Source organism: Gymnoscopelus braueri (genome assembly GCF_963280865.1).
Source record: "Gymnoscopelus braueri genome assembly, chromosome: 24".
Taxonomy (NCBI): domain Eukaryota; kingdom Metazoa; phylum Chordata; class Actinopteri; order Myctophiformes; family Myctophidae; genus Gymnoscopelus; species Gymnoscopelus braueri.
The window spans coordinates 30,349,694-30,421,782 of record NC_137626.1 but is presented as its reverse complement, the minus strand read 5'-3'; the positions used below and the strand labels follow the sequence as shown (position 1 = coordinate 30,421,782).

At 40.0% G+C, this 72,089-nt stretch overlaps 4 protein-coding genes across 8 annotated transcripts in view; all 4 read right to left on the bottom strand.

Annotated features, from left to right (window-relative positions):
- Positions 1 to 14,554: 14,554 nt before the first annotated feature.
- Positions 14,555 to 21,332, bottom strand: LOC308080305 (major histocompatibility complex class I-related gene protein-like). Of its 2 annotated transcripts, none has more exons than XM_080422108.1 (8): positions 21,145 to 21,332; positions 19,182 to 19,439; positions 18,263 to 18,541; positions 17,122 to 17,442; positions 16,153 to 16,254; positions 15,937 to 15,954; positions 15,749 to 15,820; positions 14,555 to 15,225 (listed from the first exon to the last, which is right to left on the bottom strand). In XM_080422108.1, exons 1-7 carry the CDS (start codon positions 21,191 to 21,193, stop codon positions 15,774 to 15,776), a joined length of 1,074 nt encoding a protein of 357 aa, XP_080278234.1. In that variant the 5' UTR covers positions 21,194 to 21,332; the 3' UTR covers positions 14,555 to 15,225; positions 15,749 to 15,773. The 2 variants fall into 2 exon arrangements, with proteins under 2 accessions (XP_080278234.1, XP_080278233.1); XM_080422107.1 differs by having other exon boundaries at positions 14,555 to 15,231; positions 21,145 to 21,331.
- An 18,488-nt stretch (positions 21,333 to 39,820) lies between these two features.
- LOC308080303 (H-2 class I histocompatibility antigen, alpha chain-like) lies at positions 39,821 to 46,990 on the bottom strand. The gene is made up of 8 exons (XM_080422102.1): positions 46,479 to 46,990; positions 45,313 to 45,570; positions 44,468 to 44,746; positions 43,068 to 43,388; positions 42,385 to 42,486; positions 42,175 to 42,192; positions 41,997 to 42,068; positions 39,821 to 41,327 (listed from the first exon to the last, which is right to left on the bottom strand). The coding sequence occupies exons 1-7, from the start codon at positions 46,525 to 46,527 to the stop codon at positions 42,022 to 42,024; spliced, it is 1,074 nt and encodes a 357-aa protein (XP_080278228.1). The 5' UTR covers positions 46,528 to 46,990; the 3' UTR covers positions 39,821 to 41,327; positions 41,997 to 42,021.
- Positions 46,991 to 51,875: 4,885 nt separating this feature from the next.
- On the bottom strand, positions 51,876 to 57,744 carry LOC308080308 (H-2 class I histocompatibility antigen, alpha chain-like). 4 transcript variants are annotated; one of them, XR_013932689.1, is made up of 8 exons: positions 57,626 to 57,744; positions 56,360 to 56,617; positions 55,229 to 55,507; positions 54,297 to 54,602; positions 53,845 to 53,950; positions 53,635 to 53,652; positions 53,449 to 53,520; positions 51,886 to 52,666 (listed from the first exon to the last, which is right to left on the bottom strand). XR_013932689.1 is itself a non-coding variant. In XM_080422112.1 (7 exons), coding segments are annotated over exons 1-6 (999 nt in total). In that variant the 5' UTR covers positions 57,675 to 57,744; the 3' UTR covers positions 51,876 to 53,520; positions 53,635 to 53,651. The 4 variants fall into 4 exon arrangements, 2 of the variants coding, with proteins under 2 accessions (XP_080278238.1, XP_080278237.1); XM_080422112.1 differs by having other exon boundaries at positions 51,876 to 53,520; XR_013932690.1 differs by lacking the exon at positions 53,635 to 53,652.
- An 8,765-nt stretch (positions 57,745 to 66,509) lies between these two features.
- LOC308080572 (tensin-1-like) overlaps positions 66,510 to 72,089 on the bottom strand; it is a 142,953-nt gene continuing 137,373 nt past the window's right edge. The window contains 4 exon segments of the mRNA XM_080422466.1: positions 66,510 to 70,723; positions 71,412 to 71,441; positions 71,547 to 71,615; positions 71,792 to 71,960. Coding sequence (XP_080278592.1) covers positions 70,594 to 70,723; positions 71,412 to 71,441; positions 71,547 to 71,615; positions 71,792 to 71,960 — 398 coding nt within the window. The 3' untranslated portion in view covers positions 66,510 to 70,593.

Sequence of the window (72,089 nt, the reverse complement as noted above, 5' to 3'; positions counted from 1 at the left end):
GAACAATAAAATATTAGACCAGAGACCACTTACTTTAGATGCAAAAGCCGGCAAACTTTACTTAAAACTAGACAAAGACATACAACACATACAACATACAATAACCATCACCTTTAAACCCAATAAAAATATCCTGGAGGTATCCAATAAAAGGTAAGTATTGCTCACTTTCCCTTTTTGTTTCCTTTAAACCTAATTTAGAAATAATTTAGTTTAAAACTATTTTAGGTTAAACTAATTTTAGTAAAATAGTTTGTATCTATTTTGTCTCTATTTTTGTTTCAACTATCTTGAGTTAACTCTCTCTCCACAGGTAAAATAATAACCAGTATTCCAGTAAATTTCACAGGTAGATCAAAATCAAAATACAATGTTCTCAATACCTTTTACATCACAACTTGATGTTATGACAATACAATAAAACAATGTTACATTTCAACAGGTTATAGAGATCAATTAAAAAATCTGTATCAAACTAAATATGTGACACTGTAACTCTGTCTTTTTTCAGTTCAGTTTGTGTCTTAAATCCAAAAAAACTTAGCACTTTGACACTTGTCTTTTTTCAGTTCAAGTTGTGCCTTCCAGTTGTGTTCAGTCCAAAAATAAAAGATTGGAAAAAATCCTAAATAATTCCCAACACTCCTACCGCTGTGGTAGTGAGTTTCACAGTGGTCTGACCATGCAAAGTGGACCCTTGCACTGGCATGTAGATCGGTTCCTTGAATCTTGTATCTCCAAGAAATGTCTTCTCTGTTTTCCAACAGGGACAAAAAACCTGACCTGTACAACAGGTCATAAAGAAAATAAATCACTATCAATGAGCAATGACTCAGATGAAACAACAAAAGGCTTCATGTACTGTGAGCCAATTAACACTAGCTGCAGTGGACAACTAGACCCAAATTGATGACTGATTGCTGTCAGCTGGCTGCCCAGCTAAGCTGCCTTGATCAAACAATTCGTTTTTTACAATTTACATTTTACCATCAAATGTACACAATACACAGTTACTCTTAAAAATAAAACCCAAAACGTTTCCATTTAAAAAGGTGCAAGTACAAATATATAGCAGTGACAAATGAATTTGTTTTTAACTCACCAAAACACTTGGTCTGTAAAAACACCAGCACAAACCAGGCAGGTGCTGCTCCTAAGTCTGACCAAGCTCTTCACAAAGGTGTTAAGACACTCTTTATGGCTGTATCAAAGGTTTTTTTTAATCAGTTTTTTCCTTTCTCAAATGAATTTAAGTAACTTTCAGACGTTCTGCCTGCCTTAAAGGGATGTGTTCTTTTTTGTACAGGTACAGTTTTACTGTTGACTCTAAACATTATCAAGACATTTTCATTTCAATCCTTATTTATCATTTATGCATTTAATGAATTACTTGTGTAATTTAATGACTTATTTATTCATTTTAATGAACTGGTTCATATTTATTTATTTTATGTCTAGAAGTTCTAGAAGTTTACAATGTGTATATGTATAAATTTATTAAATATGTCAATAATTTCTTTGTATAATCTAAATGATTTGTCGTATCTGTGCAATTTGTGATCGTCAACTTAAATTTGTAATCGTGACTGGGAATGTCGTGGCGAAGCATTGGGAGCATTGGCAGGATTCGTGGTGACGAAGCGTAGCTTGCAGTCTACAGAGACATAGCTCTGTGATCTCGCAAGACCAGCTGCTGTGCAAGGATTTCGGGGCCCAGGGCCACATGAGAAGTCTTTCATTTCATTTTTTTCCCAGTACTGCGACACATTGTGAGCTTTCAGCGTAGAACGAAAAATATTATCGATCGATAATATTTGTCCACTTTTCGAATGTGCATTTACTTTCCGTAATGTTTTGATAGTAACACATAGTTTGTTCTCGTATCCTCAGATGGATCGCTCTTTCGAGAAGTTACAAGCCATCACCTGGGGTGTAGCTGTTGGTGCCTCCATCAACATTATGGCAAGAGGTAGGCCTGTCGAAAATATTACATAATCGTCTAATCGCAATTATTTGAGATAATCCCGATTATTTCTGCATAATTTCCTAGTTATAATTGTTTCCATATTGAAAAATGTTCACACATTTTGAAATATTAAAAAAGTAGTTCTACAAGTTTACAATGTGTATACGTATAAAATTATTAAATATGTCAATAATTTCTTTGTATAATCTAAATCATTTGTCGTATCTGTGCAATTTGTGATCGTCAACTTAAATTTGTAATCGTGACAGCGTACTGAGAATGTCGTGGCGAAGCATTGGGAGCATTGGCAGGATTCGTGGTGACGGCCATAGCCATCACCTGGCTGACCTTCTGGGAGTGCCTTGGGCCAGGAAACCGCTACCCTCCGCAGGTAGGGAAAAACATCTCTCAGTGCCCCTCCCTCTCCACTGTAACCCCACAGGTGTATGTTTTTTTCATACACATTAAAATTAAGGGACACAATGCGACAACAAGGAAGTTTTACCCTAAGGGACAATGCCAAACACAGTATTCAGATCGCTTTCTTTGGTCAAATCTTAATGTAAAATTGTCTACCATCATTCTCAAACAGATAGCCCATTTCAACTTGACCTACAATATCATTTTTTATCTGTGACGTTGTGTGTCTCCCATGTGCATTCAGTGCGGTGGTGCTACAGAGTCTGGGGTCAGAGGTAGGCCTGTCGAAAATATTACATAATCGTCTAATCGCAATTATTTTAGATAATCGCTATTATTTCTGCATAATTATATTTCTGCATAATAACGTTAATTATCGTTTCCATATTGAAACATTTTCACACATTTTGAAATATTAAACAAGTAGAAATAGCAGATCTTACAATGTGTATTTGTATAAAATGATTCATTATATCAATAATTTCTTTGTATATCTAAATTATTTGTCGTATCTGTGCAATTTGTGAACGTCAACTTAAATTTGTAATCGTGACTGGGAATGTCGTGGCGAAGCATTGGGAGCATTGGCAGGATTCGTGGTGACGAAGCGTAGCTTGCAGTCTACAGAGACATAGCTCTGTGATCTCGCAAGGCCAGCTGCTGTGCAAGGATTTCGGGGCCCAGGGCCACATGAGAAGTCTTTTATTTAATTTTTTTCCCAGTACTGCGACACATTGTGAGCTTTCAGCGTAGAACGAAAAATATTATCGATCGATAATATTTGTCCACTTTTCGAATGTGCATTTACTTTCCGTAATGTTTTGATAGTAACACATAGTTTGTTCTCGCATCCTCAGATGGATCGCTCTTTCGAGAAGTTACAAGCCATCACCTGGGGTGTAGCTGTTGGTGCCTCCATCAACATTATGGCAAGAGGTAGGCCTGTCGAAAATATTACATAATCGTCTAATCGCAATTATTTGCGATAATCCCGATTATTTCTGCATAATTTCCTAGTTATAATTGTTTCCATATTGAAAAATGTTCACACATTTTGAAATATTAAAAAAGTAGTTCTACAAGTTTACAATGTGTATACGTATAAAATTATTAAATATGTCAATAATTTCTTTGTATAATCTAAATCATTTGTCGTATCTGTGCAATTTGTGATCGTCAACTTAAATTTGTAATCGTGACAGCGTACTGAGAATGTCGTGGCGAAGCATTGGGAGCATTGGCAGGATTCGTGGTGACGGCCATAGCCATCACCTGGCTGACCTTCTGGGAGTGCCTTGGGCCAGGAAACCGCTACCCTCCGCAGGTAGGGAAAAACATCTCTCAGTGCCCCTCCCTCTCCACTGTAACCCCACAGGTGTATGTTTTTTTCGTACACATTAAAATTAAGGGACACAATGCGACAACAAGGAAGTTTTACCCTAAGGGACAATGCCAAACACAGTATTCAGATCGCTTTCTTTGGTCAAATCTTAATGTAAAATTGTCTACCATCATTCTCAAACAGATAGCCCATTTCAACTTGACCTACAATATCATTTTTTATCTGTGACGTTGTGTGTCTCCCATGTGCATTCAGTGCGGTGGTGCTACAGAGTCTGGGGTCAGAGGTAGGCCTGTCGAAAATATTACATAATCGTCTAATCGCAATTATTTTAGATAATCGCTATTATTTCTGCATAATTATATTTCTGCATAATAACGTTAATTATCGTTTCCATATTGAAACATTTTCACACATTTTGAAATATTAAACAAGTAGAAATAGCAGATCTTACAATGTGTATTTGTATAAAATGATTCATTATATCAATAATTTCTTTGTATATCTAAATTATTTGTCATATCTGTGCAATTTGTGAACGTCAACTTAAATTTGTAATTGTGACAGCGCACTGTGTTGGCGAATTTGTGGGAGCATTGGCGCGATTCGCAACGATGGCCATAGTCATCCCCTGGCACTTGGACCAGGAAACTCCAACCCTCCACGGGTCTACAGAGTCGCATGTCGGAGGAGCTGTCAAGCTGTCAAACCTGACAAGCCTAAAGCCTTTTTTATTCTGCACACAATCCGATCATACTGACCCTACATTTTAAACAAAACCAACAATTTTAATCATCGGTTGAAATACAATAGCCGGCAAATTTTACTTGGAATTTAGACAAAGACATACAACACATACAATCACAATCACCTTTAAACCCAGAAAATAAAACAAAGAAAAATATCCTGCAGGTATCCAAAAGGTAAGTTTCTCACTAATTCTTGTCAAATAGTTTGTTCCTATTTTGTCTTTATTTTTGTTCATCTATTTATCTTGAGTTAACTCTTTCCCTTTTCTCCACAGGTAAAATTATAACCACAAGTGGATCATCAAATTTCACAAGTAGAGGTAAGTAGCAGTTTTCAAAAAATCGAATCAAAATATGAACACTTCCAATCACAACACTTGGAATGTAATGAAAATAAAATACAACAAAATGTTATTCTTCAATTAGGATGTTCAAAAAATGTGTTTCTGTATCAAACAAAATATATATAACACTGTAACTCTGTCCTTTTTCAGTTCAGTTTGTGTCTTAAATCCAAAACGTTGTGACACTTTGACACTTGTCTTTCTTTCAGTTCAAGTTGTGCCTTAATTAGTTAAGTCCAAAAATAAAAATAAAAGTTTGGAGAAAAAATCCTAAATAAATCCCAACACTCCTACCGCTCTGGCAGTGAGTTTCACAGTGGTCTCACCATGCAAAGTGGACCCTTGCACTGGCATGTAGATCGGTTCCTTGAATCGTGGGCTTCCTAGCTCGCCATCTTGTATCTCCAAGAAATATCCTCTCTGTTTTCAAACAAAACCTGACCTGTACAACAGGTCATAAAGAAAATAAATCACTATCAATCACTCAGATCATCAATAAAGGGCTTCAGGTACTGTGGGCCAATTAACACAGCTGCAGTGGATAACTAGACCCAAATTGATGACTAATTTCTGTCAGCTGGCCCAGCTAAGCTGCCTTGATCAAGCAATTCGTTTTTTCCATGAATAAATCTTTACATTTTACCATCAAATGTACACAATACACAGTTACTCTTAAAAATAAAACCCAAAACGTTTCCATTTAAAAAAGGTGCAAGTACAAATATTCAGCAGTGACAAATGAATTTGTTTTTAACTCACCAAAACACTTGGTCTGTACAAACACCAGCACAAACCAGGCAGGTGCTGCTCCTAAGTCTGACCAAGCTCTTCACAAAGGTGTTAAGACACTCTTTATGGCTGTATCAAACGTTTTGTTTTATCAGTTTTTTCTTTCTCAAATGAATTTAAGTAACTTTCAGACGTTCTGTGTCTGCTTCTCTCTCCTTCCACTCTCAGCTGGCTCCAATATGACACACAGTGTGTCCTTAAAGGGGAAGTCACATCACTGCCTGCCTTAAAGGAGGAGTTCACCCAAAAAATGACTTATTTTCTATCAATTGCACACCCTATGAAGCCTTGAATCCATGGATTCTTTTTTGTTTTTGTCGCATTCCTAAGCTAATAATTTGATTCCCGTCTCCTACCGGCTAATGTATCCGGTAGGATACACAAAGTAGATTATTTGTGTCTCCTACCGGAAATACACACGGTCATCAAATTATTGTCTTAGGAATGCCACAAAAACTAAAATAAATCCATGAAATCAAGGCTTCATGGGGTGTGTAATGGACCCTTCGCTAAGCCCCACCCACTCCACTCTGTGACTGGTGGTGCGAAGTTAGTCACACCCAGGCCTAGCAGCGCCTGGCAATCTCTGCTTCTCACCCATTGACTTGCATGTTAAATGACAGCTTTTCCCCTTAAAAATAATCGATCATTTCAGCAGCAATAGCTTCAAAATCTCTTCTAAATCTAGTCAACAAGGCCTGCAGTAGGCTATGCACTGGACAAATGTGCATGACATTATTTCAATAAACTAAAAACACGGGAAATGTTAGAGGGAGTAATAGCCATGGATACACGACGGTCGTCTGTCTCGACCGTCATGGATGAATTTCAACCTGGTGTTTGCACTTTCTCCATTTATAGCCCGTACATCTACAGAAACTTTCATATTTCAAATATATTTCTGCTTATCCCATGGCCACGGATGTTACATTTATGTACGGGCTCTCAAAAGTACCCGTATCATCCGTATTGTTCAATAAAAAGCATTTTAATCTGATCGGTGGCCATTTTCTCCATATGCTTTCAACTAAGCAACCCTATCGGTTGGTAGATGTATTGCACTCTGATACATTATAACTCTATGAGAAAATGGCCACCGATCGGATTAAAATGCTTTTTATTGAACAATACAGAATATACGGGTACTTTTGAGAGTCCCGTGCATCATTTTAACATCCGTGGCCATAGGGTAAGCAATTTATATTTGAAATCTGAACGTTTACATATATGTACGGACCGTAAATGGAGAAAGTGCAAACACCAGGTTGAAGTTGATCCATGACTGTAACAGGAGTTTTCATGTACCGCAGGGTAAGACTACAGTAGCAGTTAATAAATCGACGAACAAATGAATGAATATACTTTAACGTGCGGAATCCGAAACAGGCAGCGCTGTGATTCTGAATTTTGTTACGATTACGGTGATTAGTAGCCTATTGACACCACCTGGGCGAGTGAGTCGTGTCGTGTAACTTTCTGAGGTTAAGCTGTGTATGTGTTCAACAACACAGCCATATTCAGCCTTGCAGTTTAAGTGCAGATTTCAGCTTGGGAAAAGCAGCCTCCAACGGGTTTGGGTACGTGGTTCATAGTCACCATTGCGTTATCGTGGTATTCCTATTCTTGCTATTATGTTGCAAATGATTGTGTGTGTGCGGGCGAAATAACATTGACAGCTATGGCAGGTGACGAAAGCTTGCCAGACCTATGCCAGGCTAACAACGGTTGCTAAGCTGGCATTGGACAATCGCTTTTGGGGTGGGGTTTAGCGAAGGGTCCATTGATAGAAAATAAGTAATTTTTTGGGTGAACTCCTCCTTTAAAGGGATGTGTTAATTTTTGCGAACGCGGAAGGAGGCGCCTCCGCCCAAGTGCAGCTTACTATGAAACCGTGCTCGGGTTGTGTGTGTGTCTGTGTCTCTGTGTCTCTGTGTGCGTGCACTGCCTGTAAGCAGCCACCAGAGTGCGCCAGAGTGCAGGAATGTAGACAATGCTCTGATTAAAATGCACAACAGCCTGCAAAACACACACACACACACACACACACACACACACACACACACACACACACACGCACGCACGCACGCACACACACACACACACACACACACGATGTCAATGTTCTCTCCCCATCACGGTGAAATAACAGGGATTACAAGTCCGTAAATACACAATATTTTCGAGCTGCGTTCGCTTCCAGCGTTCGCGCGTCTTACTTGTTTGTACAGGTACAGTTTTACTGTTTACTCTACACATTATCAACCCATTTTCATTTCAATCCTTATTTATCATTTATGCATTTAATGAATTGCTTGTGTATTTTAATGACTTATTTATTCATTTTAATGAACTGGCTCATATTTATTTATTTTATGTCATAATGTGTACACCGTAATTTGACATGGGGGTTACACGTGTGCATTCAGTGTGGTGGTGTTACAGAGTCTGGGTTCTGCGGACAGCAAGGGAGAGGCGTAACTTGAAAGCATAGCTTGCAGTCTGCAGAGACATAGCTCTGTGTTCTCGCAAGGCCAGCTGCTGTGTAAGGATGTCGGGGCCCAGGGCCACATGAGAAGTCTTTTATTTATTTTTTTCCCCAGTACTGCAACACATTGTGAGCTTTAGGCGTAGAACGAAAAATATTATCGATCGATAATATTTGTCCACTTTTCGAATGTGCATTTACTTTCCGTAATGTTTTGATAGTAGTAACAGATTGTCTGTTCTCGTATCCTCAGATCAATCCCCTTCTCCAGAATCCCTTTCTCCAGAAGTTCATAGTCATCATCTGTTGTCTTGCTGTTGGTGCCTCCATCGACATTATGGCCAGAGGTAGGCCTGTCTAAAATATCACATAATCGTCTAATCGCAATTATTTGAGATAATCGCAATTATTTCTGCATAATAACGTTATTATCGTTTCCATATTGAAACATTTTCACACATTTTGAAATATTAAACAAGTAGAAATAGCAGATCTTACAATGTGTATATGTATAAAATGATTAATTATGTCAATAATTTCTTTGTATATCTAAATTATTTGTCATATCTGTGCAATTTGTGAACGTCAACTTAAATTTGTAATCGTGACAGCGCACTGGGAATGTCGTGGCGAAGCATTGGGAGCATTGGCAGGATTCGTGGTGGCGGCCGTAGCCATCACCTGGCTGACCTTCTGGGTGTGCCTTGGGCCAGGAAACCCCAGCCCTCTCAGGTAGGGAAAAACATCTCTCAGTGCCCTTCCCTCTCCACTGTAACCCCACAGGTGTATGTTTTTTTCATACACATTAAAATTAAGGGACACAATGTGACAACAAGGAAGTTTTACCCTAAGGGACAATGCCAAACACAGTATTCAGATCGCTTTCTTTGGTCAAATCTTAATGTAAAATTGTCTACCATCATTCTCAAACAGATAGCCCATTTCAACTTGACCTACAATATAATTTTTTATCTATTAAAGTGACGTTGTGTGTCTCCCATGTGCATTCAGTGCGGTGGTGCTACAGAGTCTGGGTTCTGCGGACAGCAAGGGAGAGGCGTAACTTGAAAGCATAGCTTGCAGTCTGCAGAGACATAGCTCTGTGTTCTCGCAAGGCCAGCTGCTGTGCAAGGATGTCGGGGCCCAGGGCCACATGAGAAGTCTTTTATTTCATTTTCTTCCCAGTACTGCGACACATTGTGAGCTTTCGGCGTAGAACGAAAAATATTATCGATCGATAATATTTGTCCACTTTTCAATGTGCATTTACTTTCCCTAATGTTTTGATAGTAGTAACATATTGTCTGTTCTCGTATCCTCAGATGAATCCCTTTCTCCAGAATCCCATATGTCATATCTGTGCAATTTGTGAACGTCAACTTAAATTTTAATCGTGACAGCGCACTGGGAATGTCGTGGCGAAGCTTTGGGAGCATTGGCAGGATTCGTGTTGGCGGCCATAGCCATCACCTGGCTGACCTTCTGGGAGTGCCTTGGGCCGAAACCCCAATCCTCCACGGGTCTACAGAGTCACATGTCGGAGGAGCTGTCAAGCTGTCAAACCTGACAATCCTATGCTTGTTTTAACTCTCTTTTAAAGCCTTTTTTATTCTGCACTCACTCCGACCATGCTTACTGACCCTACATTTTAAACACAACCAACTATTTTAATCATCGGTTGACTGGATCATCCGATATTTTATGAGAACAGGGTGACCTGCTAGGCTACAACCTGAGGCTCACACTTCTACAATGGAAACCTGCGGCTAGAACTTACCTGAGACGACGCAACCGCAGTGGCCCTACTGGGGCCCTCAATGGTAAGTTTCTCCCCTGCTAGTCCAGTGTACTTTCCGGGTTGGAAGTAGATCACCGCTGTCTCAACACTGTCTCAACGCTGTTGCAACACTGCGGGCTCTGAAAGGAGCCTGTGCGTGTAAGTTTCTCTTCCGGCTGTTCAGCTGTCCTACAACCGCTAGTTCCTTGCTGCTCTGTACCTGTTTCTTGGCCGTTTTGCTGGTTGTGGTCTTCTTATTTTAACAGAAACAATGGCACCTCTATTGGAGGTAGCTGAACTGGAAGGTGAGCCGCGATCCATTGAGCAGCAGATCGAGGGGCTCCTGATACGGAAGACGGCACTGTACTCCCGCCTGGCCAGAGTCGAGCCTGGAGGTAGCCAGCAGTCCTCGTCCGCCGCCGCAACTACTATCCAGCCTGGCCCGGTTGATGGATCCTCACCTAGCCCCCTGTCCTGGGCTACTGTCGTCAGGAAAGGCCGCAGCAGGAAAGGCATAGTTCCAGCTCTTCCCCTCTTTGACGCAAGTTTGAACCTATCCTTTCCAGTCTCCAACATCTTCTCCCCTCTGTCAAAGATTCCCAATAAGTCTGTCCCCTCGCCGATTACTCCTCTGGCTCAGGACCCTATCCGGGGGAAAATCGATAGGAAAAGCTCCACACCCGCGTCTCAGCGGTCTGTTGGTAGAAAACGCCCCGCAAGTCCTTCTCTGTCCATGGGCTCTCCACCGTCGTCCTCGGCTCCTCCAGGGGATAAACGTCCGTGTCTTTCCACTCTGCAGCCTGTGGCTGACATTCCGCTTATCTCCATGATTTTTTTCATGTTGATTCATTGATAAATGTTATTTGATTAACCTACGGGTTATTGGTTCTACGCACACCTCCACCTCCCCTCCCCCAACCCCTGTTCCCCCTGGGGGTTATTTCCCTCTCCTCTCATCCAGCGGCACTCGTCCCAAACCCTGCCCACAACGCCTCCCCGACCCACGTGACGACGAATCAGGGGGGGTGCGGGATCTGCAGCCGCCTTGTCCGTCTTTGCCAAAGTCCTGAACGCGTCGGGTTAGCTGCCTGCCACGGAGCGCCTACAAGTACCTTGCCTGCGCATCACCATGCCACTCTGCAGTTGGAACAGAGAACCAACCTAACCGCTACACTCGTTACCCTCAAGCAAAGGGAAATGGAGGTACTGAAATGGAAACCATTTGGATTTATTTTTTCCTTTTGTTTTAGCAAATAACAGCTGTTGAAAGCTTCTTTTTGTTTGGCTTAACAAGCTTGCATTAAGCTAGTATTATCTCCTGTGTTCAGTTGAAAAGAAAAGTATTTGTCCTTTTTAAAGTGCTTTCCCTCTGCTGTTTGACTCATTTTATTAACGCCCTGTTCTTTTGTTTGTTTGTTTTTAGGTTGTTGACATTGTACATGTTGAGATAGATTTTGGTAACCATCAGGTATCTCCTGATCAAATGAAACAGTGTTTGTATTTACTGAAGCTGTCTGTAAGTGAAGACTGGTGGGTGAGACTTTAATTCTTTTCATTTGATATGTACTCCACTCCACCGCACCTGTCCTAGGCTTACAGGTGTGCAAAGAGACTCTTAATAAGTTGGTTCAGCTAATGTTCTTGGGCGATCGCAAGAGGATGTTTTAGTTTTGCGTGAGATGTACCTACTACCTACCTACAGTAGGTAGGTTATACGATTGAAGTGGTTTTAGTGGAGAAGTGTTAGTTGTAGACGCTAGTTGTAACACATCTTTTAACATTTCTTGTTCCGGATATCTGCCATTGTATCTAAAGCAGCAAATGTCATCCAGTACAAATACATACCAGGCCAAATTCATGTTGTAATATCTGATGCTACTGCTTTGTGCCCGGACAACAAACTAGGTGTTTCTTTTTTCTTTTTAATGAGTGAACCTTGAATATTAGTTTTTATTTGCAATATGATCGAATTGATTTGTGTCATTTGTTGTTACTTGACAGCTGGTGTCACTTGATATTTTAATAGCCAGAGTTTTAAGGGTAAAAGCACTTGTTGGGAATGTGACACTGAAGCCTGCTTGTTCTTTACTTTTCTAAATTTTTCGTTTTTTAAGTTTAAGCCACTAAAAAGTATTGCATTTGCCAGAAAGCAGGTTAATTACACTATGCTTCCAACAAACTCATGATGTTTTGTTTTGTAACGTGCTCAAATAGACCTATACCCAGCAGCATGCTTCAGTGAGTTAGTTGACTTCATTGGAGGGGACAAAATTGGGTTTGTTATAAGGGTTCAGTAAGGAGCCACTGGGCAGAACCTGTCACCTCCAGAGAATACGACTCCAGTCAGTGATGGCACCAGCTGTCTCCTATTATTTCCTCTTACGTTCATTTTCGTACAAGATGGATTGCAGTTGCACCATTCCATTGGTTCACAAATAAAAGTGTATTCATTTTGAGCATGTTTTTCTTTTCTTTTCTTGGGTGCTTGGCTTTTTTGTCATGCAAAAAGATGGGATGTTGTGGGTGTATGATTTATACAGCTTGCACTTTGTGAAATTCTGAATGTAATTCGTTGTTCTAATGATCAGACTCTCAGCACAGTATTCAATGTTCAAAACCCAGTCCTCTTATAGTTCATTGCTTTTCAACTTTACCTAACTGAAGGCTAATATACAAATGAACTGATATTTTCTTTTAGTAATTTTTCTTTTAGTAAAGTGCATGAGCCAAGTGCCTTTAATTATTTGGGGGGAATGATCCATCAGCTCAATCGGAAGAGCTCTTGACAAGGTCATGCGATCGAATCCTGGAAATGGCAAATCAGCATGTGTCCCTCTCTGCCTCTATTTACTTTAGATTTAGGAAATTTCTAACTTTTTTATTTAACAAAAAATCTATATCTCTTGATCATGTAGCCAGAGTCTCAACACACTGAGTTATCTGCTGCCTCTCTCTGCCATGGTCTTCATTCTAACTTGGTTAATAACAAACGACGATACAAAAAAGAAAGAAACCTTTAACAGCATATTTGTCTATGGTTTGTTGTGTTGTTTGGCTAGATGTTTGAAGGTTTAGGAACCACAAGCCTCTGGCTTTTTTGTCATTATCCATTTGGCTTTTTAGGGATATAGGAAAGTGCACAGTGGCTTACTGGATTAAGGGCTTGCCTACAAAACTGAAGGTTGCAGGTTTGATTCTCGGTTTTGACCTTGCATCAAGGTGTCCTTAACATCATGTACATTTAAAAAAAAAATGTTTTTAATATAAATCTTATATGAATCTTTCTGGCACTGCATCTTTTCACATGGGGGTCTGCTGGACTTGAACCTGTGGCCTTGCTTGCAGAGAGGGGAATTGAACCTGTGGCCCTGGTCGCCGTGTGGCCTTATGCCAAAGACCACAGAGGTGTCCACCAACTATCCGCTGCCCTACGGCACCTCCACACATTCACAATTGTACAATTCATCCCCTGAGCAAGCAGGCAGGCTCTATTAGCTCAAAGGTAAAGATGTCAGCACTTGCTCAGGAGACCCGGGTTCAAATCTGGGGTAGAAGAGGAAAGCTTTAAACCATTAAAACCAGGAAAGCATCCGTGTCATTTTAGATTTTTGCGGTGGCTATTCAAAAATAGCAGATGTACAAGCTCACAGCGCGTCACTTCGTGCCGCGCTGCAAGCTTGTGCATCTGCTATTTTTGAACATTTTTGAAAAATCTTGAAAGTGAAGAGAACTACTGAGTTAGAAGGGAATTTGTAGAATCGGCCTCAGGTCTTAATGGGTAAAGCATGGGATTTTGGCCCAGAGTCTTAATCCGTCCCTGTGAACCAACACTGTATGTATGTGAGCATGCGTGACCCACTCACCGCCACTTAGCGTGTTGGTGTCACGTGACGGTTATATGCGGGGTGAGGGATGGGTTTGGGGATAGAGCTGATGTTAAACTGTAGCGAGGCATATACCTTAGCGACAGACGCTTAGCCTGGTAAACCACGACGACCGGGATGGTCTACCAGGCTAACAGACGCTGGCAGCGGGTCCAGCTGTGCCGGCGTAATCAGAAACGGCGCTGGGCGTCACTTCATGCGATGCTTCAGAGGGAAAGCACGTCTTTTGTAACGTCTCATTTTTCTAAAAACATGTTTTTAGAGAGATTGGATGTCAGGGTAATACTATTTCCTTGTATGAATCGTTTCCTCTCCTCTCAATGTTTGCATCTCTTCATGCATCCTCAGTGGACAAGGCTTATTAACATTAACATTAATAGATCCAGAATTTCTCAATGAATGACTAAGAGTAGATGTGCTTCCAGACCTTTTACTGAGTTTCTTTCTTTTTCTTACTGCATGGGAAACTCATAAGTAATACAATAAATGTATTTATTATAACTTTAAAACATGCCTGGAGGGATCTTTAAAGTATTCTGTTGTTCTCAGTGACTGTCATCAGCTGCATGCTATGAATGATCATTAAAAGCAATAAATCAATACTTGATCTATAGTTGGTCGTAGGGATCACAGTGCTGTTTATTGTAATGAGAATGGGCTCACTAATATAAATTCAGTCATTTATATTAGTGATATAAGTACACAACTAAATAGAAATATATCATGAATGAAAACTTCTTAATGGGTCTTAAAAAACGGACTGTTACACAAATGTAGCTAATAATAATGAAGCAGTAATGGTTTTGAAAAAAATATTTTATTAAATCACCTGAATATTTACAAGCGTCATCATTAAAGTGTGACTATGGTGTAAAGTTCACTGGGGCAGGTATCTATTCCACATTATAACCAGACAAGCTCACATCAGTCTGTTGAAAAAAAAACATCACTTAAAGCATAAATTAGCTCATGAAGTCTTATCGAAAACAAACACAAATGATATTCATGAAAACAACGTCTCCAACTCCTTCAAACAGAAACGATGGACTTGGCTTGAGAACAACAGAGTCAAGCTATACAATAATCTAGACAAAGAATAATTACTAAGTCCCCCCAAAACACAATGATTATATTCAATAAATGACCAACTGGTATCACACTAATCACAGTGTTTCTCATGGAGACATAATTCTAAGTGCCTCATCTTAAACAAAATGTGAAATGGATCACTTCTTTATCAAACTGTATTAGAGATCAGACTGACATTAGACATCACACTGATTTAGCGCAAAATGTATAAAACGCAGCAATCCAATTATATTTAAAGGTATTTAATATAATCATGTTAAAAGACACACACACATTACTTTATAAGTAGAACAACAGGCCACAGAGATGTATTGGCCAGACTGAGTTTCACTGCAGGTTGAGTCTGATGATGAGTTGTTGTTCCCTGTCTCTCCAAAGCCCTGCTCCTGACACATGGAGGAAGGAAACATAGGAAAGCATGCACGCACGCACGCACGCACGCACGCACGCACGCACCACACACACACACACACACACACACACACACACACACACACACACACACACACACACACACACACACACACACACACACACACACACACACTAATCAATGGCGATCTGATCGGACTGAAATCTTGTCATATATGGAGTCAGGATCAAAGGGTAGTAGCGCACATCCAACCTCTTAGAGGCAGGTGCTGGCCTTGAAGTGAACTGAGATCAAAAAGTAGAAAGTAGAGCCGCACACAATAGCTCGCTTTGTCAACATTTTATTGCAGAGTTACAGAGAGTGACGGTTCAAGCCTGCATGCTCTTCTTCAGTCTGAAGAAGAGCATGGGCTCGAACCGTTACTCTCTGTAACTCTGCAATAAAGCTCAGACTAAGTTATTCTGAGGTTTACAAAGAAATAACACAACACGGCACTCTGACACATCAATAACGTACACATTGATACTTACAGGTTGTGTGAGGCTGAACAGAGCTTCATGTCTTCATAGCGATGCCACTAGCATCACCAGAGTCTTCATCAGCTGCAAAGACACATTTTTACATTAAACTGAGACAACAGCAAATAACAAATACATGTATGAACAATAGAAGAGACTCATGTTCAGTATGAACAACCTTAGATTCTGTGTTCACTTACTGTTAGTCGGAGAAAATCCTGACAACAGAAGAAAAGATAAAGGATATTAGGAGTGAGTTAGAGGAAACACTATGAAATAATACAAGGGAAATATCAGTGTATATTATTGTAGTTGTTGTTATTGTTATTGTTATTATTCAAGTATAATATATATAGTATAATAGCTGTGTGGTGCTGTTCAAACTGCAGTATTGATGTGTGGTCATGCAAACTTACCAGGTTTGGACCTTTTCCTCAGCAGCAGTCCAACAACAGCACCAATGAGAACAATCAGACCCACAACTACAACAGCAATGATGATGACACTCGAAGATCCTCCTGCATCAAGACAAAAAAAAAATGACATGAAATAAGCGCTGGATAACATTTGTAATTTCTTCCTCGGCCTAATAGAAATGTGCGTGTGAAATTTCACGGAAATCGCAAGCTGCGTTCATGATTTGAGGCATTTTGTTGAAAACGGACCAATCCTGCAAACTTTGGAAGCCAATCTTAGGCAATCAGGATGTAATATGGGAAATCGGATAGATCCGTGTTGATCAAATGACTATAGAGATACTGTGTACCGATTTGTGTGATGTTTGGACAAAATCTGAAGGAGTAGTAGGCTATCAATAAATGTGTTTTGCACAAATCGGCCTCCTGGTGGCGCTATAACAGGCCAATCTGAAACATTTGGGCCAGAGGTTCTGACTTGGCATCCAGGGAGTGTGTGTGCACAGTTTCGCAGCGGCCAGGCCAACGGTGCCGGAGATAAGGTGGTAACGGACGGACAGGACACACGGACGGACAGGGGGTAAAACATACTCTCTTGCTATGCCTTTCGGCAATAAATCAAAATGAAACAAAATGCATGAAGAACAGGTACATGTGTCACATGCAGGTGTGGTGTGAACCCAAATACAGGACAGTCAGGCAGGTAGTGATCAAAACCCATGATTGGGATCACAAACAACATCACAAACAAACTAATATGATGTGACACCAAACAATGACCCAACAAGGACTGATTGGGGAACAAGACTGAAATATACACATGAGAGGTGATAACAAATGAGATACAGCTGGGGAAGACACGAATAGAGAACTATGAAAACTAGAACACAACCTTAACACATAGAAATACAAGACATACTGTAGAAGACAGGCAACGTCTAACTGTGACAACATGTGTTTTATCTCTACCTTCATCAGCTGGTTTCTTCCGGTTGGTCCTGATCAGGTTTGGGTCCAGTCTGGTCTGGATGTCCTCTTCGACCCCATAGAGCTGAACCACACAGTTGTAATGCTTCCAGTCTTCATGTTTGACTGAAGACACGTTCAGGTCAGCACTGATCTGGAAGGTTCCATCATGGTTGGGGAGGAGCTCTCCATGGTCCATGTTGTCACTGAGCTCCTCTCCATCTTTAGCCCAGAATATGATGACTCTGTCTGGGTAGAAACCTGTAGCGTGACACCTCACTGGAGAAGAGGGAGTCTTCTGGAGAAAAGATACAGAGGGGAGCTCTGAGAGAGAGAGAGAGAGAGAGAGAGAGAGAGAGAGACACAGACAGACAGACAGACAGACAGACAGACAGACAGACAGACAGACAGACAGACAGACAGAGAACACTTCTGTTAGTGTTCTTTGAATTTAAATTTGTATTAGTCGACTTTGATTTGTTTTAAGAACTGTTGTATTTCATGATAATAAAACACCTTTGAACCTTCGCATAGTAATGTTACTTTTTATCTAAGTACAAGTCCATCACATCATGTTGTACGCCTACCTGTCCTTTGTTCTTCTCATAGTAATGTTACTACATCGTAACATATTTGTACAACTTCTTATGTTTTTTTATTTCGTTTTGTTTTCAATTTTAGCTCATTTTTTTGTTTTTTTTGTTTTAATGTTAGCTTTAGTTTTGATTGTAATATGGGGTAAACGTGGGCGAGATTTAACAAGCTCAGAAAAACAGTGAAAATATCAGATCTACAAGGGTCGTGTTGTAGATCTGAAAAAAAATCTTTCACAACAGAGCTTAGAACTTGCACAGCTAAAAATACTGGAAAATAAGATTTCATATTTACGTATCCATGTATTCTGAACCAAAATATTAGTCTTATGTATGATATATTGTGAAAGACTAAAACTAAGGACATTTTCTCTATGATTTTAGTTTGTTTTAGTTAGTTTTGTAAACACACAATACAGTTTCAGTTATTTAGTTTTAGTTATAGTTAACTACTGTATAATAACCCTGACAAGTCCATCACATCATGTTGTTGTAGCTCTTAACATTTTAACATATTTATCTAAATACAACTCCATCACATCATGTTGTACCTGTTCTCTGTACAGTCTTGTTCCCATAGGTCACATACTTCTTCAGATATTCAATGCAGTAACTGGTCAGGTAGTACTTCGTCTCTGCCATCCAAGCTGTGTTTTGTTCCCATTTCAGTTTAGTGATGAAGGCCTTTGGTTTTGGAGCGACCCATGACTCTGTCTTCAGGTCATATGAGATGAAGTCTTCTCCATCATAACCCCACTGTCGAAAACCATCAGTGTCTCCAGTCTCATCATCCCACTCACAACCAACCATGGTCTGGTAGATGTGGACACCTGTGGAGGATGTGGAGAGAGAGAGAGAGAGAGAGAGAGAGAGAGAGAGAGAGAGAGAGAGAGAGAGAGAGAGAGAGAGAGAGAGAGAGAGAGAGAGAGAGAGAGAGAGAGAGAGAGAGAGAGAGACGATATTGTCTTTACCACAGAAAACAGCAGATTAACCATCTACACTACACTCACTGACATTATTATGTGGATATCAGTTATGGGAACAAACATGACAGTACAGTATACTACAGACAGTACAGTATGCCAACATCATGCACTAGTTTATATACAGTACAGTATATTAACATACACTAGTCTATAGTACAGTATATATTAACATACACTAGTCTATACAGTACAGTATATATTAACATATAATAGTCTATACAGTACAGTATATATTAACATACACTAGTCTATACAGTGCGTACAGTATATATTAACATACATTAGTCTATGGACAGTATTGTATATTAACATACACTAGTCTGTAGACTTTACAATATACTCACATACACTATAGTCACTATAGTGTACGTTCATATAATGTACTGTGTATAGACTATACTATAGTCACTATAGTATAGTCTATGCAGTGTGTATAGAGACGGAGAACAGCAATGAAAACAATAAAGCTTCAGGTTAATGTTACCTTTTGATTGGTTGAACCGCTCCATGAGAAGCCCAACATTGGCTTTGAAGGCATGTGACTGTCCTCTAAGTACATTTGTCTCCCTCTCCTCATACTGTTGTCCCAGCTTCTCCATCCAGCTCTGTTTGTTCACAAAGATGTTGATGTTGCTGTCATAGTATCCCATCAGCTCATCATCCAGGATGTTCACAGCCACAAACTCAGGGAATTCACTCAAACCAGTGCTACCAGTATAAAAGGCCTTCCAGGAGTGCATCCCTGAAAAAGAGCAGAAATATATCAAATAATAATTTTACATATTTTATTTTATTTGTCTAAGATGATCATCTGTGTCTCAGATTGTCTTGGTTATTACTCAAAGCTAATAATAATAACTGCATTCATCCGAAATGATCACATCTTAAAATCAGTGCAGTAGTAGTAGTACTTTTAATAACAATAGTAAAGGAAATCTCTAGTCATGAACATGCTTATTAACTGTATACTATATCTGTCTACTTTCACACAGGCAGTGGTGAAAGAAGCACTCATTTTGTTTTACTTAAAGGGATAGTTAACCCCCAAAATGACTTTTTTTCTATCGATTACACACCCCATGGAGACTTGAGATTTTTCAGTTTTTGTTGCATTCCTAAGCCAATCATTTGAGGACCGGCAGCAGCACTGGTTGGAGACTCAAAGTGTCAACTTTGAGTCTCCAACCGAAGACATTAGCATCTTTCGTCCGGTTATTAAATTATTGGCTTAGGAATGCGACAAAAACAAAAAAATCAACACTCATTCAAGGCTTCATGGGGTGTGTAATTTTTGGGGTGAACTATCCCTTTAAGTAAATGTAGCAATACCTCAATGTATAAACTCTGTTACAAGTAAAAGTCAGTGTATTCAATTAGCATGAAAATATAAAGTAGCAAAGGTAAAAGTACTCATTATGCAGAATGTCTATTTCAGAATGATATTCATTATGTTATTGGACTATAATTGTTGATTTAACCACTTACGCTCTATTTTATACTGAGAATATTTTATACTTTGAAAATAGCTCAAACAAGCTCATAGTGCATTGTAATGCATTGTGAGCATGTAGATCAGCTATTTTCATCAGCATTAAAAAATATGTTTTGTGATGTTCTATATGGGCAGAATCAGCTTTGATTGAGCTTGTTTACGCACTAAAAAGGTGACTCTGAGAGTTGTTTCATCTACAATGCCCTTTAAGTCTGTCAAGTGCAAATAATAAGATGGTAATTTTGAGTTAAAGCAGCACTATGTAACTTTTTTAATAAATACAATGTAATTTTGTCCAATCTGTGTGGTAGAGTAAGGTACTACAATATGACTTGTATATGGTTGTATTGTCTTCCTGCTCTTGATACATTTAGAGACATGTCAAAGGTCATGTCTCACCTAGACACAGGATCTGACACAAATTTTGACCTGATGGTCAATATTCAATTTAACCCCTAATTAGCTCAATGGTAAAAATGTCAGTACTTGCGCAGGAAACACTATAGAAATTACCTGGAAAAGTACAGAGGTACCAGTTGAACATTGGTTTAAAAGTATTTTACCAAAAAAGGACTAAAGTATTAGGGGAAAATACAGAGCTTCTGGAAATAGCTAATCTCACATACACAGACAAAGTTCAAATCTCAGTTAGACGAAAAGTCCCAACAAAAGATATCAAGTGATCTGAGTGATGGTTGTAATTTATTTAATAAAGGCCAAAGTGCAGTATACTACATTTTTGGACACATTTACTTGTTTATTTATCTCAAAGGTCAAATAAGTCTTCATGATTTTATCTCTGAACATTACATTTGTGCAAAATCACTCATAGGCCTACCGATAACCCATTTGGCTGGCCAGTTGAAACACTATTAAGCCTCAGTTTAATTGTTTGCGTACTGGTTGTGTAGGAGCCTATAGCCTATAGCCCTTTCTCAAGTTAAAAATCACTTACCTGCAGATGTGGTGTAAAAACAGAGGCACAACACAGCGAAAGCCTTCATCCTTCGATTAAAATTAGACTAGGCCAATTAGAAAATGTCAAATAAGTTCAAAAGTTCTGCTTATGATTTGACTGAAACTTCATCTACCACCTTCTGAGATGAAAGCTCTGATCCAATGGCTGCTCAATACTTTACAGTGTGTATTGTTAATGTGCGCAGGTCGCAACTCGGGCTACAACCAATAGAAATGTAGTAAATGCTGTTACTAGGTGAACTTGAGTCACTGCAGGTTGTTAAATGAAAGTGAAACTTTAAACGTACACTAAAGTGTCTTGCTAATACTTTAATAAGTCATTCAAGTACATAATAATATTCAGTATTCACCTACAGTACATATGAGACAGATCAGTGACCAGGTTAAGATATAGTGATGCATATTAATGGTGGTCAGTGATGTTTAGGTTCAGTTGAGCTCCTAACAGCAGCTGCTACTGGCACTGAGGGGTGAGCAGCGTTACAGCGGCCTCTGCTGCACAGATTGTGTATGTTCTAGCTCTAGATACGGTTTCATGGAAATCACCTGATGACACACATTAGGCCTACTGTAGTTGTACTGCCTCTCCGTCTGCCATGACAAAAGCCTTAGAGGTGAAATGCCAGACAGTGAGAGAGGGGGCCCAGAGCAGGCCAGAGTATTCCCACTTCAATCCATCCAGAGATGACGAGTGAGATGAGATCAGGCTCGGGCCGGAGGGCCGTGGCGATGGCGCGGTTTTCGTGGCAGTTTGGATCTTAGTGCAGTGACGTAACACTGTAGTAGTTTATGTAGAAAGACATGGAAAAGGTGGAACCGAATTGGGATCCCCAGTTCAAATATGATTCTTTTGGGGGGGGGGGGGGGGGTCATGGCCTGAAAAGGTTGAGAGGCTTTATTAAGCCTTAACAAACACTGGGGTTGAAGCCAGCAGCTCTTTCCTAAGTGTTTTCATGCCCGCCATTGCAGTGTGTGGAACAAAGAACGTAATGGGGAAAATGTTCATCAAATGAGTTTGAGACATAATGTGTAAACTAGTCTCTTTAAGGCTGTCTTTAAATGGACAACTGACATTCACTGTGGAGCAGTGGTTCTCAAACTGTTTCATGTCATTGATTCATTTCATGGCATTTCTATCTCTGGGACCCCAATTTATATTGTAAAATCAATGTTAATTTAACTCTGAGAGTGTACAAATGGAACCCCCCCCCCTCCCCCCTGTTCTTGTACATATTTTTTTCCCCCTCTTTTTTATTTTCTTGTTGTACATAGTGTTATATATTTTTTTTTGCTGTTTATTTTGTAATGATATTTGAACTGTGGTGCCACTATATATGCCTATGAATTGAATACCAAGGCCCTCATTGGAAACAAGTCCGCAAGGACTTTTATGAACGGACCTGTTAGACAAAGTATTTTAAATGTAACTGTGCTGTTTTAAATTTTTTGCCTAATAAAATATTCAATCAATCAATCAAAACCAAATGCATTTGGTTCCATTTGTACACTCTCACAGTTACAGGGGATGCGGATGACACGACCATGTACGTATCGTCAGAGAGCATTGAACACGTTAATAAGGTGCTTCAGTTAGAGTATCTGGTTTCTGAATGGATCATGGAAAATACGTTTTTAAGAAGTTGAATGTCTTAAAAACTAAATGCATGGTAATAGGCTCGCAATATGCTCTCAGGACAGATCAGAAATTAAGCTTATTTTTGTAGGGTGCTACTATTGAGCAGGTTAAAGAAGTCAAACTGTTGGGTGTCACTATTGACGAAACACTGTCATGGTCCACCCAGATTAATAATACAGTGGTGAGAATGAGTAATGCCATCTATACCATTAGAAGGAGTGCTTATCTGCTAACTAACAACAATTAGACTAGTCATACAATCTCTAGTTCTGTAAAATCTGGACTACTGTCCTGTTATCTGGTCTAGTGCATCAAAGCAAGAACTTGGCAAACTTCAGCTTGCTCAGAACAGAGCGGCAAGACTAGCACTTCACTGCTCTGTTAGGAGTAGTGTGGATGCTATGCATGCCAGGCTGTCATGGAGGAGGGTGGATGAAAGACTGGCATGCAGCCTTATTCTGTTTAAAAAAAATGTGTATTCCTCACAGAAACCCTTTAGTTTGTTTTTTTACAGCTTTTACCTGCAAATGAAAGACATGGTTATAATACTAGACAAGCATCAAGTGGTCACTTTACTTTACCTCTGCCGAGAATAAATGCACTTAAGAAAACAGTAATGTACAGAACCATGGCATACTGGAATGTGCTCCCCCCATATTTGACTCTAACAACAAATAAATTTGGTTTCAAAAAGAAATTTAAGGAAGCAATAATCAAAAAGGAAATTAAATTAGATTAGGTTATTATTTTTGGTATTTTCGGACAGAAAAACCTGTTTTGTTTTGTTTTTAATTTAAATTTTTATTGTTAATATAAATGCTGTTCTCTAAGTTTGTGTTTTTGTTCACTAACATTGATTATGTTGTACTGCATTTTATGATTTGTATTGTGATGATTTTGCCTGGACCCCAGGAAGAATAGTCTCCACTAAGGTGTAGACTAATTTGTGCATCTTGGTATTGGTTTCACAAATCATTTTGAGACAAATCTCTCCCCATATAATAGTTGTTGACAGGTCTACCGTTACTACAAGAGATGTACCAATACACTTTTTTCCTTCCCTATACCGATTCCCATAACTTGCGTATCGGTCAATACAGAGTACCGATCCGATACGAGTGTGTAATTAAAACAAATCTAGGACAGTGGTTCTCAAAATGGGGTCCAAGGACCCTCAGGGTTCTTTGAGGGGGTTCCAAATAGACCTTTACAGGTCTAACTCTGAGAGTGTACATGTTGTTTCCAACATTTCCAACATTTGTTCCAACTCAGAGTTATTCCCCATAACTCTATCCCCCATAACTCCTTGAAAGTTTGAGAATGACTGACAGGGAAGAAAAAAATATGATAATGGCATATACTGGCATACTCACCGATACCGCACTCAAGTTACTCAAGAAATCGTTGCAGTCCTAATTTCTTCCATTTATTTACTTACCTTCAGTTAACTCTCGCACCCATTTGGGGACTGCACATAAGTCCGACATTCCATTACTCGGACTACGTGGCTTCCGTGTGCGGTTAGGGTTAATAATGGGGCAAGTTGGACCAACGTGCCCTCGGAATAATGCGCCGGAATAATGTGCCGTCGGAACAAGCATCAAAGGTCGCTAGGCCGCCCTTGGCGTTTTTAATTGTTTTAAAAGATGTGTTTAGCCCTGATGTCATATTAAAGACTTTTTAAGTAAGTCTGTGCTCGTCTGCGTGTCATGTCATGATGACACACAGATGTAAATACAAGTATTTTATGTTAACCTCTCAAATACTTAAGAACATGAGGTAGCTTAGTGGATAGTGCATCATTGAGGGCACTACTTAAGCTGAATGCTGAGGTAGTGGATTCAGACATTATTATTTTTAGCTTTTTACCCCTTTTTCTCCCCAATTTAGTCGTTATGCCAATTGATTAAGCCCCACACACATTTCACATTTCTGTGATGTCACTGCTGTTGTATACTACTGACTCACCTACCACCGAGGAACGCCCACCGGGAGGAAGTAGACGTAGAGCCTTTGTCCTACTCCTCCCGCCCAACACTCCCTGCTGACAGGTGCCGCCCCAGCCCGTAGGATTACGTGCAGTGACAATTATCCCCCCCCCCCCCCGCCTGGCTTGCATTGTTCTAATCGACGTGCTGTGTAGTGGAACAATCTTGATATGGAATGGGCAAAATATGAACAATAAGTTTTAACACTTTTTAACAGTTTTAACACTTTTGTTATTTTTTTGTTTAAATAAAATTAAGGGACACAATGTGACAACAAGGAAGTTTTACCCTATAAGGGAAAATGCCAAACACAGTATTCAGATCGCTTTCTTTGGTCAAATCTTAATGTAAACTTGTCTACCATCATTATCAAACAGGTAGCCCATTTCAGCTTGACCTACAATATCATTTTTTATCTAAAGTGACTGTAGCGTACCCCGCCCAAAGATGGTCTTTTACTTGTGCCCATTTAGGCAGGGGGCTAAAACCTTTACTTGTATGTTACTGTCAAGCAAGCAGACCTAACCCTGGTGCTGCTGCCTGCTGCAAACATTTCAGTCTCTCTCTGGCTGAGCAGACAGGTGATAGTAGTGAGAAATCAAGCTATAACTTTCAAAATAAGAGCATCTCAAAAGCACCTCACAGAAACATGAAATTAACATAAATGCAACGCACCTGAGTGATCTGACACACCAATCCAAATAATAAAATAAAAGCACAGTGCCTTGGGGTCATTTACACTCCCACCATAATTATCTTGTGTTTTACATACTTAAGGCAAACTTAAACACAAATAATTTTCACATATGAATTGACTCATAGCAAAAAGAACTTCACATGATGACCATACTGTGGTCCATTTAACTTTGACTGAAATTCTTAAACAGTTTCTAATAACAGAATCAACTTTTGTACTGGGCGTTCTACTACAGTCAGTTTGCTAACACGTTCACCCTTCTGGTTGAGTTTGCGATCTCCTATAGTTATTTTGACTCTTCTGACCAGTCCATCCTTATCAATGACTGTATCAGAGACGCGTCCTAGTTTCCACTCACTTCTGGGCACATTTCTTCCTTGTCCAGTGAGCTTTTGTGCCCTTTTTGTCCTTGTTAATCAGAAAGGGCCCGAAACAGTACGCAACTGCTCGGTTTATCCCGGGGATCCAAAAGCCATTGGACCGGATCTTATTGATAGTGAAAACCTTTCCTTGGTGTTTTACCTTTTCATGAAAGTGAGCAATCAACAGTTTAGTAACATGATGCTCCTTGGGAATAACTGCTGGGTGTTTAAACAGAGTAGGGATGGATGAACGACTTAGTCTTCCTCCCACCTTAAGAACACCCTCGGCATCTAAATAGGCATCCAACTGATACAGTTTGTTGTGACAAGGGAGCCGATTTCCTTTGCTCAACAGCTGTATTTCTTCTCCATAGACTTTATCTTGCAGGTCTTTGATGATACAACACTCTGCATTTTCTCGTTCACTCACTGTTGTGTGTGTCTTTGATTTGTCTTTCTTAGTTGGTCGTTGAAGACGTGCTACAGCCTTGATGGCCTGAGACCAAGATGAAAACTTGCACAGGCGGTCTACAAGTCTTACTTGTTCTGTAGTCTTTGTTTGTAGCGTTTGAGCCTTCCTTACTTCAGGGTCTCCTTTCTGAAGTTTAAGATTCACATCCTTTGGAAACTGTATTTCCTTTTCCCACAGGAATTTAGGACCCGTGAACCAGTTGGATGACAACTGATGTTCATTAAGGCTGGTTCCTTTATACTTAGCTGAGCAATCAAATACCCCCTGCAGTTTATCTGGCTTGTTTGGGTGGTATACTCTGGGATGAGGCATGAACACATTTTCACCAGGAGCTCCATCCTCATGCACAACCTTTACATTACTCCTTTCAATGTTGTCATCCATGTACTTAATGTAGTCTTCCTTGTAATTCTCATCCTTAGAGAATTTCCTCTTGAGGTGACTGAGTCTGATCTCTGCAAGCGGCTTGTTGTCAGGTAGGTATGGTCTGTCTTTAAAAGGCAGGGGCGTTTCGTAATGTCCGTGGTTATTTTGTGTTATGTCTTTCTTTCTTTTATCTAGGAACATTAGATCTTCTTGACACACGGTTTTGTCATGTCCAGTGATTGCATTCATCGGTGTTAAAGGGGGTAACTCCTTAACAGCAACCCGGTGACAAAGTCCAGTTGTCCTTGGTGCATCGAGGCAAGGCAGTGTTTGGCTGTTTCACAGGTTGGTATGTGCTCCCGGTTGACCGGTATACAGTCTTTTGTGTATGATGAAGGGAGGTCGATGTGTACTGAGGAGCTATAGCCCCTCACACGGACACCTGTTACTTTTTCACTATGCATGACTGTATTCTCTCCCAACATAGTGGTTAGTTTTAGCTTAACTGGGAAACCATTTGCAGTTCACTGCTCACCTCCTGATCAATAAAAGCAGTGTCACTTTGTGTGTCTAATAAGGCATATACAAGTTTTTCCTTGTTTGGATTTTTGACAGATGACACCCATACCAGCACAATCATTGTAGTGCTAGCAGACTGTCCTTCTCTGGTGATCTTGTGAGACAGAGCTGATGCAATGTCATCTGTATCCTGTTCTGTTGAATTATCCTTCTGCACAGGTTTGTCTCGTATGTATCATGTATCATGATCTTGCATGTATCACAACTGTGACGGCGGCGACATTCTTTTGCACTATGTCCCACTTTTGTGCATCCATAACATAGTCTATTGTCCTTTATATATGTCCTTCTGTCCTCAAGGGACTTTTCCATGAAGTTGGGGCACTTATAGAGCTGATGATTATTGTCCTTGCATAACATGCATGGGGCACTTTTGGTTGGCATTTCTTTGTCACTGTCTACAGTTGCCTGAGTACTGTAAACATTTACCGTGTTCCTTTTTATATCCTTTGGGTCCCTTTTATCCTTGGGTGAGTCATAAGAGCGAAGAGCATAGATAGAAGTAACTGGGTTACATGCAATCTCTGCTTCGACTGACATAAATGCAGCAAAAGCATGGAAACTGGGGGATTCTTTACTTTCCATGAGGGCCTTAGTAACCTGCCGATTCCATTGTGCCACTAACCAGTCTGGCAACTTCTGTACTAATTTTTGGTTTTCTTCAGAGTCACTCAGTATGTCCAAACCCTTAACATATGGCATAGCCTGTAGACAAGCATTCAGGAAATCTGAAAAGTTCCTTATTCCTTCTGCATCCTTAGCATTTATTTTTGGCCAATTTGTTAGCTTCTCCCTAAATGCTTTCTGAATGACAAAATCCTGGCTGTATCGCTGATTAAGTTTGGTCCAAGCATCTTGATAAGCATCTTCATCGCTTCGGTAGAATGTGCCTTCAAGACATTTATGAGCTGGGCCACTAACATACTTCTTTAGATAGTATAGTTTGTCTGCAGAAGAAATGCCCTTTCTATCTATAAGCGACATAAAGGAGGCCTTCCACTCAATGAATCGAAGGGGTTCGCCATTAAAGACTGTGGGCTCAGGCATGGGAAGTCTATTAAATGCTATGCTGTCCTGTACAGCTTGTGCTAGATAAGACACATCAGTGAGAGGAGGTTGTGTGGCCACATTACTGGGGGACTGCACAGCATTAGGGGGTATGGAACGCTGACTATCAGGGTCACGCTTAACAGACTGGATGTGGGGCTGCATAGAGGAAGGAAAGACAGAGCGCTGGATATCAGGCTCACCCTTAACAGACTGAATGTGGGGCTTTACATTAGAAGAGAATGTGGGGCGCTGGCTCTCGGGGTCACACTTAACAGATTGGTTGTCCGTTTCCCTTTGTACCTCTCTGTTATAGACCTCAAACCTGGCTCGTGCTGCCGCCAAGTCCCTTTCCTTTTGTAGGGTTTCCAATTCAGACTCCTGAAACTGTAATTGCTCCTTTAGATTCCTTATTCTTTCCTTTTGTTTTCTTTCCTCTGATAATGCTTTACATTCAGCTTCCTTTGTTGCTAACTCAGCGGCTGCATCTGCGCGTTTGGTTGCCATACACACGGAAGCAGAGTGATAACTGGCAATAGAAGATGCTACAGAGGGTCGCTTAACATTTGCCTGTGTCACATAGGTTGGCTTAACATTTGGTTCTGCCACAGAGGGAAGCTTAACATTTGGTTGTGCCACAGAGGGAAGCTTAACACTTGCCTGTGTCACAGAGGGTGGCTTAACATTTGGTTGTGCCACAGAGGGAGGGCCCCTATTTGAAGGTGCTGCAGAGTGATGGCTTTTATTTGAAGATATCACAGAGTGATTACTTCTATGTGAAGATGCCACAGAGTGATTGCTAACATACACTTGTGACGCAGTTGAACCATAAATAGAGCGGGCATATTCACAATCCAATAGCCCACGAAGCCGTCCATTGACACACTCTGCATCATAATCTCCATCAACCTCTGTTATCCTATCATATATAATTTTGGTGATATCCTTAGTTACAGCTTCACATGCATCAATTTTACGTCTTAGTTCAGTTGATGGTGTGATCTGATCTCTTATTTCCATATAGGTCCTCGTGACTACATGTTGTGCTTTTTCAAGAGGGTCTAAGAGGGATGTCAGATGGTTTTCCGTTATGTTTGTTTTAAGCTCTTGTCTTGTCTTACGGGCCACAATCTTCCACTGTTCATACAGGGTAATTAGTATTTTTTCTTTCTTACTCATCTCCTCTTGTTGGTAAGCATGCATTTTTTCTGTTGGAACTCGTTGACGTTCAGAATGGCGAGGTTCCTTTGTGGCCTCTAGTACACGACTCTGCAGATCAGCCATTAATTTCTCTTTCTCTTCAATTTTTTTGTTTTAATTCACTTCTTACTGCAAAGTTTTCTGTTTCATTTTGGAGATTGTCTCTCCTTCTGGAGAGCTATAATCTGTTCCTCCATATTTGTACTCCAAGACAAGGCTTGTGTCCTCCTTTTTGAATGTCTTTAGGATGTTACCTTCAGATGTCTTTGACCATCACATCAACTTCAACTGTCTGCTGCCCGTGTAGGATGAGTGCCGTTGAACCGTGGAATCCCTTGGGTTGTGCAACAGGATCGCTGAAGAGATGAGGGTTGAAGCTTTTACTGTAACGTACCCCGCCCAAAGATGGTCTTTTACTTGTGCCCATTTAGGCAGGGGGCTAAAACCTTTACTTGTATGTTACTGTCAAGCAAGCAGACCTAACCCTGGTGCTGCTGCCTGCTGCAAACATTTCAGTCTCTCTCTGGCTGAGCAGACAGGTGATAGTAGTGAGAAATCAAGCTATAACTTTCAAAATAAGAGCATCTCAAAAGAAACATGAAACATGAAATTAACATAAATGCAACGCACCTGAGTGATCTGACACACCAATCCAAATAATAAAATAAAAGCACAGTGCCTTGGGGTCATTTACAGTGACGTTGCGTGACTCCCATGTGCATTCAGTGCGGTGGTGCTAAAGAGTCTGGGTTCTGCGGACAGCAAGGGAGAAGCGTAACTTGGAAGCGTAGCTTGCAGTCTGCAGAGACATAGCTCTGTGATCTCACAAGGCCAGGCTCCGAGCACAGAAAGGGACCTGCACAGTTAAATCCTGAGTGTTATTTTTATGATGTGTACAAATGTTAATTCTGAGAGTGAGAGTTTAAATTAACATTTTACAGTGTGTCTTATTCCCTCTGTCTCTTTGTGTCTCTTCCTGTCTCTCTCTGTATATTTGTCCACTTTTCGAATGTGCATTTTCTTTCTGTGTTTTGATAGTAGTAAGTAACCAGGGGGGTCCCCACTCCCCAGCAAGTAATTAATATAGTGTCACAATAATGTTAACCACTTAAAACATATTGTATACTTTGGCTTTTCAAAAATATCAGATCTACAAGCTTACAAATGCACTGCACTGCGACACATTGTGAGCTTTTGGAAAAAAAGGGCAGCACAATACATAGCCTAAGGTCAAGTTTTAATAAGGGTGAAAGTGGTTAATGTCTGTTCTCGTATCCTCAGATGGATCGCTCTTTCGAGAAGTTACAAGCCATCATCTGGGGTGTAGCTGTTGGTGCCTCCATCAGCAGTGTGGCCAGAGGTAGGCCTGTCAAATATTACATAATTGTCTAATCGCAATTATTTGAGATAATCGCGATTATTTCTGCATAATTTCATAGTTATAATCGTTGAAAAATGTTCACACGTTTTGAAATATTAAAAAAGTAGTTCTACAAGTTTACAATGTGCATATGTATAAAATTATTTAATATTTCAATAATTTCTTTGTATATCTAAATTATTTGTCGTATCTGTGCAATTTGTGATCATGACAGCATACTGGGAATGTCGTGGCGAAGCATTTGAAGCATTGGCGGGATCCGTAGCGGCGGCCATAGCCATCACCTGGCTGGCCCTCTGGTGGTGCCGTGGGCCAGGAACCCGCAACCCTCCGCCGGTAGGGAAAAACCTCTCTCAGTGCCCCTCCCTCTCCACTGTAACCCCATAGGTGTAGTCCGGATAGGGGTAATTTAGTGATTATCATTAAATGAATATTAATGAAATTATGTATATCACCAGTTCATACAGATCAGTCTCATAAACTCTGAAGGATCTTAAATTCTTGGCTGAGGCAGGGTCATAGATCCTCCTGACAGAGATGACCTGACAAACAGGAGAGATAATGACAGGCAAACGTTGATCAAAATAACAATTATTTAATTAAGTAATGCAGATGTTTAAAGTAATACTAGGTAACGTTTTCAACAAAACTAAAGTTAAATTGTATATCTTTTGTCAGTGGCAAAAGTTTCACAACACCCACTCCATGAATTTCACCCCCGGAAGCCTTTTATTTATATATTTTCTATTGAACGGTGAAGGGGGGGACTTTCCCGGGAAAATGACGTTCCTGGCCAACGTCATGACGTCGTGGCCGACGTCCCCAGGAACTACCGCAACGGTTTCCTGTTTGGCCAGGAACTACCGCGGTAATAGCAAAAAGGAACCTCACGCTGATGTTAAGAGAATGTAGGATTGGAAGATCGAAAAAGAACAGAAAAAGAAAGCACAGCTCATGGTAACTAATGCTCCACTGGCTAAGAGAAACGATCCGTAGATAGTATAAAACAATTAAAAGATCGCTTTTTGAAACGCTTCCGGCTTCCGGTGAAAACGAATGGAATTCTGGGTAATCGAGGATTACGGAAATTGTATGCAGTGACGGTAGTGACCAGCAGAGGTTGCTAAAAATCGTTATTTGGTATTCTGCATTGTACAACTTTAACAACATTTTAACTTGGGAAAAAATGTTTAAGCGTAAAATTAAACAGGTCCATTTGTTTTCAAGACGAATCTGTTTGATTCTTCATATTCCATCCTGATTGGAAAAAGTACTCACATTTTTTACTTAAATGTAAAAGTATCAATACTGTAGAAATACTATACTGTTACAAGTAAAAGTCTGGAATAAAAAATGTACTTGAGTAAAAGTACAAAAGTATTGGTAGCAACATGTACTGTACTTAAAGTACCAAAAGTAGAAAGTACTCATTATGCAAAATGGCCCATTTCAAGTTCTTAAAATGAATACAAATCTATAGAAAAGCAGATCTACAAGCTCACAATGAGTTGCACCGCGACACGTTGTGAGCTTGTAGATCGGCTATTTTCACTACTTTTGTGCGACACTCTTGTATGATGAAGTAGAGCTTTAATTTACCAAAAAACATACACATTTGAAACCAACAGTGACGATATACAGTAACAACTAAAATGACCATGATGATTTCCCGGATTTAAAGGTATAACAACGTATAGGCTTTCCAGGTCTAAATGGGTTAAATCCTGAGTGTTATTTTTATGATTTGTACAAATGTTAATTTGAGAGTGAGAGAGAAATGGAACCAAGATGCACCCGTAACGGGGTCCATTTCGGTTCCATTTGTACACTCTCAGAGTTTAAATTAACATTTTACAGTGTGTCTCTTATTCGCTCTGTCTCTTCCTGTCTCTTCCTGTCTCTCTCTGTATATTTGTCCACTTTTCGAATGTGCATTTACTTTCTATAATGTTTTGATAGTAGTAACACATTATCTGTTCTCGTGTCCTCAGATGAATTGCTTTCTCAAGAATGGCTTTCTCCAGATGTTAACAGCCCTCATCTCTTGTCTTGCTCTTGGTGTCGCCATCGACATTATGGCCAGAGGTAGGCCTGTCGAAAATATTACATAATCGTCTAATCGCAATTATTTGAGATAATCACAATTATTTCTGCATAATTACATGGTTATAATCGTTTCCATATTGAAACATTTTCACACATTTTGAAATATTAAACATGTAGAAATAGCAGATCTTTCAATGTGTATATGTATAAAATTATTAAATATTTCAATAATTTATTTGTATATCTAAATTATTTGTCATATCTGTGCAATTTGTGAACGTCAACTTAAATTTGTAATCGTGACAGCGCATGTTGGCGAATTTGTGGGAGCATTGGCGCGATTCGCCACGATGGCCATACTCTTCCCCAGGCCTGGGCCAGGAAACCCAGACGAGGTAGGGAAAAACATCTCTCAGTGCCCCTCCCTCTCCACTGTAACCCCACAGGTGTAGTCCGGATAGGGGTAATTTAGTGATTATCATTAAATGAATATTAATGAAATTATATATATCACCAGTTCATACAGATCAGTCTCATAAAGGAGGATCTTAAATTCTTGGCTGAGGCAGGGTCATAGATCCTCCTGACAGAGATGACCTGACAAACAGGAGAGATAATAACAGGCAAACATTGATCAAAATAACAATTATTTAATTAAGTAATGCAGATGTTAGCAACATTTTAACTTGGAAAAAAATGTTTAAGCGTAAAATTAAACAGGTCCATTTGTTTTCAAGACGAATCTGTTTGATTCTTCATATTCCATCCTGATTGGAAAAAGTACTCAAATTTTTTACTTAAATGTAAAAGTATCAATACTGTAGAAATACTATACTGTTACAAGTAAAAGTCTGGAATAAAAAATGTACTTGAGTAAAAGTACAAAAGTATTGGTATCAACATGTACTGTACTTAAAGTACCAAAAGTAGAAAGTACTCAATTATGCAAAATGGCCCATTTCAAGTTCTTAAAATGAATAAAAATCTATAGAAAATAGCAGATCTACAAGCTCACAATGAGTTGCACCGCGACACGTTGTGAGCTTGTAGATCGGCTATTTTCACTACTTTTGTGCGACACTCTTGTATGATGAAGTAGAGCTTTAATTTACGAAAAAACATACACATTTGAAACCAACAGTGACGATATACAGTAACAACTAAAATGACCATGATGATTTCCCGGATTTAAAGGTATAACAACGTATAGGCTTTCCAGGTCTAAATGGGTTATTTTTATGATTTGTACAAATGTTAATTTGAGAGTGAGAGAGAAATGGACCAAGATACACCCGTAACAGGGTCCATTTCGGTTCCATTTCTACACTCTCAGAGTTTAAATTAACATTTTACAGTGTGTCTCTTATTCGCTCTGTCTCTTCCTGTCTCTTCCTGTCTCTCTCTGTATATTTGTCCACTTTTCGAATGTGCATTTACTTTACCTAGGAAGTTTTACCCTATAAGGGACAATGCCAAACACAGTATTCAGATCGCTTTCTTTGGTCAAATCTTGTCTACCATCATTATCAAACAGATAGCCCATTTCAGCTTGACCTACAATATCATTTTTTATCTAAAGTGATGTTGCGTGACTCCCATGTGCAGAGTCTGGGTTCTGCGGACAGCAAGGGAGAGGCGTAACTTGGAAGCGTAGCTTGCAGTCTGCAGAGACATAGCTCTGTGATCTCACAAGGCCAGGCTCCGAGCACAGAAAGGGACCTGCACAGTTAGATCCTGAGTGTTATTTGTATGATGTGTACAAATGTTAATTCTGAGAGTGAGAGAGAAATGGAACCAAGATGGACCCATAGGGGGGTCCATTTCGGTTCCATTTGTACACTCAGAATTTAAATTAACATTTTACAGTGTGTCTTATTCTCTCTGTCTCTTCATGTCTCTTCCTGTCTCTCTCTGTATATTTGTCCACTTTTCGAATGTGCATTTTCTTTCTGTGTTTTGATAGTAGTAAGTAACCAGGGGGGTCCCCACTCCCCAGCAAGTAATTAATATAGTGTCACAATAATGTTAACCACTTAAAACATATTGTATACTTTGGCTTTTCAAAAATATCAGATCTACAAGCTTACAAATGCACTGTACTGCGACACATTGTGAGCTTTTGGAAAAAAAGGGCAGCACAATACATAGCCTAAGGTCAAGTTTTAATAAGGGTGAAAGTGGTTAATGTCTGTTCTCGTATCCTCAGATGGATCGCTCTTTCGAGAAGTTACAAGCCATCATCTGGGGTGTAGCTGTTGGTGCCTCCATCAGCAGTGTGGCCAGAGGTAGGCCTGTCAAATATTACATAATTGTCTAATCGCAATTATTTGAGATAATCGCGATTATTTCTGCATAATTTCATAGTTATAATCGTTGAAAAATGTTCACACGTTTTGAAATATTAAAAAAGTAGTTCTACAAGTTTACAATGTGCATATGTATAAAATTATTGAATATGTCAATAATTTCTTTGTATATCTAAATTATTTGTCGTATCTGTGCAATTTGTGATCATGACAGCGTACTGGGAATGTCGTGGCGAAGCATTTGAAGCATTGGCGGGATCCGTAGAGGCGGCCATAGCCATCACTCGGCTGGCCCTCTGGTGGTGCCGTGGGCCAGGAACCCGCAACCCTCCGCCGGTAGGGAAAAACCTCTCTCAGTGCCCCTCCCTCTCCACTGTAACCCCACAGGTGTAGTCCGGATAGGGGTAATTTAGTGATTATCATTAAATGAATATTAATGAAATTATATATATCACCAGTTCATACAGATCAGTCTCATAAACTCTGAAGGATCTTAAATTCTTGGCTGAGGCAGGGTCATAGATCCTCCTGAGATGACCTGACAAACAGGAGAGATAATAACAGGCAAACGTTGATCAAAATAACAATTATTTAATTAAGTAATGCAGATGTTTAACAAATTTTTAACTTGGAAAAAATGTTAAAGCGTAAAATTAAACAGGTCCATTTGTTTTCAAGACGAATCTGTTTGATTCTTCATATTCCATCCTGATTGGAAAAAGTACTCACATTTTTTACTTAAATGTAAAAGTATCAATACTGTAGAAATACTATACTGTTACAAGTAAAAGCCTGGAATAAAAAATGTACTTGAGTAAAAGTACAAAAGTATTGGTATCAACATGTACTGTACTTAAAGTACCAAAAGTAGAAAGTACTCATTATGCAAAATGGCCCATTTCAAGTTCTTAAAATGAATAAAAATCTATAGAAAAGCAGATCTACAAGCTCACAATGAGTTGCACCGCGACACGTTGTGAGCTTGTAGATCGGCTATTTTCACTACTTTTGTGCGACACTCTTGTATGATGAAGTAGAGCTTTAATTTACGAAAAAACATACACATTTGAAACCAACAGTGACGATATACAGTAACAACTAAAATGACCATGATGATTTCCCAGATTTAAAGGTATAACAACGTATAGGCTTTCCAGGTCTAAATGGGTTAAATCCTGAGTGTTATTTTTATGATTTGTACTAATGTTAATTTGAGAGTGAGAGAGAAATGGAACCAAGATGCACCCGTAACGGGGTCCATTTCGGTTCCATTTGTACACTCTCAGAGTTTAAATTAACATTTTACAGTGTGTCTTATTCGCTCTGTCTCTTCCTGTCTCTCTCTGTATATTTGTCCACTTTTCGAATGTGCATTTACTTTCCGTAATGTTTTGATAGTAGTAACACATTGTCCGTTCTCGTGTCCTCAGATGAATTGCTTTCTCAAGAATGGCTTTCTCCAGATGTTAACAGCCCTCATCTATTGTCTTGCTCTTGGTGTCGCCATCGACATTATGGCCGGAGGTAGGCCTGTCGAAAATATTACATAATCGTCTAATCGCAATTATTTGAGATAATCGCAATTATTTCTGCATAATTACATGGTTATAATCGTTTCCATATTGAAACATTTTCACACATTTTGAAATATTAAACATGTAGAAATAGCAGATCTTTCAATGTGTATATGTATAAAATTGTTAAATATGTCAATAATTTATTTGTATATCTAAATTATTTGTCATATCTGTGCAATTTGTGAACGTCAACTTAAATTTGTAATCGTGACAGCGCATGTTGGCGAATTTGTGGGAGCATTGATCGATCGATTCGCCACGATGGCCATACTCTTCCCCAGGCCTGGGCCAGGAAACCCAGACGAGGTAGGGAAAAACATCTCTCAGTGCCCCTCCCTCTCCACTGTAACCCCACAGGTGTAGTCCGGATATGGGTAATTTAGTGATTATCATTAAATTGATATTAATGAAATTATATATATATCACCAGTTCATACAGATCAGTCAGAATAACAATTATTTAATTATATAAAATTATTATTCATAATATCAAAATAACAATTATTTATTTCAGTAATGCAGATGTTTAACAACATTTTAACTTGGAAAATAATTTAAAGCGTAAAATTAAACAGGTCCATGTGGTTTCAAGACGAATCTGTTTGATTCTTCATATTCCATCCTGATTGGAAAAAGTACTCACATTTTTTACTTAAGTAAAAGTATCAATACTGTAGAAATACTATACTGTTACAAGTAAAAGTCTGGAATTCAAAGTTTACTTGAGTAAAAGTACAAAAGTATTGGTATCAACATGTACTGTACTCAAAGTACCAAAAGTAGAAAGTACTCATTATGCAAAATGGCCCATTTCAAGTTCTTAAAATGAATACAAATCTTTAGAAAATAGCAGATCTACTGTACAAGCTCACAATGAGTCGCACCACGACACAATTTAGTAGATTGTAGAAACAATCTATATGAATTTTTTCATGTTGATTAATTGATAAATATATCAAAGATTTGCTTCTGTTACTTGATTAACCTACGGGTTATTGGTTCTAAATTGATAGTCGATTTCGATGTATTTCCGGTTAATTTCCCAGCCCTATGTTGAAGGCTTTCCCTTCCTTTCCTTTGCCTTCCCAGGCCTAGGGCGACATGCTGCAAGCTGGGGTGCTCAGGGGTTAGAGCACTGCCCCCTCCACCCGCCCCTCTACGCACACCTCCACCTCCCCTCCCCCAACCCCTGTTCCCCCTGGGGGTTATTTCCCTCTCCACTCGTTTTTTTTAAAACAAAAATTCTATATCTCTTGATCATGTAGCCAGAGTCTCAACACACTGAGCTATCTGCTGCCTCTCTCTGCCATGGTCTTCATTCTAACTTGGTTAATAACAAACGACGATACAAAAAAGAAAGAAACATATTTGTCTATGGTTTGTTGTGTTGTTTGGCTAGATGTTTGAAGGTTTAGGAACCACAAGCCTCTGGCTTTTTTCTCATTATCCATTTGGCTTTTTAGGGATATAGGAAAGTGCACAGTGGCTTACTGGATTAAGGGCTTGCCTACAAAACTGAAGGTTGCAGGTTTGATTTCGGGTTCTGACCTTGCATCAAGGTGTCCTTAAAATCATGTACATTTTTAAAAATACGTTTTTAATATAAATCTTATATAAATCTTTCTGGCACTGCATCTTTTCTCTCCATGAGAAATTGCGGCCGCCATTGTTGTGTACTGCTGTTTGCCTCTTGTCAGACTGTTTAAACGAGTTGCACAGCTCTCAGACCGGTAAGAGGCGTGCCCGCTCAGATTCTGAGCGTAAGTTACATCCCGTGCACAAATACAGGGGTTTTGGCCCAGAAGTTCCTCGCCCCTCCCGTTTGTATGTGAGAGCTTGCGAAAACTTCTGGGAACTCAGATTAGCTGGACTTGAACCTGTGGCCTTGCTTGCAGAGAGGGGAATTGAACCTGTGGCCCTGGTCGCCGTGTGGCCCTATGCCAAAGACCACAGAGGTGTCATGTTTCTTTTGGTGCTTTTAATACAATATAATACAATTGGGGTGGTTGTATTTTGTATATATATATATTTTTATATTTAGATCCTGTGTCTAGGTGAGACACGACCTTTGACACGATCCTGTTTCTGGTTTGACACAAATTTTGTGTCAAACAAGATTCAAGATTCAATTTATCCCCTGAGCAAGCAGGCAGGCTCTATTAGCTCAAAGGTAAAGATGTCAGCACTTGCTCAGGAGACCCGGGTTCAAATCTGGGGTAGAAGAGGAAAGCTTTCCTGTGTGGAGTTTGCATGTTCTCCCCGTGTCTCCTAGGGTAGTTACCCTCACAAAAAACATGCAGTAATCCTGGTCACTATACTGCCTCCCCCTGGCCAGCAGGGGCGCCTGATGGAGGGGAAGGGAACTGGTTGGAATAACGTGTTCCTTCCACGCGCTACGTCCAACCAGGGAAACTCTCCCCTGTCAGGTGATAAGAAGGTCAGACGGCTCTCATGCATTGAAGGAGGCATGAGCTCGGCCCTGGCAAAAATCCGGAAGACCAGGAATCCACGCATTTGCATTGACAAAGCATTGGCAGATTCTGCCCCAGAGGTAAAATAAAAGTGCGGTGGGAGCGCGCCCTTAGAAGGGAATTAGTAGAATTGGCCTCAGGTCTTAATGGGTAAAGCATGGGATTTTGGCCCAGATTAATCCGTCCCTGTGAACCAACACTGTATGTATGTGAGCATGCACTCACCGCCACTTAGTGTGTTGGTGTCACGGGATCTTTAAAGTATTATAAGTTCTTCTGTTGTTCTCAGTGACTGTCATCAGCTGCATGCTATGAATGATCATTAAAAGCAATAAATCAATACTTGATCTATATTTAGTCGTAGGAATCACAGTGCTGTTATTGTAATGAGAATGAGCTCACTAATATAAATTACTGTAAGTACACAACTAAATAGAAATATATCATGAATGAAAACTTCTTAATGGGTCTTAAAAAACTGACTGTTACACAAGTCTAGTCTAGCTAATAATAATGAAGCAGTAATGGTTTTGAAAAAAATATTTTATTATTAAATCACCTGAATATTTACAAGCGTCATCATTAAAGTGTGACTATGGTGTAAAGTTCACTGGGGCAGGTATCTATTCCACATTATAACCAGACAAGCTCACACCAGTCTGTTGAAAAAAAAAGTTAAAGCAAAAACAATTAAAGCATAAATTAGCTCATGAAGTCTTATCGAAAACGAACACAAATGATATTCATGAAAACAACGTCTCCAGCTCCTTCAAACAGAAAAGATGGACTTGGCTTGAGAACAACAGAGTCAAGCTACACAATAATCTAGACAAAGAATAATTACAAAGTCCCCTCAAAACACAATGATTATATTCAATAAATGACCAACTGGGGGGCGTGTTCTCTCCTCCGCGTCATCAGTGCCCATACCCTAGGTGGGGTTGGCAAAAGGGCCTTTCTGTGTGGAGTTTGCATGTTCTCCCCGTGTTCCCTAGCGGGTAGGTACCCTCACAAAAACATGCAGTAATCCTGGTCACTATACTGCCTCCCCCTGGCCAGCCGGGGCGCCTGATGGAGGGGAAAGGAACTGGTTGGAATAACGTGTTCCTTCCACGCGCTACGTCCAACCAGGGAAACTCTCCCCTGTCAGGTGACAAGAAGGTCAGTTGGCTCTCATATATTGAAGGAGGCATGAGCTCGGCCCTGGCCTCCCTAGGTTGGCAGAGGGAAGGTAGTGCCCAGGATTACATAGACAATTGGCACTGGGTGTAAAAAATAGGGTTACAAAATCGTGGGGGAAAAAAAGACCAACTGGTATTACATTACATTACAGTCATTTAGCAGACGCTTTTATCCAAAGCGACTTACAATAAGTGCATTCAACATAGGTAGGGTACAAAAACTACTAATCACCAGAAGTCTTAAGTGCATCTTCTGCAAAAACAAGCAACCAAGAGTATACCTAGCGCTAAGGTAAAAGTGCATTATATCAGCTACCTATTTCCTTAAACAGATGAGACAAAAATAGCAAAATCAAATGAGCAGGAGCTAAAACAAATAAGTGTATCGACTAAACAAGATCCAATAAAACAATACAACAATAAAACAAGCGTTCGTACGTACAACTAGTTAACAACAAGTAGGCCAGGCAGAGAGGATGGGTAGTGTTTCCTGAAGAGGTGGGTTTTCAGGCTCAGCCTGCGGCGAAAGATCACTATCACACTAATCACAGTGTTTCTCATGGAGACATAATTCTAAGTGCCTCATCTTAAACAAAATGTGAAACGGATCACTTCTTTATCAAACTGTATTAGAGATCAGACTGACATTAGACATCACACTGATTTAGCGCAAAATGTATAAAACGCAGCTATCCAATTATATTTAAAGGTATTTAATATAATCATATTAAAAGACACACACACACGTTACTTTATAAGTAGAACAACAGGCCACAGAGATGCATTGGAGTTTCACTGCAGGTTGAGTTGGAAGATGAGTTGTTGTTCACTGTCTCTCCAAAGCCCTGCTCCTGACACATGGAGGAAGGAAACATAGGAAGGAACACACACACACACACACACACACACACACACACACACACACACACACACACACACACACACACACACACACACATACATACATCAATGGCGATCTGATCGGACTGCATGCTCTTTTCAGTTTGAAGAAGAGCATGGGCTCGAACTGTCACTCTCTGTAACTCTGCAATAAAGCTCAGACTAAGTTATTCTGAGGTTTTCAAATAAATAACACAACACGGCACTCTGACACATCAATAACGTACACATATAACGTACACAATAACGTACGCCATTGATGTGTGTGTGTGTGTGTGTGTGTGTGTGTGTGTGTGTGTGTGTGTGTGTGTGTGTGTGTGTGTGTGTGTGTGTGTGTGTGTGTGTGTGTGTGTGTGTGTGTGTGTGTGTTTGTGTGTGTGTGTTCCTATGTTATAGGGGCGGCCATAGCTGAGTGGTTAGTGAGCCCGCCTAGGGAGCCAGAGGCCCTGGTTGCCCCAGGTTCGATTCCAGGCCAGGTCAGCATACAGTATGTGTCGATGAAATGATATCTGTCCCTGAGCAAGACTCTTAACCCCTAATTGCTCACAGGTTCTCAACAAGACCGCAAGGACTTAATTGAACGACCTGTTAAAAAAAGGATTATCCTTATAGATACTTACAGGTTATGTGAGGCTGAACAGAGCTTCATGTCTTCATAGCGATGCCACTAGTATCACCAGAGTCTTCATCAGCTGCAAAGACACAATTTTACATTAAACTGGGACAACAGCAAATAACAAATACATGCATGAACAATAGAAGAGACTCATAACAACCTTAGATTCTGTGTTCACTTACTGTTAGTCTGAGTGAATCCTGACAACAGAAGAAAAAATAAAGGATGATAGGAGCGAGTTAGAGGAAACACTGTTAAATAATACAAGGGAAATATTATTGTAGTTGCTGTTATTGTTATTATTCAAGTATAATAGCTGTATGGTCTCTACGTGTCCCATAGAAGCTGTGCTGTTCAAACTGCAGTATTGATGTGTCGTCATGCAAACTTACCAGGTTTGGACCTTTTCCTCAGCAGCAGTCCAACAACAACACCAATGAGAACAATCAGACCCAGAACTACACCAGCAATGATGATGACACTAGAAGATCCTCCTGCATCAAGACAGAAAAACAACAATTCACACCTTAACATCATCTCTGACTCATGTCATGAACAGAAGAAAAAACTTTTCTCATGTGTAAATAATGTCCATAATTAATGTTTATATGTTCACTACTAAGAGTCACAAAATGACATGAAATCACAACCTAACTGGATAACAGAAGCTAAATGTCACACAAAGCCCCACAAGGAGAACAACAGATAGAATAAATACAAATTAAACAAAATGCATGAAGAACAAGTACATGTGTCACATGCAGGTGTGGTGAGAACCCAAATGCAGGACAGCCAGGCAGGTAGCAATCAAAAACCATGATTGGGAGTTTTAATACAGGTGAACAGAGAAGACATCACAAACAAACTAACATGATGTGACACCAAACAATGACCCAACAAGGACTGATTGGGGAACAAGACTAATATAAACATGAGAGGTGATTACAAATGAGATACAGCTGGGGAAGACAAGAACATGGAACTATGAAAACTAGAACATAATCATAACACATAGAAATACAAGACATAGAAGACAGGCAACGTCTAACTGTGACAACATGTGTTTCATGTCTACCTTCATCAGCTGGTTTCTTCTGGTTGGTCCTGATCAGGTTTGGGTCCAGTCTGGTCTGGATGTCCTCTTCGACCCCATAGAGCTGAACCACACAGTTGTAATGCTTCCAGTCTTCATGTTTGACTGAAGACACGTTCAGGTCAGCACTGATCTGGAAGGTTCCATCATTGTTGGGGAGGAGCTCTCCATGGTCCACGTTGTCACTGAGCTCCTCTCCATCTTTAGCCCAGAATATGATTACTCTGTCTGGGTAGAAACCTGTAGCGTGACACCTCACTGGAGAAGAGGGAGTCTTCTGGAGGAAAGATACAGAGGGGAGCTCTGAGAGAGAGAGAGAGAGAGAGAGAGAGAGAGAGAGAGCGAGAGAGAGAGAGAGAGAGAGAGAGAGAGAGAGAGAGAGAGAGAGAGAGAGAGAGAGAGAGAGAGAGAGAGAGAGAGAGAGAGAGAGAGACAGACAGACAGACAGACAGACAGACAGACAGACAGACAGACAGACAGACAGACAGACAGACAGACAGACACACAGAGAGAGACAGAGAGAGAGAGAGAGAGAGAGAGAGAGAGAGAGAGAGAGAGAGAGAGAGAGACAGACACACACACACACACACACACACACACACACACACACACACATAGAGAGACACAGAGAGAGACAGAGAGAGAGATACATTATTTTGTTAGTGTTCTTTGTATTTACATTTGGAATTTGTCGACTTTGATTTGATTTAAGAACTGTTATATTTCATGACAATAAAACACCTTTGAACCATCTCATAGTAATGATACTATTTATCTAAGTACAAGTCCATCACATCATGTTGTACCTGTCCTCTGTTCTTCTCATAGTAATGTTACTACATTGTAACATATTTGTACAGCTTCTTATGTTATTTTATTTCGTTTTGACTTTTTGTTTAGCTAAAAGTTTGTATTTATTTATTTAGTGTTAGCTTTAGTTTTGATTGTAATATTGGGTAATCATGAACAAGATTCAACAAGCTCAGAAAAATAGTGAAAATAGCTGATCTACAAGCTCACAACACGATGCTTTATGAGCTTGTAGATCTGATATTTTCACTATTTTTGAAAATCTTTCACGACTGGGCTTAAAACTTAAAACTAAGGACATTTTCTCTATGACTTTAGTTTATTTTAGTTAGTTTTGTAAACACACAATACAGTTTCATTCAGTTATTGTTAGTTTTTTGTGAAGCCTCGTTTTTATTTTTATTTCAGTAAGTTTATTTATTTCATTAGTTGTAACTATACAACTACTGTATAATGACCCTGACAACTCCATCACATCATGTTGTTGTAGCTCTTCTCTGTTGTTCTCATAGTGATGTTACTACATCTTAACATATTTATCTAAGTACAACTCCTCAAACATCATGATGTACCTGTTCTCTGTACAGTCTTGTTTCCATAGGTCACATACTTCTTCAGCCATTCAATGCAGGTACTGGTCAGGTAGTACTTATCGTGTGCCATCAAAGCTGTGTTTTGTTCCCATTTCAGTTTAGTGATGAAGGCCTGTGGTTTTGGAGCGACCCATGACTCTGTCTTCAGGTCATATGAGAGGAAGTCTTCTCCATCATGACCATACTGTCGAAAACCATCAGTGTCTCCAGTCTCATCATCCCACTCACAACCAACCATCTTCTGTTCGATGTGGACACCTGACAGACAGACAGACAGACAGACAGAGAGACAACATTAATATAACATATTAAACATGTGTCTAAATACAGTGCAATATATTAACATGCACTATATTCTATAGACAGTACAATATATTAACATACACTAGTCTATACAGTACAGTATATTAACATACAATAGTCTATAGACAGTACAATATATTAACATACACTAGTCTATAGACAGTACAATATATTAACATACAATAGTCTATAGACAGTACAATATATTAACATACACTAGTCTATAGACAGTACAATATATTAACATATTCTAGTCTATAGACAGTACAGTATATTAACATACAATAGTCTATAGACAGTACAGTATATTAACATACAATAGTCTATAGACAGTACAGTATATTAACATACACTAGTCTATAGACAGTACAGTATATTAACATACAATAGTCTATAGACAGTACAGTATATTAACATACTAGTCTATAGACAGTATAATATATTAACATACACTAGTCATAGAGCAGTGTGTGTAGAGGGAGAGCAGTAATGAATACAGTAAAGCTTCAGGTTAGTGTTACCGTCTGATTGGTTGAACCGCTTCATGGCCTCCCCAAGATTTAATTTGCTGATATGTACACCTCCTCTACATATATCTGTCTGTCTCTTCTCATACTGTTGTCCCAGCTTCTCCATCCAGCTCTGTTTGTTCACATAGATGTTGATGTTGCTGTCAAAGTATCCCATCAGCTCATCATCCAGGAGGTTCACAGCCACAAACTCAGGAAATTCACTCAAACCAGTGCTGGTAGTATAAATGGACTTATATGAATGAATTGCTGAAAAAGTGCAGAAATGTTTTTAATTCGTTTTTAAAATTGTTTTCTTAGCCTATGATGATTTGTTTGACAGAACATGTGTCCTCTATTGTCTTAATTATCATATTACTAATCATACCTATAGTCTTTAGTCCTATTATTGTTAATATTTAGGTTATCATTAGGTTTTTCAGAATTTAAAGAAAGTTACATTTATACAAGACTACAATTGCATACCCCCCCCCCCCTGCAATTTGTAATAACTGTTGAATAACATTCTTATTTCAAGTTCTCAACAACCCTCTTGATACAGCAGGTGGTTTAACTGATTTCCAAGAAATGCAATAAATTATCACCATTTATAAAACTAAATCAAACAAACAAAAAAACGCAAAAGCTCAGCATTTTCCTCTTACTGGCATGAGTCGTTTTTTTGGTCAAATAGTTGGAAAGACTTTTAAACTAATGTTCAACTGGTACCTCTGTACTTGTCCAGGTACTTTCTATGCAGTCTTTAGCCTGAGGTAAATTATTAAGGTATTATTGCACATATTAGAAGTAAAATGATAATAATAATAATAGCCTACCTAGCCTAAATAATAAAAAACGAAGAATTGGAGGATCACATCAGAAACAATATGATTTGTCACCTTCTGTTATATTTGTATTATGTGAGAATGACACAAACGTATATTGCAAGTATGCAAACGCTAATTAATTACACCATTTGCTATATAGCATATCTCAAAATCACACTAACATTCCTATGTATTTATACCTACAGGCAGTCAGGCACAGACACAGTTCATATCTCAGTCAGACAAAAGTCACAACAAATGGCCTCAAACTAAAAATATCAAGGCTTCCATGTGAGCTGTTGTAATAATAGGCCTAACCTGTTACAATAAGTTATTGAGTTAAACTCTTACCTGCAGATGTGGTGTAAACACAGAGCAACAACACAGTGAAAGCCTTCATCTTTAGATTAAAATAGTAGAAAATATGAAATAAGTTGAAAAGTTGTTCTTATGATTTGACTGAAACTTCATCTACCACCTTCTGAGATGAAAGCTCTGATCAAATGGCTGCTCGGCACAACACAGTGTGTAATGTTAATGTGCGCAGGTCGCAACTCGGGCTACAACCAATAGAAATTCAGTAAATGCTGTTACTAGGTGAACTTAAGTCACTGCAGGTTGTTAAATGAAAGTGAAACTTTACATGTAGACTAAAGTGTCTTGCTAATACTTTAATAAGTCATTGAAGTACATCATTATATTGAGTATTGACCTACAGTACATATGTGACAGATCAGTGACCAGGTTAAGATATAGTGATGCATATTAATGGTGGTCAGTGATGTTTAGGTTCAGTTGAGCTCCTAACAGCAGCTGCTACTGGCACTGACGGGTGAGCAGCGTTACAGCGGCCTCTGCTGGACAGATTGTGTATGTTCATCTATAGACGGTTTCACGGAAATCACCTGATGAGACATAGTTGTAGTGCCAGCAGCAGCAATATTGTTTGTTTGTGTGTGTGTGTGTGTGTGTGTGTGTGTGTGTGTGTGTGTGTGTGTGTGTGTGTGTGTGTGTGTGTGTGTGTGTGTGTGTGTGTGTGTGTGTGTGTGTGTGTGAGAGAGAGAGAGAGAGAGAGAGAGAGAGAGAGAGAGAGAGAGAGAGAGAGAGAGAGAGAGAGAATAGCCGAGCACATCTGCTAACTGCTGCATATCACTGTTATCATTGTCTCCTTGTTTCTTATTCACTTAGTACTATTAGGATGTAGGCTATGTTATTCACTAGTGTCAAAAAATGTGTTTAGCAAAAATCGGCCTCTGGTGGCGCTATAACAGGCCCATGTGAAGAATTTGGGTCAGAGGTTCTGCTCTGGCATCCAGGGAGACAATAACATAAAAGTAGAAAATGGCTCTAATGGCTCTATTTTAATCATTTAACTTGATTTGACTTTCACTTGACTTGAGTGAGGAACTGTGTGTGGCTGGTAGGTTCCACATGTTTTTGTGTAGGTTTATGTGTGCAAACATAACACAGAGCATTCTTATTCTCAGATGATACACACACAGAGTAGAACAAATGCTTTGATATAGATTTACTTACCACTGTGAGTGAGTCCATATCATTTTTCACTCACAATGCTTGAAGAAAGTAAAAGTGATAAATACAGTCAACCATGAGAGCAACATCAAGCACACTGTACAAGTGAGGTGAAATGTGATTATTAACCAAATGGAACCATTTGGATGCTCTGAGAGTTACAGACCTGGGCCCTATTCCTCGAAAGGTGAATTAAATAAGCCTGGCCTTAAGTCAAATCCAGGCTTGACAAAGTCGGGTCCGTATAGCCTGGTTTATTCGGTTCCATGAACGCCAAGCCAGGCTGAAAAGGAGCGACTTTGTCGAGCTAGACCTTGTCAAGCCAGGCTGTGTCGAGCCAGGATAATGACGGCGACGGGACGCGCGACGGGACGCGCGACGGGACGCGCGACGGGACGGGACATTTTTTTATCACATGAGTCATTGTGAAACAATTATGATTCATGGTCACACTATTTCAGTAATATAATTAATTTGATTATATCTTATTGTATTTATTTCATTTTATTTGAATGCAGGGTCATTCAAATGAGTCCATACACAAACACATGTGTTGAATTAACTGTGGAAAAACTTGAAGAACAAAGGCACTGGATTAAGTAAACTTGGCTGTTAGCCTGCTCCTGACCAGGCTAACTTCACAGCTAAATTGCCATGGTAACTAAGGTAGGCTTGCTTCAATTCTCTTTCGTGGAATCGGGTCATGGCTAAACTTAGCCAGGGTGAACTGGCTAAACTAATCTTCAAGATAATTCAGCTTTCATGGAACCGATTCAGGCCTAATCCTGGCTAAATTAAGCCAGGACAGGGGTTAAAGCCAGGCTTTAGCTCTAATTCACCTTTCGAGGAATAGGGCCCTGGTCCATTTGGTTCCATTTACCCACTCTAAAAGAGTTATAGGCCTGTAAGGGTCCATGTGGTTCCATTTACTCTCTGAATTACCAACAAGGGTCCATTTGGTTCTGTGGTATCTGAACCCACAGACTTCACTATATTTGGTAAAGGTTCTACTGCACTTTTAGTTGCCAACAACGCCATATTGTAGTTGGTTTGTTGTTCCAGAGATGTGTATGAATGGTTGAAGAATGGATTGAGGCATCACTCCAGTCAGTGAGGTTTCTTGCTTCCAGTTTATTTCATAGCACAAACAGCTTCCTATGGAGACCCTGAGGTCCCCACCATCAGCCCCTCGGCCTCTGAGTGACACACACTTTAGATTTGTATGTTATGTTATGAAATATACAACAGACCCCCCATGGGAGACTCTAAATGTCTTCCACAAACACGTATATTTCAAAAGAAACACAAAGAACCGCCCCCCATGACAAGCGACCGGAACACAATCAGGACAAAAAATAAAACATCCAGGAAGACCAAAACAGCACACAACATCAACACAGAATAATGCACATACAAGAACCAAGATTACATAGTACAGCGACACGGTGAATTACATCAAATAGACAGAAAACTCATCCCCTAAGTCCAATTAGCGTGTAGGATCCCTCTGTTAGTCCTTTAAACTCCAGGATAAAATATTACACAGCCAACAAACAATGGAAGCTGACAGCATACAGTTGAATTACGCTCACCAACCGATAACACCCCCCCCCAGATCAATGTCCCCCCCGCCGAGCCACCAAAATATACTCAAAGATAGCCTAATGCTTATCCCTAAGCTTACACTGTACCATTCAAGTACATATGATAACTACCAACGGAAGTGCCCACACTGATAACAGAAGGCAGTGTACCCCCAATGAAACAATAAACCACAAAGTAAACTCACATTAAATACAAGAGACCAGAGAGTGAAACAACATCCCCACAACACTTCCCATGGTAGCCATCGCTCCACAGTTTAAACCACCATTATCACAAAAATGTAACCCCAGGTCCCATATGCGCAGTGTCCCGCTCGATAATGTCACTCTTGCAGTCTCCCTCAATGTCATCTTCTCACCCCAGCCGTGCTGCCCAGCGCAGTTCCAGAGTCGTCCAACAGATAGCTGCATTTTTACAACAGAGTGCTCTACTTGCGATCGCAGAAGATGCGTTACCACACTCCCCACGAAGAACCCCTTCTATTGCAAGTTCTACGCTCTGCTGGCACCCGCTGTCCCCTCTCCTCTTCACAACATACCCGCCACGAAGAACCCCGTCCTCCACAGGTTCCCCGCTCTGCCGTCTTCACAGCCACGCGCTCTGCTAGCGATCGCAGAAGATAAGTTGTGCAGCCAGATGAGTCGTACAGCCATCCTAGATCTGGTCATGAGGTCCTCTCCTTGTAGATCCTCGAAAAGTAGTCGTCAAGCCGTGCCGATGTCCATCATCACCTTCACGGTGGTCCCCCCACGTCGCAGGAGGAGAACATGATCCTTCCACCCACCGCAAGGCAAAAAGTCAAACATCTCCGCCCGCCGCATGTTCTTTCGACGCCTGGCTCAGTATCCCTGGAGACTGGCGTCCCCAAATCACCAAACCAACGCGACTGCCGACATAAAGCCATGTTGTGGTATCGGAACCACTGCCGACAACCCCATGTTGTGGTATCTGAACCCACAGACTTCACTATATTTGGTAAAGGTTCTACTGCACTTTTAGTTGCCAACAACGCCATATTGTAGTTGGTTTGTTGTTCCAGAGATGTGTATGAATGGTTGAAGAATGGATTGAGGCATCACTCCAGTCAGTGAGGTTTCTTCGGCTGTGGGCTGATAACCCGCTCCCGGAAAACACACATTATTACAGAAACCAGAAGGAACATCAGGATCTAATTTTGACAATGTGTCAAGGTATGGATTTGTTTGTTTGATTTGTCATCAACATTTAGCTTTAGTAATGAGAAAGCAATGGCTGCTTGTTAGTGTTGAACAGGATCAGAAGCGGAGGTATCCTTTTCAATTTGAGCTCAGATCAGATTACACAATTTAAGGTTTAAGGTACAGTAGCATAAGAGGCCTTTTTGTGCACTTTATTGACCGTATTCACTTATGTGCGTATCTACAGTAGTTTTATGCAGCCATGTATTATCACTATAGTCTCTATCCTGTGTAGACAGGGATAAGGTAAATGGAATGTAACTGTAGTTAACCAACTGTAGTTAACCACTTTAACTAACTGTAGTTAACCACTTTAGCCTCAGAATCCAGAACATTCTCCTAAATATAGACGACCTACAAGCTCACAATGCGTTGCATTGCAACGCGTTGTGAGCTTGTAGATCAGCTATTTTTGGTGAATGTTCAGTACAGAGAACAGAACCCAGTCAACTAAGTATTACTTTACAAAGTACAGAGGGGTTAAGTCAGGGGTGGCAAACTCATTTTGATGTCCGGGCAAGATTGGTCAAATGGTGACTTGAGGTGGGCAGGAACCAGTTGCGGACGCACATGCGCGCTCACACGCATTCAGTTATACAGCATTGTTTTTCAATCTGTTGTCTTGTCTTGTCTTATTATTATTATTATTACCCTTATTATAAACCATTTTAAGTAGAATAATTCAATTTGAAATTAAACAATACCTGGTAATGTGTGTGGGTGGTTAAATAATTACATTTATAGAACAGTGGTGTAAAGTAACTAATTACATTTACTCAAGTACTGTACCTAAAGATTTGAGTTTTACTTTACTTTAGTATTTCCAATTTCCAGAACTTTTACTCCACTACATCTCAGTCACTGCTATAACTACAGTATATCACTTTAAAAAATGTTTTATGAAGATTAGCTACTTTAATTATTTACATTAAAATCAAACAATGCAATTTGTAATGAGCCCATCCATTTGAAATAGAACAATTAAATTCATTCAAGTTCTCTCTTCTCCTCAGCTTTCAGGTGAATGGTAAATAGCTGTTTACCTGTGGCTCTTTTTATGCGGTATTTGACGACGTAGAAGAGGACACCTTATGTTAATTTACATGGCCATGGCTTCAATTGCTTGCCTATTGTTCTTTACAGAACAAGTGGGGAGGGGGGAGCGTTCTCACACACACACACACATATATATATATATATATATATATATATATATATATATATATATATATATATATATATATATATATATATATATATATATATATATATATATATATATATAATATAGACATATAATATAGACATATAATATAGACATAAAAAAGTTAGAGAACCACATATTATAGCAACATAAGTGTTTCAGAAAACTGTTAGGATTTAGGAGACATCTGTAAAGATTTCCATGATTTTTCAAAAATAGCAGATCTACAAGCTCATAGTGCGAGCTCCTCCTTTCTCAGGGCAAGCTCCTGTGTGTGTGTGTGTGTGTGTGTGTGTGTGTGTGTGTGTGTGTGTGTGTGTGTGTGTGTGTGTGTGAGTGTGAGTGTGTGAGACAGACAGACAGACAGACAGACAGACAGACAGACAGACAGACAGACAGACAGACAGACAGACAGACAGACAGACAGACAGACAGACAGACAGACAGACAGACAGACAGACAGACAGACAGAGAGAGAGAGAGAGAGAGAGAGAGAGAGAGAGAGAGAGAGAGAGAGAGAGAGAGAGAGATCAGAGAGTATACTAGCCATTACTACTCGACTTGAATAGACTGTTAACGAGCCAATCAGCCAGAACAGTCCACAGCTGGCTGTGGAATGTTGGCTGACTACCGGGCCATCAGAGGTACTTGCTGCAGCCAGTGGGGGAGGGGGGAGAGCTGCTTGGACGCTCAGCAAGGCAACGTGCAAACTCCGACTCTATGTCTGTTAGAGGTAGTATCAATTCACTATTTTGAAAAGTATTTCGCGGGCCGCACTGGACCTTTCCGCGGGCCGCAAAATGCCCGCGGGCCGCGAGTTTGACACCCCCCCCCGTTAAGTGGTTAACAAAATGGAAGCATTTGTTGAAAAGAAGAAAATGTATATTCTCCATTCTCCATAAAATCACACATGTGCCCGTGCACATACACATTTACAAGCTGGATGATGAGCTGTTGTTCATTGTCTCTCCAAACACCTGCTGCTGACACACACACACACGCACGCACGCACGCACGCACACACACACACACACACACACACACACACACACACACACACACACACACACACACACATATGAAGCAACACAGAGAGACACATCAACACACAACAAGAGAGACACATCAAACAGGAAGTAGTCGATGGTGATGAGGTTGGACTGAAACGTTGACCCATACATGGCGTCATATCATAGCTGACTGACAAGTCTGACATCATAGACTGACAACATGAAGTCTGAGATCCTCATGGGAGCCATGCTGTTCTTACATATGGGGTCAGACTGAGTTTTTGTAAGATACTACAACAATGATTTACATAGAACTACAACACTAAAGGTCAAATCAATGACACAAACTATTTATGCATCTTAATTTGTGTATTATATGCTGTCAGACCTCCATATTTTAAGTTGTTATGTTTATTTTGTAAATGAATGCCCTACTTCATCATACAAGAGTCACACAAAAGTAGTGAAACTAGTAGATCTACAAGCTCACAATGAGTCGCATTATGAGCTTGTAGATTGGCTATTTTCACTATTTATATAAAATATAATAACAATAAAAGAGAAGGTTTTGGACCTACAAGGAGAGACGATACGTAAAGTTGTATTTATTGGCTGATACTAAGTTATTCTGATGTTCACAAAGAGATACCACAACACTGCACTCTGACACATCAATAGTTACCCTGCTAAGTAACACACTGCATTATAAAATAGCATGTGATTGAAGTATTTGAAAACACATTGATACTTACATGTTGTGTGAGGCTGAACAGATCTTCATGTCTTCATAGCGGTGTCACTAGCATCACCACAGTCTTCATCAGCTACAAAGACACATTTTACATTAAACTGAGACAACAGCAAATAAAATACATACATGTATGAACAATAGAACTCATGTAGACTCATGTTCATTAATATGAACAAGATTTTATTACTGTTAGTCTGAGTAAATTCTGTCATTAGAAGGAAAGAAAAGAGAATATTTAGACATTAGAGTGAGTTACTGTTAGTGAGTGCGAGCAACACTGGGAAACATCAGTGTGTTATATTATTATTAATTATTAATTATTTGGTCTTTACATGTCCTATAGAAGCTGTGTTGTTCAAAGGGCAGAATGTGTTGATGTGTCATCATGTGAATTTACCAGGCTGAGGTGAATCTTTTCCTCAGCAGCAGTCCAACAACACCAACACCAATGACAACAATCATACCCACAACAACAGCAATGATGATGACACTAGAAGATCCTCCTGCATCAAGATATAAAAACAAATGTAATATTTATATGTTCACCATGAAAAGTCACAAAATGACATGAAATCACAACTTAGCTGGATAACAGAAAATAGTAGATCTACAAGCTCACAACACATCGCAGCATGCACATCTGCTATTTTCAAAAGATTTTTATACATTTTAGACATATGAACTTGTGAAACGGGATATTCTGCATAATGAGTACGTACTTTTGTTTTTGGTACTTTAAGTATATTTTGATGCCAATACTTTTGTAATTTTACTCAAGTCAATTTTGATTACTGGACAGTTACCTGTAACTGAGTATCTCTACATTGCAGTATTGATACTTTTACTTACTCTTCTGGTTGGTCCTGATCAGGTTTGGGTCCAGTCTGGTCTGGATGTCCTCTTTGACCCCATAGAGCTGAACCACACAGTTGTAATGCTTCCAGTCTTCATGTTTGACTGAAGACACGTTCAGGTCAGCACTGATCTGGAAGGTTCCATCATGGTTGGGGAGGAGCTCTCCATGGTCCACGTTGTCACTGAGCTCCTCTCCATCTTTAGCCCAGAATATGATGACTCTGTCTGGGTAGAAACCTGTAGCGTGACACCTCACTGGAGAAGAGGGAGTCTTCTGGAGGAAAGATACAGAGGGGAGCTCTGAGAGAGAGAGAGAGAGAGAGAGAGAGAGAGAGAGAGAGTGAGAGAGAGAGAGAGAGAGAGAGAGAGAGAGAGAGAGAGAGAGAGAGCGACAGAGACAGAGAGAGAGAGAGAGAGAGAGAGAGAGAGAGAGAGAGAGCGACAGAGACAGAGAGCGACAGAGACAGACAGACAGACAGACAGACAGACAGACAGACAGACAGACAGACAGACAGACAGACAGACAGACAGACAGACAGACAGACAGACAGAAATATTTTGTTAGTGTTCTGGATTTGAAAAAACACCAGTTTGAACCTTCTCATAGTAATGTTACTATTTATCTAAGTCCATCACATCATGTTGTGCCTGTCCCTTGTTCTTCTCATAGTAATGATACTAAATAGTAACATATTTTTACAACTTCCTATAGGTTATTTTAGTTTTGCATTTTGTATTAGTTTTTATTTCGTTTCGATTTTTTGTTTAGAATTTTGGTTTAGCTTTTTATAAGTTTTAGTGTTAGCTTTAGTTTTGAATATAATAATGGGTAATCATGGGCGAGATTCAACAAGCTCAGAGAAATTGTGAAAATAGCAGATCTTAACATATTCATTTAAGTACAGCTCCATCACATCATGTTGTACCTGTTCTCTGTACAGTCTTGTTCCCATAGGTCACATACTTCTTCAGCCATTCAATGCAGTCACTGGTCAGCTGATACTTCCACTGTGCCATCAAAGCTGGGTTTTGTTCCCATTTCAGTTTAGTGATGAAGGCCTGTGGTTTTGCAGCGACCCATGACTCTGTCTTCAGGTCATATGAGAGGAAGTCTTCTCCATCATGACCAAACTGATAAAAAACATCAGTGTCTTCAGTCTCATCATCCCAATCACAACCAGCCATCCTCTGTTCGATGTGGACACCTGAGAGACAGAGAGACACACAGACAGACAGAAAGACAGTGAATTAAACCACCATCCCACGACAGTTCACAAAAACACATTCACACACACACACACACACACACACACACCACACACACCACACACACACACACACACACACACACACACACACACACACACACACACACACACACACACACACACACAGTACTACAGTATATCAATCAATCAAACTTTATTAAGGACACATGGTCCATAGCACATAAAAAAACATACAATACACAAACAACAGAGGTGGACATAGTCCACTATACTAAAACTAGTCTACAGACAGTATAGCATACAGTAATAACATACACTAGTCTAGACCAGTGGTTCTCAACCTTTTCCGTCCGGGACCCCCAAAAATAATCATTTTTGAACTAGGACCCCCCACCCTGATAAGCACTTGGAATTATGGCATTACATTTAGTTTGACTCTGTTCCACAGATAAATATTGTGAGGCGTTGTGAGCTTGTAGATCGGCTATTGTCTCTTTTTTTTTTGCCTTTTTCTTATATTATTTGACAATTTGACCAATGTTTGACCAGTTTTTATAGTAGTTTGTTGATTACTTTTGATGCAGTAATGGTCTTTTTTCATTTCGTCCCCCCCCCCTCTTTTAAGGTATTACAAAGGTCTTAAAAGTACTTAAATTGTCTCTTTACTGACATCTGCCCCCCCCCCCCCAAATCATGTGGGGACCAACACATGATCCTGACGTGGTTGAGAACCACTGGTCTTGTCATTACAATATATTAACATACACTAGTCATAGAGCAGTGTGTGTAGAGGGAGAGCAGCAATGAATACAGTAAAGCTAGTGTTACCGTCAGATTGGTTGAACCGCTTCATGGCCTCCTTAAGATTGAATTTGTCGACCTGTGATGCTCCTCTAGCTATATTTGTCTCCCTCTCCTCATACTGTTGTCCCAGCTTCTCCATCCAGCTCTGTTTGCTCACATAGATGTTGATGTTGCTGTCAAAGTATCCCATCAGCTCATCATCCAGGAGGTTCACAGACACAAACTCAGGGAATTCACTCAAACCAGTGCTGGTAGTATAAATGGTCTTAAAGGAATGAATTGCTGAAAAAGAGCCAAAAGGTTTGTAATTTGTGTTTAAAATATCGTTTATTTATACATAGCCTATGATGATTTGTTTGACAGAACATTTGTCCTATTATTATTTTGCCTGAGGTAAATTATTAAGGTATTATTGCACCTAATAGAAAAGTAAAATAATAATAATAACACCTAGCCTAAATAATAATAAAAACCGAGGAATGCGAGGATCACGTCAGAAACAATATGATTTGTGTTATTTGTGTTATGTGTGAGAATGTCTCACATAACACTATCCCCTATAGCATAGGGGGATAGCATATCTCAAAATCACACTAAGCACCGAAGTCTGACGTCACTGCCGCTAGAGGGCGCTGTCCCCCTGGGTTGTAGCTTTATTTTTTGTGTTGAAACCCCCATAGGGGAATCTTAGATCACGTCATATAAGAACTGAGTTCCAAAAATAAACACACCACCCCGGCGATTCTGTCAGGGGGGTGGCTCTGCATCGTTTATGATATTCATTCATATTTGATACAGCCTGTTTCAAGGCAAGAGAATTGAATGAATTCTGCCTTAAAAGTCTGGAACTACACTTCCGGGGTCTGATATCACTGTCCCTACAGCAGCCGCGTTCATGGGAAATGTAGTCTTTGGGTCGTTTGACTCGTTTCTAGCGTTTAATGTGTTACTCTTTGGTTAAATTTGTACATTTCCACCTTCAGTCGATGCTTCATATCCATATGAGTAATATCGCAGGGGTGGTGTGTAACACAGTTCTTATATGAAGCGATCTAAAATTCCCCAATGGGGATTTCAACACAAAAAAAGAAATCCACAACCCAGGGGGACAGCGCCCTCTAGTGGTAGTGACGTCAGGACTTCGGTGCTCTACCTACACAGTCACACACACAGTTCAAATCTCAGTCAGACAAAAGTCCCAACAAATGGCCTCAAACAAAATATCAAGGCTTCCATGTGAGCTGTTGTAATAATATCCTGTTACAATAAGTTATTGAGTTAAACTCTTACCTGCAGATGTGGTGTAAAAAGAGAGCAACAACACAGTGAAAGCCTTCATCTTTAGATAGATTAAAATATTAAAACATGTAATCTACCACCTTCTGAGATGAAAGCTCTGATCAAATGGCTGCTCAACACAGTACTTTACAGTGTGTAATGTTAAAGTGCGCAGGTCGCAATTCGGGCTACAACCAATAGAAATTCACTAAATGCTGTTACTAGGTGAACTTGAGTCACTGAGGTTGTTAAATGAAAGTGAAACTTTAGATGTAGACTAAAGTGTCTTGCTAATACTTTAATAAGTCATTCAAGTACATCATTATATTCAGTATTCACCTACAGTACATATGAGACAGATCAGTGAGCAGTTTAAGATATAGTGATGCATATTAATGGTGGTCAGTGATGTTTAGATTCAGTTGAGCTCCTACAGCAGCTGCTACGGCCACTGAGGGGTGAGCAGCGTTACAGCGGCCTCTGCTGGACAGACTGTGTATGTTCATCTAGAGACGGTTTCAGCCCCTCCCGTTTGTATGAGAGCGGGCGAAAACTTCTGGGAACTCAGATTAGTTTCAGGGAAATCACCAGATGAGACCAAGCCCCCAGAGTTGCTGAGAAACATTGAAGCTGCCACCCCAGTGGCCAAAGCTGGAACTGCAGGCGGGGAGAAATACATGCGCGAGCAAAACATACTGAGAGATATTTGTATATATAGATATAAATATGTAAACATTATACATAAACACATATGCATTTACATATACATAGGCATCTCGAGTGTATTTAATAAATATCTCGCGTTCAATCCTTGACACACAGGCTGCCGTAGAACGCAAAAAGGACACTAGTGCGCATGCTCATAACTCTATGGGGGTACAAAATCAAACCAATAATTCTACTTCCGGCAGGTTTCCGGGTGCTTCAAAACGCCACTGAGCCAAGCCCCCAGAGTTGCTGAGAAACACTGAAGCTGCCACCCCAGTGGCCAAAGCTGGAACTGCAGGCGGGGAGAAATACATGCACGCGCAAAACATACTGACAGATATTTATATTTATACATATAAATATGTAAACATATTATACATACATACATATGCATTTACATATAAATATGCATCTCGAGTGTATTTAATAAATATCTCGCGTTCAATCCTTAACACACGGGCTGCCGTAGAACGCAAAAAGGACACTAGTGCGCATGCTCATAACTCTATGGGGATACAAAATCGAACCAATAATTCTACTTCCGGCAGGTTTCCGGGTGCTTCAAAACGCCACTGAGCACATTCATTGAAATGATATCTGGGGGCGGGGCAATCCGCCCTCTAGTTATATTATACCTCTATGCACTGAGCACATTCATTGAAATGATAGCTGGGGGCGGGGCAATCCGCCCTCTAGTTATATTATAACTCTATGGATGAGACACATTATAGCAGCAGCAGCAGCAGCAGAGCAGCAGCAATACTAGTGTGTGTGGATACAGAATAGGTGGGCACTAGGGACATATTGGCACCTCAATGTAAAATTGGCTATTTTGTCCAAAATGTTATAATATAACATATTTTAAAAATGGTCTTATTTGTATACATGATGTGAAATTGCACGATGCATCATTATCAGACTAAATTTTATCCTTCAACTTCTTGTTTATGCCCCAAAATGACTGGATGTACAGGTTTTGTAGCAATTTGTAGCAATTGTGGAAATATTAGACCTTAATAGACCGCCGAAGTCTGACGTCATTTACACATCCTTTGTTTGTCTACCTGGTTCGCAGTTTTCCACCCCCGTTCTGAATCCCATAGACGTATTTAATATCGCGTCAAATAAGAACTGTGTTCCAAAAATAAACAAATGACCCCGGCGTGTTGACTCTTATGGATATGAAGCATCAACTGACGGTGAGAAAACGCTAATGTTACTTCCGCCGAATTAGTTACATTTTCGCCAGAAACAGACTGTATCAAATATAAGTGACTGACTATCATAAACGATACAGAACCCCCTCCCTGACAATAACGCCGACACGCGGTGTTTATTTTTGGACCACAATTCTTATATGAGACGATTCTAAGATGACCCAATGTTATTCTCCATAGAGAAATTACTTCCGCAAACCTGGGGATGAACGAGTCACGTCAGGACTTCGGTGCTCTATAGTCGCATGTTTAAGCATGTTCTAATCATGTATACTTAACTGTACTTAAAAATATTTTCCAAATATTGTATTTTTTTACATTTTGGAACAACATTTTTATCCCTCGATTTTGTAACCCTTTTTTCACCCGGTGCCAATTTGCTAAGTGATCCTGGGCACTACACTCCCCCCACCAGCCTAGGGAGGCCAGGGCCGAGCTCATGCCTCTTTCAATGCATGAGAGCCAACTGACCTTCTTGTCACCTGACAGGGGGGAGTTTCCCCGGTTGGACGTAGCACGTGGAAGGAACACGTTATTCCAACCAGTTCCCTTCCCCTCCATCAGGCGCCCCGGCTGACCAGGGGGAGGCAGTATAGTATAGTGACCAGGATTACTGCATGTTTTTGTGAGGGTATAACTACCCTAGGAGACACGGGGAGAACATGCAAACTCCACACAGATTGTCTATTTGTTCTATACAACAAATAGACAATTTAACACAGAGGTGCACACTCTTCCTTGGTGCCCACCTATTCTGTTACCAGGAGGTCCCCAGCAACATTAGTTAAAATAGCATCACAATCATTTTAACCACTTTAACTATATTTTATACTTTTGGCTATTCAAAAATAGCAGATATACAAGCTCATAGCGTGTGACTTCTTGACGCAGTTTGAGCTTGTAGTTCTGCTATTTTTTGCAAAAACTAGACTGTCTTTTGATACAGTGAAAGGTAACCCTGGCTCAAGATGAAGAACGAAACAAACCCAAACAAAAGACAGGACAGTAAAAATATTGCATCTCATTTTAGAGAAGTGTTCTCAAAGTGAATTCCAGGGACTTTCGGGGGATCTAAATAATCTGCAACTCTGACAGCATACAAATGGACCAGCAATTAACGGGTCCACTTGGTTCCATTTGTATTCTGTCAGAGTTAACCCATTCAATCAGGGAACGCATCTACAAATGTCTTCTAAATCCTAACAGGTTTCTGAAAAACCTATGTTGCTAAATATCAGTGGTGCTCAAACTTTTTCATGTCAAGGACCCCCAAAATTATATGTATTTGGCCGCCGACCCCCATCTCAAAATATTTAGTTCCAGGGACCCCCAGAAGCAAAAATTTGAGTTACAAATGTTCGCTTTAAAATATATACATTCAAAGATTTGCACACATTTTCAGAGTTTTCAAACAAATAGCAGATCTACAAGCTCTTGATGCCGCGCTATGAGCTTGTAGATCTGCTATTTTTGAATAGTCAAAGTATAAAATAATGGTTATAACTAAAATTTAAAATGACACAGATGCATATGCATTCCCGGATTTATTGGGTTAAGGGGAGACCTTGAAGTTTAAAAGTTTGAGAACCACTGATTTAGAGGATGTATAACAATGGTAACAATGACTATTTCGATTATAGTTTTAATATCTACAAGCTCATTCGCATTGCAATGTTGAGTTTGTAGATGTGCTTTTTTAATGTTTGGAAATAAAATTAAGTAATTTATCCGACATCTCCCCACCTACAGTACTGACGGTTGCATTAATCCCAATAAAAATTACATATCTTCCAAATGGGGGCCCGCAGCCAAATGCATAATACATTTGGGTGTCCTTGACATGAAAATGTTTGGTCCTAAAATCCAATGTCCAAAAGAACATAAGGATTATAGACCAGACCAATACATTCTAAAGTACTCTGATGATACAGTTTTGATTCCAGTGATCCTGGACTGCACCAACACAGAGTAAATAAGGTGGTTGAGTGGAGTGATAACAACGCTCTTATCATTAACACAAAAAAGACAGAAGGGATTGTTTTTGGTGCACCACTGGAGATACACAGATCACTATTCATAGTGAACAGATCAACCAGGTATGTTCGTATACATACCTAGGAGTGAATCAGTGGGTAAGAAGACAAAGCAAATAATCTATTTCCTTCGCCAACTGAGATCTTTTGGTGCTAGTAGACAGATTCTCTTTTGTTTTTCACTTCTGTTATTATGAGTGTTCTTCAGGACTGTAGTACCACCTGGTATGGATGTCTGTCTGTAGACTTAAAGTCACAACTGCTGCAGCAACTGAACATTGGTTCAAAGATTGTTGGACAACCACTTCAGAGGCTCTATACATCTATGTATAATAACAGTATGCTAAGGTTGGCAAGGAATATCACTTCAAACACTAGCCATGTTTTGTATGGAGAATATAGGTTGCTGCCTTCAGGAAGGAGATATGGCGTTCCAACAAACAATAAGGTCAAACTGAAGAGGTCCTTTGTCCATCAGACGACATTGAGGCTTAATCAGGAGATTAGGCCAGGGGGTAGGCTGAGTGGCGGACATTGCTCTTGTCTTATATGTCTATATGTTTTTATGTATGTATTTTTGTTTTAGTTTTTTGTGTCATGTCAAATGTGTGTACTGTATATGTGTTGCATACATGGCAAATTTCAGTGTGAGCTGACAATAAAGTATGATCGTATCGTATCCAGGGGTGCAATGCTCACTGGACGGCCTTGCACGGCGTGCCGGAACCTATTTGACCAGGAGCATGCCCAGGCACACACATAGATTTAAAACTACTTTAAATTCACACTTCAACAAAGTTTACAAAGGCTCCCGACTCACGCCAGGCACATTAACATAGGAATTAGCCTATATGCATATCAATTGTCCATTGTGTGACCTATAGTGTAGGTGTTAAGCGACGTGCGCGTCACGTCATTAAAATACAGTGCAAGCACTTCCCAAATGAGCATAGCAGCACTGATCGTATCGTATCGTCCTTACATGAAAATGTTTGAGAACCACTGAACTGAAGTCATTTATTCATAGTATTCTTCTCACTGATGTGTTATGTTGTGTTCTGCCCTACAATATGGCATAATGCCACAGCTCATTTGACAAATTTAATCATGTGCCGACCTGTAAGGGTCCATTTGGAACCCCCCCTGGGCCTCACTTTGAGAACCACTACAATAATATGTGTGCAATATATGTATGATTGAATTTGTGTTACATTTGTGTTAGAAAAAATTATAATGAAGACCAAAATTATATAGATTTTTTTTTAAATATATAGGAATCGTTAGGAGGGAAGCATTAAGGAATCGGACCGGGGAATCGTTAAGGAATCGGAATCGTTGAAATACTAAAGGATCCCAGCAACCCTAGTTGTGATGTGCCCCGTACCACTGAGCAGGGCTGAGCATGGAAATACCATAATATATTTCACTGCAGATAGTCTACATATTAAATTTAAAATCCTTAAAGGCATAGTTCACCCCAAAAGATGATTTATTTTCTATCAATTACACACCCCATGAAGCCTTGAATGAATGGAGATTGTTTTAGGTTTTGTCACATTCCTAATCTCCATGAATTCAAGAATCCATTGGGTGTGTAATCGATAGAAAAAAAGTCATATTGGGTTGAACTATCCCTTTAACCCTTAAATGCAATTCATTATCTCAATGGACTAAACTCTTGTTTTATTTGATGGCCGTCCTGCCCTGGCATTTGACCTTTAGTGCCCTAAAAAAAATATCCAAAATAGTGCCCCTAAAATTACTAAATGACATGGCTAATGGTTTCTGCGGACATGAGGTTCCAATCTGATATTTTTGTAATTGCCATTATTTATTTATTTTACAATGCAACAGTCCAAATATCTCGCGATTAGCGATTATTCTATCGATTACTTTTTTGATTAATCGAATAATCGAGAAGCGTGTTTTTTCATATTTAATAAAGAAATATATAAACAAATAGATGTTTTTATAATCAGCTAAATCGATAAGTCTGATTGACCACTTGAGCCGTATTTTATAGGTAATAGTGAAAATAGTAATAGATATACATATTTTACCGTTTTTTTGCCATAATGCTTTCAACTCTGCGACCCTATCGGTTGGGAGGTGTATTGTACTCTGATAAGTTATAACTCTATAAGAAAATAGCCACTAATCGGATGAAAATGCTTTTTATTGAAGAATACGGAATATACGGGTACTTCTGAGGGCCCGAACATAATTGTAACAAATGTGGCCATGGGGTAAGCACTTTATATTTGAAATCTGAACGTTTCTATAGATGTAAGGGTCGTAAATGGAAAAAGTGCAAACACCAGGTTGAAGTTCATCCATGACTGTCATGATATGACAGTCAATGGATGGCCAATTATTTATTAAATTTGACGCACTGCAATTATTAAAATACATTTAATAAGCAACACATTACATTACAACACATACATTATTTTTTTATTTTTTTTAAACCAGAAGACACACATGAGTCGGGTCAGGTGTGTCCATTTAATAAATGTTTTAAAGTGACATAAGTTCTCCTACCTGATGTCAGCTTGAGTCCAGCTGCTGTCGACAGATGAACCACGAAGCTCTGAGGAGACCATAGACTGTATAGGAGACGAGCCTTCATGTTGATGATGATCGATAACTAATCAATATATACCAGCAACACACAACACCCGTTAATTGCGGACTGGACTGAGAGAGAGAGAGAGAGAGAGAGAGAGAGAGAGAGAGAGAAAGAGAGAGAGAGAGAGAGAGAGAGAGAGAGAGAGAGAGAGAGAGAGAGAGAGAGAGAGAGAGAGAGAGAGATGGTAGGGAGAGAGAGAGATGGTAGGGAGAGAGAGAGAGAGATAGATGGTAGGGAGAGAGGGAGAGAGAGAGAGAGAGAGAGAGAGAGAGAGAGAGAGAGAGAGAGAGAGAGGGATGGTAGGGAGAGAGAGAGAGAGAGAGAGAGAGAGATGGTAGGGAGAGAGAGAGAGAGAGATGGTAGGGAGAGAGAGAGGGAGGGAGAGAGAGAGAGATGGTAGGGAGAGAGAAACGGGAGCGAACGGAACCATTCAGCACTATTCGGTAGCCTATAGCTGCTATTGACAATTCATACTTTTTCCTGTCCTTTATAAATTATAAAGGATTTATATTGTTTTATGTTCTCTCATGTAGCGTACACAATTATAAATTATAATTGTGTAGGCTACCTACATGAGAGAAGATAAGATCACGTAGAATAGATTCTGTTGAGCTCCTACTAGGCCCTACTGGCGCTGAGGGGTGAGCAGCGTTACTTACAGCAGCCTCTGTTCACTCACTCATAGGGAGTGAGTGAGTGACGGGTGACGGCGTACTTTAGTCTTTCATATTGAGCATTAAGTGTTTCATCATGTTGATGAAATAGTTGAAAGAGCAAATAAGACAAATTAACAATGTCTTAATTTTGCTTGAATGTGATTCAGATGAAACATCTACACCACAGTCAATACTTAAGTGTGGTATAGATTTACTTACCCCTGTGCTGACTCATTTATCCTGGGAGTCCATATAGTTTTTCACCACGCTTGAAGAAAGTAAAAGGTTTAAATACAGTCAGTCATAAGAGCAACATCAAGCCACTGTAGTCGCTGTGTGCAGTCATGGGAGGTACGTGACATTTTTTATTTCAAGGACCCTAGAAACACTTAAATGTAACTGCACACCCACAATTAAGCTTATTGCCTTCAGCTGCCTGTCAAAATACAAGACCCCCAGGGTTGAATACAGAGTCCTCCTCTGTACTCCCTGTACACCCACAACTGTGTGACCACCCATGCAGAGACAGCTCAAATACCATGGTGAAGTTCACTGACGACACAGTGGTGATGGGGGTCCTATCTGGAGGAGGCGGTGGGGGTCCTATCTGGAGGAGGTGGCAGGTCTAGCGCAGTGGTGCCAGGCAAACCGCCTCTTCTTGGATGTTAGAAAGACAAAGGAGAGCCCGGATCGCTGGCCTCGCCTGTTGCGGGTTCAAATCCCGACCAGATGACCTTTGCTGCGTGTCACTCCCCGTCTCTCTCTACCGTGTCCTGTCATCTAACTATACTCTATCAATAAAGGCAGAAAAAGCCTAAAACATATCTTTGGAAAAAAAGAAGAAAATAAAGAAAGGCCAAGGAGGTGATCCTGGACTTCTGCAAGCATATAGGCAAGGTTCTTACACGCCCCTCCTGATTAATAATAATAATAATAATAATACCTGGAATATATACTCAAAGTCGCTTTACATGTGTGTGTGTGTGTGTGGGGGCCAGGGGGAGAGGAAAAGAGAACAACTTTATTAAAACTCAGATAAGCAAATAGTGGGGCACGAGTGAGTGAGTGACAAATAGTGGTTTGATTTTTTCCCTCTTGATTCTTGAAATGTCTGCTGTGAAAGAGATCCATGTATTTGACATAATATTCTGTTCTGTATAATATGATACCTCTATCTGTCTATCTATTAATGCACAGCATCTCAGTCTGTCTGTCTGTCTGTCCCCCACATAAATCGAGAGGGTGTATTGTGCTGAGTGGGATGTTGGTCACACTTAGTTGTCCAGAACTATGTAAAAATCTCTGTATCTGTCTGTCTCCCTGAGTCCATTTTATGTCCATATAAATTATGGAGATCCCTTAGGTCAGCAATGTGTCATAATCCCTCCTCCAAGTACTACAGTATGATACTCTGACAACAGGTACTCTGACAATGGGTACAACAATATAGTATGAATTAACCAGAGGGGCATGTGCTCCCAAGTCCCAACAGGCCTCGTTCCCAACGGGCATTGGCCTAGTTTAAAATAATTTACCTTTTATTTACTCTTAATATGACTGTTCATGTTGACTGACACAGAAGCCCCTAGTTCCTCTCCACCCCCCCAAAAAAAACGAAAACACAAGTGTATAACTTACCTTAACTGATTTGTATTGCTTTAATGTTTTTTTTTCTCTCCTTAGGAACAGGTAAGCCATGACAATATAATATAAATGATAAGCGCAAAGAAACCTGGGACCCTTCTGTACAGCCATTGTAGCACATTCATACAACAAGTCCCATCTGTACATACAAGTCACAGCAATCTCGTCTTTTTCGCTAAAACAAATAGGTAACTCTTTATTCAAAGCCAACAGGTGCAATACACACATTCTGCAAATAAGCTTGTGTGAGCCTTTGTAATAATTTAGATTTAATGTTTTATTTCAATTTCTTCAACTGACAAAAAATGGAATAAAGCTCACAACAGCTTTTCAGTTTCACTGTGATATCTTAGGTAAAGGCAAATCTTTATGCTTTGGCAAAAACAAAAGGTGTCGTGACATGCCGCGGTGATGTGTTTTCAACTGATGTCGACATGAGTCGTGACACGTCACGTGTCACTTTTTCGCCAGAGCATAAACGCATTACAACGTCCCTCAGTGCACTGTACCTCTTTGCTTCCAATAAAGTGTTACCATACATTCCCCCATTGGTTAACACTGACAACTGTGATAATGTGATAATGCAATAATAATAAAACAAAGAGAACCTTGAAAAACATGGATAAAAGAATAAATAATAACAGGATAATAAATAAATCATTGCTTTAAAATGCAACTTTCGAGAGGGGCCGGAGAATATTTCACCTTTGGCAGTCTGGGATTGAGCTGGACCAAAGCTAAAACCATGGAGGTTTAGCATGGCAGAAATACAGGTCTACTGTTGTTCCAGACATTGATGTGAAACTTTGTTATAATTCTTCAATGTGAATATAAGTGCTTTATTTTTTTTGTATACTTCAAATGCTCCTGTGTTCTGTTGAACTGAGTCAGGAGTTAATAAATAAGAATATCAAACCCTCTATGCCCACCTTAAACTAAATACCCAACTCTAAAGTACTTGGGACCTCGTGTTCAAGGTTCAAAGCTTCTTCCTTGTTACATCTTGTATACAATACAGGTACAAAAGAGTACAATAATTTTGTTTGTGTGACACATTATGGCCACTGAAATACTACTTTAGTGTCCTTCTTAATAGACCATCAAAGAGACAATTCAGTACTTCTCCAATGTAGGGGGTTTGGGTGGGTCTGAGTTGATAAAAGTTGCATTTGTACAGTTGTTAGAGCTGAGAGATATGCGTCCTGTAGGTGTAAAACTGACAGTGAACTACAGCAATGGCTGATAACTGAGTATTTGTAATGAAGCTCAACATGGAGACCTCTCTTGTACATAAAAAGCAATATTGTTGGCATAGATGTGTTTGAATCTTTGGCAAATCATAATGTAACGGTTATGGGTGCATATATACGACTGTATTTTTTATATTGCATTTGAGGTTGGCTTCTTCTAAACATCTCTATTTCCCTGTGCTTCCCTTATGAATCCACACGTCTATACCGCAGTTTTTCATCGACTTTCGGAACTACTGGAAAACATGCAATCGCTTGATTCATACGGTATCAATTATCCACGTTGCAAACCGCCAGGGCATTTCTGCCTAAAATGCCTAATTCATGATCCGTCATACGACGGCATTGCTCGCTGAAAACAGCCACTATACACGCTCAGAAAGCGTTGCAAGGCATGCAACGTGCTGTGAGCTTGTAAATTGTCTATTTTCGGTGTGTGACACTGTCGTACAAGAAAGTATAAATCAGGCTTTACGCAACTCGTCCTGTACAAACCGAAGGCTTCTGTCTCATGCCCTACCTCTATCTCTGAGAACACAAAATGATACATGACGAGCCAAAAACAAACATGTACATGTACAAAGTAATGTACACCATATATTCAGACACATTTCAAAATCGTCAGACTTTGAAATCATTAGCCAAAATAAGTCTATATATATTTTGTTTTTTTCCCAACCCATTAGGTAATCTTCTTTATCTAGACTGTACAATATATGTATATATGAGTAATCATGAGGGGACCAAAGCAACAAAAATAAATACTTTTTCGCTATGTCACCTTTCAAAGTAGTATATCTATGTACATTTATATCAATATCAATCTTCTTAGCTTATTGTGAATGGCTGAGCATGTGTTCAACAAGCAGGCATTTGCGCACAGTGTGGAAACTCCTTGTATTATTTCTTTTTTTTTCTTTTTTCTCATCTTTTCATCCCTAAAGGTATCTAAATGTAAAGTTGACAACATGGCAAGTTCACTGTGAATCCAAAAATGAAGACTAGACTGTCTTTTGATACAGTGAAAGGTAACCCTGGCTCAAGATGAAGAACGAAACAAACCCAAACAAAAGACAGGACAGTAAAAATATTGCATCTCACCACCAAGTGTCTAATTCAACAATGGTTTGTCTACTTATTTTTAGGACTCCCGAGAAGAGTACAAAAAAATGTTGTCTATTTCATGCAGTCTCTGACAAGTCATACAATCTTGGTGTACTTGTCTAAAAGTTTTGTCTAAAGTCATTTGTAGCACACAGCATAGGATGGGTTCCGTGATGCTTAATGTAGCTATGGGGTGGGGGGGAAGGGGGGGTTGCATTGGGGGCTACAACATGCAGTACTGTGCATAGTTCCAGGTGACTGGTACCAGTCCCGGGTATTTTGTTTTTTTCTTCCAGTGTGTTTCGGTGGCAGCGTTGTGTGAGCAAATCCACAACAGCAAGCAAGGAGGTGATGGACAAGTCTATGTGAGGCAGAGAAGGGAGGGTATGTGTGCATGTGTTTGTGCGCGTATGTGTATGTGTGCTTGTGTGCGTGTGTGTGCTTGTGTGCATGTGTGTGTGTGTGTGTGTGTGTGTGTGTGTGTGTGTGTGTGTGTGTGTGTGTGTGTGTGTGTGTGTGTGTGTGTGTGTGTGTGGTGGGGGGGGATCATCCAAGCCTGGCTGATGGCGCCATCCTGTGGACAAGAGGTGCCTCTCCGTCTGCCATGACAAAAGCCTAAGAGGTGAAATGCCAGACAGTGAGAGAGGGGGCCCAGAGCAGGCCAGAGTATTCCCACTTCAATCCATCCAGAGATGACGACTGAGATGAGATCAGGCTCGGGCCGGAGGGCCGTGGCGATGGCGCGGTTTTTGTGGCAGTTTGGATCTTAGTGCAGTGACCTTAGAGTGGCGTTTGAATGGGTTCGGTCTGCTTATGCGGAAGTGTAGATCAGTCATCGTTTCACTGCGGAGCCCTTTCCCTCACGCAACAGGCCTGGAAACGCCCACTCTAAGGGATTCACAAAATGACTTAATGTTGAAGGTAGAAGAACAGAGCTTAAAGATCAAGCTAACATGCATAAGGTCTTCAGACTCTCTTTTGTTATGGACCGTCAAGGCCGACTTTAGTTTTTTAGTTTTTCTTCCTTTTTTTTCCTGAAGACTAAAAGTTTATGAAGAAATCAAATTTCTTTTCTTTTGTTTTAGTTTTTTTTGTTCAAGATTTCATTCTTTTGAAAAGAGATAAAGAGAGATAGAAAGTGAGAGAGAAGAGAGAGAGAGAGAGAGAGAGAGAGAGAGAGAGAGAGAGAGAGAGAGAGAGAGAGAGAGAGAGAGAGAGAGAGAAAGAAAGAGAGGAAAAAAGAATGGCTTAATTTGACCATCTCATACTTCCATCTGTTTTGTACTACCTTTGGTAAATCACTCAAACAAGGAAAACCCTGAAGCATTGCTGAATCCTTTGCTTGTTCCCCCACGGTAACTTAGCCTTAGCTTTAATCCTTTAGCTGTTAGCTAGCATCGTCCACTTGTACAGGTTGACCCTGATAATCTTTTTCTTTTTTTTTTACTCCCTTCACTGGCCTCCAAGTTCGTCACATTCACAGCTCCACGCCACACGTCCTCTGGCGCCACTTTTTTGATCATTACTGGTCCTTCAAACTAAATAAAAAATCCTTTGAAAAAGAACAAAGGCGAGAGAAATAAATAAAGAAGAGAAACCCAAAACAAACTATGTCCGAGAGGGGGAAAAGAAAAAAAAATAGAAAAGAAAAACAAATAAAGGACATCCTCAAGTCCCCGCCAAAGCAAAGACACCAATAACGAGGAAAGTATCCGAACGGCTGCGGCCATTTTGGGGTTTCATCGCTTCATCATTTTGGATACGAAGTTGACGATAGCTGAGGCGGGCTGGGCGGGGTCCAGCTCGGCGAACAGGTGGCTGACATTGTCTGTTGTGCTTCCTTGTTTCCTCGCCACAAATCCAAAAAGTCTGTAGGGATTGAGAGTGAGAAATATTGTTAAAAAAATGTGTATACTGGCACAAGACCAACTTCCTTACAAAACTAATGTTTGGAATTCCACTTTTAAAATGTTAAGTGTTATGTTTATTATGAGCTCTGAGTGGAATTTCCTTGTATGTGCAAACCTAAATCAGAATCATTGTTATTAGACATGTGCTCTGAACCAACACTAAAGCATAAATATATTTACTGAACAAGCCAATTTTTTATTTGTTTTATATGCCACTACTTCAGCACTTCATACTGTTTATCTTCAAACTAATACTTTGATTCACAGTCTAAGTTACGCTTCCTTTTCACTGTTTTCTAAACCATTGTCTTCGACATTTGAGCTACGTTAATATGAACTTACAGTACTGTACTAGGAAATGTAGCTATAGGCTATTAAATTGTGGAAGTTTTCCCAACGATTTAGGGGTAAATATTAGTGTGTGTACAGTATGCGTGTTCATGTGCACACAGTTCCACACTGATTTCTCCACCACGCCGTTATTTAAGATGAAAAACAGCAGTTTTTTCATCACTTTTTCACAGTTTCACAGTTTCATTCACTTGTTTACCTGGTCAATAACCCTATTTCTAACAATGAAAGGCTGGTACTGTGTGAATAGTCTATTTCACAAATATGTTACTATCAACTTTAATGTTGACACTTACTTGACTGAGCCACCTCCGTCTTTGCCCCATCTGAGGAGAAAGAAAGAAAGCCAAGAAACATGTTTTAATGAAGCCATAGTGTTCACGTTCACGATGTTACACATCACAACACAGGGTCTGCCATTAAACACTCACTTCCTGTTCTGGGGGTCGATGTCACAGTAGGTTATAGTGTTGATTGGATAGTGCCGCCTGAAGAATATCCTGAGGCAAGAGAGATTGACGATCACGTTTTCAGCAAAGTGTGTGCAGACGGTACACAGTAAAATCCTCACTGTTCATGTAACAGTGAGAGTGTACAAAATGGAACCAAATGGTCCATTTGTACGCTCTCAGAGTTATACTTTTTAATGTATAATATTGAATGTATATATACTCACTTCCTTTGACTGTCAGTAAGGGTAATGCCCTGCGTGGACACTTTGAAATGGACGGTGGTGGCAGACGGCACAGGGGTAGTGGCCAACGTCTGGCCGATGGCCTTAGCGATGGCTTGAGGGCCTGTTAGCGATTCCATGTCGACGGAGTTGATGTAGAGAACGTTGCAGGCTAGAGACGGATCAGTATTGAAACATGGTGAAAAGCCAGCTATGGGATAATACTATAGCACAGTAAAGGCTCGTTTATGCTCAACGTTAAATACAGAGGCCTGTCCATTCTCTAACCTTAACCCTTCAT

Bases quoted from the DNA above. Each gene is read 5' to 3' on its own strand.
- LOC308080305 (XM_080422108.1), bottom strand. From the start codon at position 21,193: ATGAAGGCTTTCGCTGTGTTGTGCCTCTGTTTTTACACCACATCTGCA. The intron at 17,443-18,262 runs GTACAACATGAT...TCTCTCTCTCAG, and splicing joins CAAGACTGTACAGAGAACAG to AGCTCCCCTCTGTATCTTTT. The intron at 16,255-17,121 runs GTAGAGATAAAA...GTCTTGATGCAG, and splicing joins GAAGAAACCAGCTGATGAAG to GAGGATCTTCGAGTGTCATC.
- LOC308080303 (XM_080422102.1), bottom strand. From the start codon at position 46,527: ATGAAGGCTTTCACTGTGTTGTTGCTCTGTGTTTACACCACATCTGCA. The intron at 45,571-46,478 runs GTAAGAGTTTAA...GCACTTTTTCAG, and splicing joins TGTTTACACCACATCTGCAG to CAATTCATTCATATAAGTCC. The intron at 42,487-43,067 runs GTAGACATGAAA...GTCTTGATGCAG, and splicing joins GAAGAAACCAGCTGATGAAG to GAGGATCTTCTAGTGTCATC.
- LOC308080308 (XM_080422111.1), bottom strand. From the start codon at position 57,674: ATGAAGGCTTTCACTGTGTTGTTGCTCTCTTTTTACACCACATCTGCA. The intron at 56,618-57,625 runs GTAAGAGTTTAA...GCTCTTTTTCAG, and splicing joins TTTTTACACCACATCTGCAG to CAATTCATTCCTTTAAGACC. The intron at 53,951-54,296 runs GTAAGTAAAAGT...ATCTTGATGCAG, and splicing joins GATCAGGACCAACCAGAAGA to GAGGATCTTCTAGTGTCATC.